The sequence below is a fragment of the Grus americana genome, unplaced genomic scaffold (genome assembly GCF_028858705.1).
Source record: "Grus americana isolate bGruAme1 unplaced genomic scaffold, bGruAme1.mat scaffold_398, whole genome shotgun sequence".
Lineage (NCBI taxonomy): Eukaryota > Metazoa > Chordata > Aves > Gruiformes > Gruidae > Grus > Grus americana.
Window position 1 is genome coordinate 2602 of NW_026561664.1, and position 70573 is coordinate 73174.

The following is a 70573-nucleotide window of genomic DNA, read 5'->3' on the forward strand; positions in this document are numbered from 1 at the left end:
ACCCCTTCAGAAGGGGTGAGGGGTAGGGCAGAGGACGGGGGACGGGAAGGAAGCCTGCAGGCCGGCCAGGCGCGGAGGGTCAGCCTCCCGGCTAGCGCCGAGCGCGGAGGCAGGGCCGGCGGTAGGGCACTGGCCGGATGACCCTACGGCACCGCGTCGATGGTGGTGTGGAGGGGAGCCCTGGCACGATGTTGTGGTGCCAGGGGAGCCATCCTGGAGGTGGATCCACCTCCATCGGCTCCTCCTCGTCTTCAGGTGGATCCACCTCCATTGGCTCTGCACCATCAGCTACGTGGAAGAGGACCGCGTAGCTGATGGTGCCTCCCCTCTGACGCAGCCTCTTCCTCCGCGCCTCCTGCAGCTCCTCCTGTGGGCGCCCACACAGAGGTGAGCGCCCGCTCGCTTCCCATCGTTGAGCCTTCATTCTTCCAACTAGTGGAGAGTCTGAGGACTCGAAAGCTCAGCGAATGTGGGACAAGTGCTGGGGGGCCAGTATTTATAGGGTCCGGAACAGAATGTGGTGAGGTAGCTTGTGACATCAGGAGGCCACTGTGATGGCTATGCAAATCTGCTGCCATTTTTCACTTTCCTCTAAACTGTTTGTGGTTTTGGTCAATCTGCTTGCTCTGAGGAATCTATTTCATGGACAAACTCTAACCAGTTCTGCTCAGCATGAAACTCGGGAGTCAAGAGTGCAGCCTGGAAACTGGTGACAACCCACTGACTTCAGTGCTAGAAAACTATTTTCTTGGACTTCACGCTTTTCATATGCAGCAGTAAAGGAAGAAAGTATAAATTCCTGAGGTGGCCGTAGCATTGTTGTCGCTCAAGCATGTACTGCACATGGTAATGCACCTTTCTTGGATTTTGGTTGTTCAGATGAGGCGCCTCCAGTCTTTCTCTTTCTCCTTGGCACAGCTGAATTTCTCCTGTCAAAAGGAACAGGGCTGTATTGAGGGAGGAGGTTGAATTTCTTCTCAAATGCTTCTTCCAACTGTGCTAAGCTAAAGGGCAGGCAAAACCAATCCAATTAAATGTAACTCTATTTCTGTAGAAAAAAATATCTTGTTTAGGAGAATGTGTGCATATGTACATTCCTGTCTACATAATGTAGAGAGAGAGGGAAAGAGATAAGCGCGCACACACGGTAAACGTCATACTGTTAACCCAAGTTTGGGAGGAGAATGTACACTCCAGCTTCTGCATTTGTAACTCAGTACAAATTGATTAGTTGCGTATATTAAAATTAGAAAAAATACAGACATGGGTTTCACGCCGGGGACATTTAGCTCTGTTTGCTGCACAGATTGGTACAGGAGCTGTGTCTGCTGTGTGAGGGGAAGGAAAACAAGACCATAAAGAAACCAACCAATAACATGGTTTGTAAAACCTCACGTGAAAGTCCTAACATTGGAATGGAAACAATAACAATTCAAAGCAGAGGAATCCGAGTGTCCCAGAACAGTAGCTTGTTTCCCACTTCTCTTACCCAGCAGAGAGATGCATCAGCCCCAGTGCGTGAGGATTTACAAGCGGTGACTCAGACTGCAGCGTGGGGCTCTGCAGGGCTACAGCCCCCTCTCCCTCCGGTGCTGCTTTGCCAGCACCCGTTTCTCCTGACTTTTGTGGTACCCACCCCACGGATAGATTTTCACTGGGCTTTTTGTCCTGCCGGCTCCATCTGTTTCTCAGCCCCAGCTCTGTCTGCTTGGGAAGGGCGACGTGAGGCTGTGCCCCCTTTCCCACTGCTGGCACTCTTCCTCCAGGTGCCACCGCTCTGCCAGGACCGGTCATCTCCGGTGACACATGCCACCCTGTTTGTGCTGTAGCCAGGACTGCCTCTGGTCTGCTCCCGTTTACAGCAGTATCGCTTCGGAGTAAGACCGTCCATGCCAGTGCTGTGCTTTGGGGGAGCTGCATTCAAGCCCTGACAAGGAAGAAGAAAAATCAGAGGTGGCATTCCAGATTTTTCAGTTTCAATGGGAAAAGACTCCCAAGGCAGGTTCCCTCCAATCCGTGGGCCAGTCTCGATGCACCAGGTGTTTTGGAGAGGATAGCACTGTTCTGGTGTCAGATTATGTTCTTCTGTCCTGACACCCACCAAGGCTTTGTTTTAAGATATTTAGGAACTGGATCACATTTCTGTGAACCCTGCAACCACCTGCAGGCTTTGAAACCTGCCAGTTGCATGGTCTTGGGGTGCAAGTCTGAGGGGTTTTTCGGTTTGCGCGCTCCCATGCCCGCTCCAGCAGTGGCACGGCTGATGGTGTGCCCCAGCTGAGGATGCCTCTGCAGATACGCCTCATTTTGCAGAGCCAAGAATAGGAACCCTGACAAGCATCAGCATTTCCAAACCTGAATCTAGATAAAGTTAGTGCCAGGTGAGAGGTGGGTGACAGGGTCTCAGCTTGGGCTGAGCCCATGCAGAGGAGCTGCTGCAAGGCAAGAGTCCCTTTTCCTCAATGACAAGTGGCTTGAAGGGTTTGCGTTCTCCGCTCCACAATAACTTGTAGTAAGCAGGGTGCAATCTGCTAAACCTTATTGCGATTGGTTGTTTTTCCTGGTGGAAAAAGGGTTTACAATGGGTAGAGATCATTATGAAAGGAGGACCACAGCCTTTCACACATGCTGGTCCTCCAGGTACATGCAAAGAGAGGTCTGTGTGGATACCAGAGCTCCTGCGAAGGAGCTCAAACACCCAACCAGCATGTTTCCAGCCAGCTGAGACCTCTGGCCACCGGTGGCCTGGGGGAGCGAGGGAGGGAGGGAGGGAGGGAGAAGTGAGTTTTCTTACCAGCTGGGGAAAAAAGGCAGTGAAGCCTATGGATGGAGACGGACTGCAGGGTCAGATGCCAAAGCAGCCTTCCTAGGGCTGCTGGTCAGACCCCTGACAAGCCCCGGTACCCTGGGAGGCAGCAGCCAGCCCTGCAGCCTGCTAGCGAAACACTTCAGCTCCAACACGGCTCCTCCTTCTGTGCTTTTCAACAGCCCTGCAGCCCCCCAGCCCCAGCCCGCTGCGCTGGTGGGCCGGGGAGCTGGAGGCATTTTCCCAGCGCTCTGATCTAACAGCACCAGTGGGACTGTTTCCAGCACGCTGCCACTGGAGGGCTTATCGGCCTCCCTCCCTATCTCCCACCACCCCGGCCTGATAAACGAGGGGCTGGTGGCAGCCGGGGGAAGCGCCCAGAGCAGGGGCTGGAGCTGGGGACTGGCCAAACACAAAGGTGGCAGGGCTGGGGTGCTTCTCCCGTGAGCCCCTCCCTGTCAATGAGGATGTTGATACCTGTGACTATGGAAATCTTAAGATCAATTCAAGCAATTAGAGCCATTGCTCAATCCATGTAACCAAACAAAAGGGAAACCATTGTCACTTAGGAAACAATTAGTTGTAAGCTAAGGAGCTCTGGAACAATCTCATTGTAAAGAGCTGGGCCTTGGAAGAACAGATGTGCAAAAAAAGATAAGAGAGTTACAAGGTGATCCCAAAACCGGCCTTGAGGGATAAGGTATATGTGATACCAGGAGTGAGTCTGAAGACCCCCGAGGAGGTGTCAACAAACATGGGGGAAAGACCTTAGCATATGCTAACGAGTTCCCAAGGAAGATCCCTGCCTGTGATAAGCACTACTGGGAAAGATACTGAATATGTCTATGAACATAGTAGAAATACTTGCTAGTTTTGTCTTTTGGGTGTGCACCTTAGGTGGAGTTATCCCCCGTGCACCCAGCGCTGCAATAAAGAATGCCTGCTTTCTAAAACTTCCAAATAAGCCTTAGAGAGTGAACTATTTTGCCGCTTTCTGGTGACAGATTTTGGCACCGCAGATGGGACACTGCTCTGGAACATGGGCGGATCCGAGGGATCGCAGGACCTCCAGCCGGCACCGAGGGATTCTCGGGGAAAACCTGCGATCCCCGGACCAAAGAATTCTGAGCAAGGACCATCAACAAGGCAAAGGCATTCTTTCAGTATTATTTTCTGTTGCCTGTCCGCGGGTCGTAGCGAAAGCTGCGCAGGGTTGGGCCGTATCCCTGGGGCAAAGGGAAAGTACCCTTTGATTGAAACTGAAGGGTGAGTCTCCTTCCCGAAAGGGAAGCTCAGACGTTTGTCTGTTGAACCTTGAATACGGCCGTGATCGTAATGGTGTGGTTTTGTGTTTGTTGCTGTAGTGTTTGTAAGTGTGTAGTATTGTTGTAAAAAGCTGGGGTGAAATTGTTTTAGTGCCCTGTTTTTAAAATGGGAACTGGAACTTCTAAAAGGGAATTGATCTGAAAGAATTCTCCTCTTGGGTGCATTTTATTAAATTGGAAGCAAATAGCAGGACCCCCAGGAGGAGTGGCAAAGAGAGAGGATCTAATCAACTATTGTAATCAGTGGTGGCCATTGTATGGACTGAATGAGGGAGAAAAGTGGCTGGTTAATGGGACTTTTAGGATACTCTGTTCCAGTTGTTGTTATTCTTAAGAGGGGAAGGAAAATGGGATGAAGTTCCCCATGTTGATTTATTCTCTGCTTTACGAGATCATCCTGAATGGAGCAGGGAATGTAAATGAATAGGGAGAGATCCTTTGGTTCTGACCTGGGCAAAAGATAATCAGAAACTCTGTAAGCGTTGTTGTTCGGCGTGTAGTATGAGTCAATGGTGCGTCCAATACGGAGGAGCGGACGAGGAGGATGTTTCTGATGAAGGGGACTCTTTTGCTGGAAATGAGAAATTCAGTGCTATTGCAGGGAGAACGAGGGGAGGATGGGGAGGTCGAGTTGTGCAAGCTCTCAAGCCGTGCACCCAGCGCTGCAATAAAGAATGCCTGCTTTCCAAACCTTCAGAATAAGTCTTAGAGAGTGAATTCTCTTGCCGCTTTCCGGTAACAGGACGGTGACAATCAGTTGGGCTGTATTAGGCAGGGCCGCTGTCAGGGGACTAGTGCCTGCCTTGAAGCGCCACTAATCGATGGTTAGCCGCCACTTCCCGTTTGGTTTGCAAACTGGCCACACTGGGGAGTTATGAGGGGACTGAGTTTGAATACTTCCCCCCTGTTCCTGCAGCTCTTTTATCACCGGAGCGATTCCCTCCCTCCCTCTCTCTCCCCGCGGTAAGGGACAGCCTTTCACACTCACGAGTTTAATCGGGGGAAGCGTAAGGGCAGTCTGTAAAAAGCCTTATCAGGGTTGACGGAACCCCAAACTTCCACTGCCTCCCTGCCGAGTCCGTCCAGGACTTCCCCTTCACTGAATCCGATCCCAGACTATTGGTGGGGAGCACTGCCAACACCATAGTGGTCTCGGTGGGGGTGGTGTCTGCCAGCAACCAGCACTTTACTCGGGCTGTAGGTTGGGGTTTGCCATATCCAAATACATCGGTAACCCATATCTGTTATGAATCAGGGACGATCCCACTCCGGCCTGCGGTATCGGCATTTAAAGCAGAGATTTGGGCCCCTGTGCCTAGCAGAAAAGTGACCGGAGTCTTCAAAGAGCCAAGGAGAAAGGCACAGAGCGGTTCTGGAGAAGCAGCTTTTAATTGACAAAACACAAAAGGAAAGGTCCCATCAAAGCTACTCTAACACCCCTCCCTCCCTCCCTCCCCCCCCCCCCAAATACACCACCCCTCCTCCCCCATCCCCCACTCCCCCCACCTCCTCCTCATCCCTGCTCGGGCTCTACTTCCCCCCCTGCCACCCCCGTGCTGCCTGCCAGAGCCCTGCGCTTGCTGGCCGGCTTTGGCAAGGCGCTCTGCCCCCGCTTCTTGCCCCGCTTCTCGCAGACGGCAGCCTGGGACGGTGGCAGGGCCATCCCCGCAGCCCCCCATGGCTCCTGGGGCTGCATCCCGATGGTGTAGAACTCTCCAAGGATGAGCATGGCGTCGGTGGTCTCAGGGACGCTGTAGTCGGGGGTGAGCAGCTCCTTGGGCAGGGAGAGCGAGGCAAAGTCACAGTGGGGGGTGGCTGTGCCGGTGCCACCAAGCTCCCCAGGCACAGGGCTGCTGCCCAAACCATCCTGACTGACCCCCCCCCCTGCATCCAGGGAGACACCAAAGAGCCTTCGGGCCTCTTTGAGAAGCTCCTCCTCAGAGACTGCAAAGTCTCCATCCGGGTCCCCAGGGGCTTGGTTGTGGGGGCCAGCAGAGGGGCTGGGGGGGGGGGCACGGCCCAAGGGGGAATGTTGGTTCACCTGGCTTCTAGGAGGTGAAGCAGGAGAGATGGCCCCAAGCATTGGGGAAATTCTCTGGGACTTGGATTTCCTGGGCACGCATCAGCCAGGCGAGAGCAGGGACGCTTGCCTGGGCTTGCTGAAGCCCTGTGCCAAAAGTGCCCTGGGGACAGGGCTGATGGGGATGCTGGGCGTGCGCGGGGGCCGGGGATGGCGAAGGCGGCGGGGTGGCAGAGCAGCCAGGGGTGCCGTACCTGGTGGTGGTAGTGCCTGGGGGCCCTGGGGTGCCACGTGCAGTGAGGGTGGCCAGGCTGCGGGGAAGGGCTGCTGCTGGCGGGGCAGTGGGCACAGGTTGGCTGCGCCTGGAAGAGAGACAGGAGCGATGGCCGATGGTCACCTCCGCTCTTGCCCCCAAGAGTGTCCCTTGGGTGCAGGGGTCAGGGTGGGTCTGTACCTTGGAGGTAGAAGGTTTGGGGAAGGGCAAAAGTCTGCAGGAGTCGGGGTGCCGGGGGGTCCCGGGGGCCGCGTGGTGGGAGCCGCAGTGGTGGCGGCGCCATGTTGCATTCTGGCTGTTGGCTGCTAAGGACTCTCTGGCGTCTCCCAGGAGGGAATGTGGGGTCTCCGCGTGTTCCGCCCCGCCCCAACAGCGTACAGCCCAACAGCTACTCTGGACGAGCAGCCCTTGTCCTAATGGCAGATTTCGGCTTCCCAGACATCAGCTTGTTGTCCAAACAGCGGATTCGTTACGCGGTGTACACTAAGCCAATTCTCACACACGTAGGAGACATATTGCTTTTTATTCAGGCCTGGGTGCTGGGTGGATTTCCACAAATCAAGCGCACCTGATGCCCGTTCCCTGTCATATTTATACACAAACCTTCCAAATTAGGACACTCCCAGTTACAACGATTGGTTCATATTTCTTTTGGTAGTATGCAAACTAGAAGGAATGCTCGGTTCTTTTCTCGGCCTTTATCTTTGGGTAGGTGGCATAATTTGGGTAGGGGGCTCATGGGTCGGTGGTTGCGGAGACCCTGGCCCAAATTACCTTTCCCCTAGTTTCTCAATACTTCTGGCACTCCCCAATGGTTCTTCAGGGTCTGTTGATCAGACTAACGATGTATCGGGGTTATGCTTCTACCTCTTGACAAGCACGTCTTCCTTGACACCTTGTCTGGGTAAATAGGAACTGACATAATGGTAGCACTGGACAATGGCCATCCTCAGGAGTCCCTAGCCGCTATTTACAAAACTCTCTGTGACATCCTGAACGGTGAAAACCTATCTGGAACATTCTTAACCGTGGAACTATGAAAAACAATTTGTAACTTTTTAGCTGCAGATTCAGGATTAACTTTTAACCTCAATGAAGGATATCCTGGTCCGACTCAAAGCACGTGATGAAACTGTGAAAAAATCAAGGTGTGGAAGGATTATTCACTGTATTAAATTGTCTTATAAGCAGCGCACTCTGTTGCCCTGTGGATAGTATCATGTCATCACCGGCACGACTGGTAATTTTCCGTTTCTTTCCTAGTACAAGGATGCATTTATGGAGGCAAATCCAGGGGTGCAGGTGGTGCCCCACAACGAAGCAACCTGTGGAACCCCAGACATCGCCTGTTACAAAGAGGAAAAAGCAGGCTCTGCAAAAGAGTTACCAAGCCTGAGGAAAGGGGCCAAAAGTGAAGCAATGGCACAGCATAACTTTGGGATGGCAGGTGAGATTTCCATCCCTGTTCCTCAAAGGGAACAGCCTCGTTTTGTTTGAGGGTGCGGTGTTGGAATCAAAGCGCAAGGCCAGTTTTCTTTACTGCAGACTGCGCTGTAGTGCAAATAGCTTTCGTGTCCCACATGGAGTTGCCAGGTGCGGTGGGTTGACCCTGGCTGGGGGCCAGGTGCCCACCAGAGCCGCTTTATTACTCCCCTCGTTCACCAGACAGGGGAAAAAAAGTATAACAAAAAGCTTCTGGGTCGAGATAAGGACAGGGAGTTTCTTAAGTCTTCTCCCTCCTCTCTCCGGCTGCAAAAGCTCCCTTTCTAACTGTTTTTTTTCCTTCTTAACTATGGTATCACAGAGGCGCTGATTGGCTTGGCCTTGGCTGGCGGCGGGTCCGTCTTGGAGCTGGCTGGCATTGGCTCTATGAGACACAGGGGAAGCTTCTGGCAGCTTCTCACAGAAGCCACCCCTGTAGCCCCCCCCGCTCCCAAAACCTTGCCACGCAAATCCAACACACTGTGCAATAAAGTTTAAAGGGCTTAGAATAGTCTGGAAGCCCCAAAGCTGGAGCTCGCGTTAATGCTCCCTTTAATGCACAAAAGGCTTTTTCTCGTTCAGGACCCCAAGCTATGGGTTCCCCCTCCTCATTTTTCATTGCCTCATTAAGAGGTTTCGCTATGTCACTAAATCCAGGAATCCACGGCCTACAAAATCCCACTTGTCCTAAAAATCCCCTTAATTGTTTCTTTGTTACTGGTCTGGGAATTTCTTGTCTAGCTCTTACCCGTTCTGGATCTACTTCTCTCCCTCCCTGGTTTAAGAATAAACCCCAGATCCTTCTTTACCTGGTGTTGACAGAGTTGCAGTTTGGATAGAGATGCACGGTGACCCTTGTTTGCAAGTTGGCTGCACAGATATTCAATATCCCGCGTACAATCTTCAGCCCTATGGCTTGCTAGTAACAGATCATCGACATCCTGAATCAAGACAGAACCGCCAGGAAATTTTAAATCTCTTCGATGGTTTCTGAGAACTTGAGAAAAAAATAGTTGGTGAACTAGTGAACCCTTGTGGCAAGTGTGTCCAAGTCAACTGTTTCCCTTGCCAAGTAAAAGCAAAAATGGATTGACTTTCTTCAGCAATGGCTATGCTAAAACCTGCTCCTGTTAAATCCAAACCAGTAACATATTGTGCCCATACGATACAGGTGTTTGGGTAAGAATGAAACTGGGGTCAGGGACAAGAGGGTGTGGGGAAATTACATGCTCATTTACTGCGCGGAGATCTCGAACAAATCTGTCTTGCGGATCCCCATCCTTATCTAATCGAAGTTTACTTACTGGCAAGATTGGAGTCTTAGATGGACTTTGGCATTCCTTGAGTATTCCTTTTTCTAAGAAAACTGCAATCCGTTTTTGAGTACTCGGAATAGCCTCATCTGCAATCGGGTACTGTTTCATTGATGGAGGTGACCCTCCTTTTGTGTTCATTATTACCGGTTCTGCGGCTCACGATAATCCTATCTCATCACCAGAGCTGCTCCACAGTTCCCGGGGAAGTGCTTCAAGTCCTTTTGGGATTTTAAAAGCCGACCAAATTCCTGCAAAAGATCACGTCCTAGCAAAGACACAGGTGAATCTGGAGGTACCACAAATCTTCCCCATACCATTTTTTCTGCAATGATCATTGGAAGTGGCGTCGAAATAGATTTTATTTCTTGTCCAACAACCCCTCTTATAAGTACCTTTTCTTTAGAAATCCATGTTTGTGGGAGTGCATCATTCAAAAGGGACAAGGTTGCTCCTGTGTCTACTAAAAATTCAACAAAAAGTCCGTTTAGCTTTGCAGTAATTTGTCCGTACTCGTTTACCTTCACTCCTGCATTCGACATCTTCGCAGTCCTTCGGCAAGCATGGAGTTCAGCTTATTATTTTTCTGTTGTGAGAGAGGGCACGGTGGATACGGTGGATTTGATCCTCGTCCAGCACTTCCTGGGCGGAGTGGGCACTCCCGCTGGGCATGTCCTATCTTCCCGCAAGAAAAACACTCTAAAAGGTTGGGATTAGATTGGTTAGGGAATGGAGGAAAGGGAGCCCTTTCCATCAGTCTTTTTCCCGTCAGTTGTGGCTAAATTCCAGTTGGGGTCCTCAGTGGGCCAGGGATTTAATCCTTGACCTCTCTGAGCAATTTCTCAGTCCTTTTGAAGAATTTTCTCTCCCTCATCCATCTGGAATAGTTCTCTCAGCAAAGTTTTCATGTCACTCCAGTTAGGTGTGTAATCAGTGACTATTCCAGCTAGCATTTGTGCACATCCATCTGCATCGTCTCTTAATCTTGGCATTTTACTTTGCCACATGATCAAGTCACCTTGTTTCCAAGGTTTGTGGCGCATCACAGCAGTCACTGCAGGGCCATCAGGAGGAGCTCCTGGTCGTGCTCTGGGATTTGGGATGTAATGCATTTTCGTGGCAAACATCCTGACCTGCTTGGGGAAGGTCAGTTTCCTCGGCCTCAGGGGCAGAGGGAAGCGAGCTTACCCGTAGTTTAGATGGCTTACGTCTTTGATAAGACCAATCCTACCAAATATACCAATAATCAATACTTGGACTTGCAGTATCTTCGAAAATGATCCTTCGAAATGTTAACTTATGGGGCTTAAAAGTTCCTTTGCGGGGGGGGGGTGCAAATATCCATAGGTCCTCCCCCTCGAGTTCGAGTTAGGAATGGCCATTCCTCCTGACACAACCCAATCAGTCTTGTCTTTTGTAAAGTCTGTGCCCCATAAATCTTACTCCAATTTTCTAAAACCTCAGCAAGGGGCGTCCCCCTTTCAATGCTGGGTGTAGTTCCCGTTTCTTAAATTTCTTTTCCTCTTACCAAATCTTTAGCAAGTTTAAACACAAGAGTACTCCCAGTATTGTCTGGAATCACCCGTGTCCAAGTCTCTTAGGTGAACGCACCTATTTTTGTTATGCCAGCAATGAGCGTTGGTCACGGGTTTGTCCAGAGAATTAGCTGGTGCTCCTTCCTCTTGCGTCCTAGGGTCCCCATCTGGGTCGCCATCTGTTAGAGGGTATGAGAAATGGACCAGACGTGAGTTGCCCTAGGTTTGCTTTCTTGCAGCGCTGGATGCACGGGGGAATCAGCTCCGCCCAACGTGCACGCAGGTGATTACCAACGCACAGGTTATATAGACTCAAAACATACATATTCACCATTTTTCTCAAAAAAAGGCAGCCCTATGAGAATCATTTCTTGGAATTCATTTACGTAGTCTCCTCCCCGTCACGCATGCTCAGTGATTTGAGTCGGTGGCCCTCAAGGGGTCTCTGGTGGTCGTCAGTGGTCGCGCAGCCGTGTTTGCTGGATGACCCTCTTCTTGCAGGCACGCGCAGTATCCTCGCCGTGGATGCACCTGTCCGTAACAACTTACTTCATAAGATTAATATTCCCGGGCCTAGTGTCCGGTTGGGTAGGGACTGTACGTGGAACGTAGGAGCATTGTACATTGCCATGGTCAGTTAGCTTCATTACCTGTTACCTTGATTACAAACTAATTATTCCAAGCTAATCATTCTGTAGTTTCTGTCTCACGGCCTCTATGCCACCATTACATTTTCCCCTTTTTGGAAGTTTCCTTCCAGGCCTTGAGTAGCTTTCTGGTTAGCATAAGTTTTCTTAGAGCTAAGCTTCTATATTTTCTACAGTTCCCTCCTTTTGGTTTTTTTTGCATCCCTGCAATTATTTATGTCTCCAAGCTCCTTGCAATTTTGCTATTATACTAGAAAGACAGGTTATAGAACATGGAAAAATCACTGTTATACATGCGATCCCTTGATACCAACAAGCATGATTTTGCAATTGCATTAAAAAAAAAAATAAATTTGCAGGCACAACAAATACTGAGTTACCTGTTCATCTCCATCCAGAAGGCTCGTTTTCACTGGAATATAAGTTCCAGGTACCGCTAAAACTCTCCCAAATAAAACTTCTGCTGGAGATGCAACCACTGGTTGCCTCGGTGTGTTTCTAATGTCCCAAAGTAGTAAATTTAGTGCTTCTGTCCACTTCAAGCCAGTTTGTTTACAGGTTTGAACTAATTTGGCTTTGATGGTCCTAGTCATCCTTTCTACTTGCCCTGATGATTGTGGGTGATAAGGTGTGTGCAATTGCATCTTGATGTTTCATGAATGCTAAATTTGCACTAAAATTGCGGCAGAGAAATGTGCTCCTCTGTCCGAGTCAATTATTTCAGGAACTCCGTACGTAGGTATTCTCTTTTTCAACAGAGCTTTAAGCACCGCTATTGAGTGGTTCTTTCGAGTTGGGAAAGCCTCCACCCAGCCGTGGAGATATTAGCCTGTGCAGGCTGCCCATGGACGTGCTGGTAGCCGGGGATGGACGCCGGCAACAGCAGGGGGGCTGGGGCCACCGCTGTGCCCTCTGCGCTAGTGCCACCGGATTCCCCAGGCATGGAGCTACTGCCTTGGGTGCCGTTTTCCCTGGACCCCCTGTGCTCCCTCCCCCTCCCACACAGGCACGGAGCCGTTCTGGAGAAACAGCTTTTAATTGACAAAACACAAGAGAAAAGGTCCCATCAAATCTACCCTGACCCCCCTCCCCCCCTCCCTCCCCCCCCCCAAATACACCACCCCTCCTCCCCCATCCCCCACTCCCCCCACCTCCTCCTCATCCCTGCTCGGGCTCTACTTCCCCCCCTGCCACCCCCGTGCTGCCTGCCAGAGCCCTGCGCTTGCTGGCCGGCTTTGGCAAGGCGCTCTGCCCCCGCTTCTTGCCCCGCTTCTCGCAGACGGCAGCCTGGGACGGTGGCAGGGCCATCCCCGCAGCCCCCCACGACTCCTGGGGCTCCATCCCCATGGTGTAGAACTCTTCCATGCTCAGGATGGCGTCGGTGATCTCGGGGACGCTGTAGTCGGGGGTGAGCAGCTCCTCGGGCAGGGAGAGCGAGGCAAAGTGGCAGTGGGGGGTGGCTGTGCCGGTGCCACCAAGCTCCCCAGGCCCAGGTCTGCTGCTGAAAGCATCCTGGCTGACCCCCACCGTGTCCAGGGAGCAACCAAAGAGCCTTAGGGCCTCTTTGAGTGGCACCTCCTCGGACACGGTGAGGTCATCTGCCAGGTCCCCAAGGGCTTGGTTGTTGGGTGCAGCAGAAGGGCAGGAGGGGTCGTAGCTGCCCAGGGGGATGTTGCTGCCCAGCTGTGCCTCCGCAGGGGTTGCTGCGCTGCAGATAGTGAGCTGGGCAGGCTGCTCCTCGGTGTGCCGGTTGCTGGGGATGGACGTTGACAACACCGGGGAGGCAAGGGCCACCGTGCTCTCCTCTCTGCCCATGCCACCATGGTCCCCATGCATAGGGCTGCTGCCGGCATCCTCCTGGGTGGCCTCCACCCCGTCCAGGGAGCAACCCAAGAGGCTTAGGGCCTCTTTGAGAAGCTCCTCATCGGACACCTCAAGGTCTCCTGCCAGGTCCCCCAGGGCTTGGCTGGGGGAGTCATGGCTGCCCGGGGGGATGTTGGTGTCCGGGTGTGCCCCCGCAGGGGTGGCCGTGCCGCAGGTGTTGGTCTGGGCAGGCTGCCCCTCGATGTGCTGGCAGCCAGGGTTGGACGTCGGCAACACCAGGGGGGCTGGGGCCACCGCTGTGCCCTCTGCGCCGGTGCCACTGGATTCCCCAGACATGGAGCTACTGCCTTGATTGTCCTGGCTGGCCGCCACCGTGTCCAGGGAGACACCAAAGAGCCTGAGGGCCTCTTGGAGAAGCTCCTCCTCAGAGACTTCCAAGTCTCCATCCGGGTCCCCAGGGGCTTGGTGGTGGGGGCCAGCAGTGGGGCTGCGGGGGGTGTCACGGCCCGGGGGGATGTTGGTGCCCGGGTGTGCCCGCGCAGGGGTGGCCGTGCCAGAGCTGTTGATGTGGGCAGGCTGCCCCTGGATGTGCCGGTAGCCAGGGATGGACGTCGGCAGGGCTGGGGGGGCTGGGGCCTCCGCTCTCCCCTGATAGTTTTGGGGTGTGAGGTGTGTCGGCTGTCCCTGCGGGGTCAGAGGGGCTGCCCAGGCCGGGAGGGTCCTGCAGCCCCTGGGGCCCCCCCACAGGGCAGCAGCCGGCAGAGAAGCGGTGCCATGGCTGAGCGTGGAGCTGGCCGGGGCAGGCAGGTTGGTGACCGTCCACTCGATGTGGAAGACCCGGGGGTCGAAGAAGCAGCCGCATGGAGCCCTCTGCAGACCTGTGTGGGTGAGAGGGAGCCGTGCTGGGCCAGGGGCTTGGGGCCCTCCAAGGACAGCCACCGAGCTGGCCCCGATGGCCGCCATCCCCCAGCTCTGTGCTGGGCACGTGGGGAGCTTGTGGCCGGGGTGCTCCGCGCGGGGTGAGCTGCTGTGCCGGTGGGACAGGCTTGCAAAGCAGGGAGGAGACTGGCTTCTAGGAGGTGAAGTGGGAGAGATGGCCCCAAGCATTGGGGAAATTCTCTGGGACTTGGATTTCCTGGGCCCGCATCAGCCAGGCGAGAGCAGGGACGCTTGCCTGGGCTTGCTGAAGCCCTGTGCCAAAAGTGCCCTGGGGACAGGGCTGATGGGGATGCTGGGCGTGCGCGGGGGCCGGGGATGGCGAAGGCGGCGGGGTGGCAGCCAGGGGTGCAGTACCTGGTGGTGGTAGTGCCTGGGGGCCCTGGGGTGCCACGTGCAGTGAGGGTGGCCAGGCTGCGGGGAAGGGCTGCTGCTGGCGGGGCAGTGGGCACAGGTTGGCTGCGCCTGGAAGAGAGACAGGAGCGATGGCCGATGGTCACCTGCGCTCTTGCCCCCAAGAGCGTCCCCGGGCTGCAGGGGTAGGGGTGGGTCTGTACCTTGGAGGTAGAAGGTTTGGGGAAGGGCAAAAGTCTGCAGGAGTCGGGGTGCCGGGGGGTCCCGGGGGCCGCGTGGTGGGAGCTGCAGTGGTGGCGGCGCCATGTTGCGTTCTGGCTGTTGGCTGCTAAGGACTCTCTGGCGTCTCCCAGGAGGGAATGTGGGGTCTCCGCGTGTTCCGCCCCGCCCCAACAGCCTCCCCAGCCCCTCCTGCCTGGGGAGGGAAAGGGTTCAGGGGGGGCCTTGCTGCGTTCCCAGAGCTGGCATGTCCTTGGGATTGGTGGGACTTGGTGGGATGAGTGCCACGCCTGGAGTGCTGGCATGGAGGCTGCAGGCTGTTCAGGAGGGGTAGGCAGGGCAGGCGAGGTGGAGGGGTCGCACTCTGTGGAAGGGAGAGGTTGGATGGTAGAGCCCTTCCAGTCAGCAAGGATGTGGTGGAGAGCCTCTGGGTGAGGCTGAGGGGCATGGAAAACAAAGCAGCTGTTGCAGCGGGTGTCTGCTACTGATGGCCCAGCCGGGATGCCCGCATTGCGGAGTTATTTGATAGGCCCTGAGGAGAAATCTCTGGACGAGCAGCCCTTGTCTTGATGGCAGATTTCCCAGCCACCACCTGGGAATACCATACTGCTGTGACGAGCAGGTCTTGGCAATTCCTGAAGTTAGTGGGCTGGAACTTCTTTTGTCCCAAGTACTCAGGGAGCCTACTCGGAAAGATGGAGCCTTCCTAGACTTGCTAGTTGTGAATGGGGAAGGGCTCGTTGGTGACGGGATGGCCTTGGCCAGAGTGATCCTGAAATGGTTGAGTTTAAAAGGGTCAGTGTCATGAGAAAATAGGCCGGCAGAGTTGCTACCCTGGAGTTCAAGAGCGCAAAGGTTAAGCCCTTCAGGGAGGTACATAGCAGAGTGCCCTGGGAATGTCGGTTGGGAGCCGAGGAAGGGCGTGATTGTCTTGAGGCTTTGAAGGGCCTTGCAGCGAGCCCTGTCCCCGCTGGAAGGGATGCTGGTGGTGTTCAAGACAAAGGCGTTGCAGCCCTTGTCATCTTGTGTGTCCGTCCGTGTGCCTGCCAGCCCGCAAGGTGTGTCCTGCAGGGACGCGTCCTGTCCTGGCTCCCCCGCCAAAGGGCTGCTTCCCCTGGGGAAGGAGATGGGGGAGCTTCCCCCCCACCATTGCCTGCCCCACCGGCGGTGACTCGACCCTGGGGGTGGCATGGTGCCCTTCGAGACTCGCCGGCCCTGATCTGGGGCTCAGCGGGGCTTTTGCACCTCTTGGGTGCCATTTTCCCGGTGCCCCCTGTGCTCCCTCCCCCTCCCACACAGGCACGGAGCAGTTCCGGAGAAACAGCTTTTAATTGATAAAATACAAGAGAAAAGGTCCCATCAAAGCTACTCTGACCCCCCTCCCCCCCGTGAGCTTTTTCACTCCTTCCCAGTTAGACTCCCTTCGGCCTCTAGTGCAGTTACCTGTGGGGATCCCCCTGTCACTCCAGAAATACGGACGGGTTCTGCCCTTTCATAGCCTGATGGCATTAGGGTACACTGTGCACCCGTGTCCACAGGAGCCTTCTACTCTTGTGGGTCTGATGTGTCCGGATCCACACAGTCCGGTAAACCCGGTGGTCCCTTTTCTCCCTGCGGCTGGAGGCAGGGCCCCTCTAATCCTGCCCATCATAGCTGTTCCTCACTTCTTGTTAAAATGACTTAGAAGTCCCTTCAAGAGGATCTTAAGTAAGATCAGCCCTCCACTCGCTCTGGGGAACTGCCCACTGGCAACTGAAGAGGCATTTTTCCTGGAAGAATCCATCTTTGTGATGCTTTTGCCTTGCAGCTCACGTATTCATGCCTGTAGGGTTTTCCATCCGGCGTCCTCATGTCCTGTCCGTGGTCACGCAGGTAAAACCACAGGGTATCTTGTGGTGTGTACCCTCTATATCCTCTCTCTTGAGCAGAGGCACGCTTACTCCTAATAGCTGAGCTACTGTTCCGTACAGGTGGGGAGTAGGACATATCCTCTCTAAATGGCTGGAACTCCCGGGACAGTTTCTCCACGGCCGAGACAAGGCAGGAAGAGAGGCTTTCTTTGTACTGCCGGACTTGGCTAGCCATTTTATCCACTCTTGTCCCCTCTTTCTCTTCCCAGTCCATAACTGCTAATGAGTTTCCATATGACGATGGTGCACTCTCTACAAGCTTCCGCCACGTGGATCACGTGCACTGGACTTCGTCCAGCAGTTCAGCACCTGGTTTGGAGTGGCCCAAATAAACGGTGTTCATAGGAACTCCGCTATGATCGTCTCAGCAGAATCTCCTTCTGGGAACAGTGAAAACCAATGGCCTCTTATTGAAATGGGTTATTTCTTGGTTTTCTAGGCTTTTTTTTTAATTTTAGCTTTTGCAAAACTGAGAATTGCAAGTTTCCATGGAGCTCACAAAATGGAAGCCACTTTTTTAGAGCCATAACCTCAGCCCTCTGTACTCTTGGTTACTGCAGAAAAAGCAAAGGTATACAGAGAAACGATCCATTGGCGAGCTGTGTGTTTAATTGACGAATATTATTACTGTCCAAGGAGTTGTATTACAGATTGATCTTTCCTTTTTGAAAAATCAGAGGCTGTGTTTACATTGCCGGGGAGTAAAAAAGTCACCCAAGTGCCTTGGTACCAAGAAGCCACCTCAGCATAGTTGTGGGGTTCTCCTCTGCATAACTTCACCTGCTTCCTAGTAGACACGGTGCTGCCCAAGCTCGGGGGTTTCCAGTGCTCAACCCAGCTTGGCCTGAGCCACATCAGGAGTTTCTACCCTGTGCAGCAAGAATTTCAGAAACTTAGGACAAAGCGTTCTGTCCCTGCTGTTCTGCTCACACATACCTTGGTGTAAGAGAGATTGGTAATTGGCAAGGAAAGAATTCCTTGTTGATTTGAGAAATCTCCAGGTGACCCACAGAGAACCCAGTCATCTGGAGGGTACGTCCCTACTGAGCACGTGGCCCGTGGACTGAGCTGCGAGATAGGGAAGCTCCTGATGTCGGCTTCAAAGCAAGCCTCTTCCATCTGGTTTTGCTCCAGGTGGCTGCTTGGTTGCCATTTGTTTTCAAAAGACAAAAGGCACTGGGAATTCAGCTTGGGGGCTTGGAGAGGGAGAGAAGAAGCAAGCATGTCTTTCCCAAGGGCAACTGCTTGGTGCTGGGAAGGACGCCCCTCTGTAGCAGCGTCAGCGTAGCTTCCGGGTGATGCAGAGCTGAGAGGATCTCCCAAGTCAGTGCTGCAGGAACGTGGCAGTTTGAGGACCGTGTTACAGCTCTTCTTTTGCATATCACTGTTGCTCAGGCAGGGTGAGAGCTTTGGTTTCCATTCCTGTTATCTCCAGGAGGAGATGGCCATGGGAACCACCGCTGCTTATGCAGTTCCGTGCAAAACAAGTCTGTGGCATGAGAAGAAAGATTTGGAAGACTTTTTTACTGCCTTCCAAATGATTTTGCACGCTCAAGTAAAAGAAAATCATCTCAGTTACTGAGACTGAATTAACTTTTTATTTTCCCTCTCCTTCAGGCCCATCCGAGGAAAATGGAGGAACAAATTGTATAGGGGACATTTGGGAGTTGAGGGCGTGTAGGTGTGAGATTTCAAGTAGTTTGTGCGTGGCAATAGTGAGAGAGCCTGTATTGTTCCATTGCATTTAGGGCTAACTGCCTGCTGCTGATCCTCCCTCAGCTCTCCCAGACGCACATCAGTCTGTACAGCCTTAGCACATATGTTGGAGAAAGAACAGAAAGTGCAGAAAATTACCTGACTGAAATTTTTTTAACACCTTAATTGTATAATATTACACTGCAGCCTTAAAATCAGGGTTAGCGAGAACATTTCATTCTACAGCCGCAAGCTTTAAGCAAATACTGATAAGTGATATACATGAGCAATATCAAGGTAGCAAGTAAGGTCTTTTAAATCTTTTAAATTGTTGTGGGGTTTTTTTTCCTTTAATCAATTTAAGACTTGAGTTACAGTAAGGCAGTTTCTCATCTGCTCTGCCAGTCAGCACAGTAAGCTTATCTGAACATCCCACTATTAGCCCAACTGAGCTACATGAATGTCACATTTGCAGTCGGTGCTTCCATTTCATTGGACTGTTTTACTGTTTTACAGCATAGCTCTGCTCTGAAAATGTTAGAGACTATAGCTAAAGACTGAGACAAGCTAATGGATGCTGTGTGCTTTTTTCCAACTTAAAGAGCATGGACAAGTTCAGAAATTTTTGATAGAGGTGATATGAAGATGAATTAAGAACATAAATGAATTCAGGTGGAATTTCTCTGTATCTGCTAAAATGCTGCCTTTCTTCTTCCCCTTGAGGTAGAGTCCATTTAGTGGAAGACTGTTCTCTAAGTACTGGAGACCTTGAGCGTGAACGGTATCTTCTGGATGGGGCTGCCCTTGCCCTTGAACGGTGATAACCATCTGACCTTGACCTGCAACGATTGTTACGACTCTTCCCTTCGTCTCTTCTTGGATACGGTGGCGATCGCGAGTGGGAACGACTAAATGAGTGAGAGCAGGAGGCAGTGTGGGAGAAGCACTGCAGGGAGACTTGGACCTTAAAGAAACCCAAACAAACCGAGGAAAACAATAGAGGAAGTTAATTCAAACCAGTCCCTGGGCTGGGAAAGAAGGCCTAAATCTTGGGGGACGTCAAGTCTGGTGGCCTCCTGGAGAAGAAACAATTACCGTGAGAGATTTGGTGCTTCTAGAGAGCAGCGCCTGCCTGGAGTCTGGTCGTCAAAAACCTTTGCAGAAAGGTATGTTGTGAAGGAGCAGCAAAAGACCTTGCTAGTGACTCACACCAAAGGAACTCACTCGGGGGAAGACTGCTGCCCCTGCCCGGTTTTGGTTGGGAGGTGTCTGCAGGAATGGTGGGCTGGCTGGTGTCAGGTGTTTCAAAGGTGCTATGCGGCCACAGCTCCGCTTGTCTCACCTCTGCCTCAGCATCCAGGGCCACCTTGGCCCCAAGTGTCACTGAATGGACAGGCAGCCTTGTGCCGGGTACCGCTGCAAGGCTGGGAAGTGGCAGTAACTCCTGCCCCTAGTCCTGCCCCAAATTCAGCCTCATGGCTATTCCCTGTCTCTCGCAGGTCCTTTGCAATCTACAGCACATGGGCAAGCAGCCTGAAGCACAACGCCCGACGCACAGAGCCTGGCTGTCTTCCTGCCGCCACTGGAGTCCCTTCCTGCGAGTGAGCTGCTCGCCCTCTTCTTTCTCTGCTCTGGATCTGCCACCACGAACTGAAGGGCCACTGGAGCTGGGGGGTCTACAGCCCTGATTTACCATTCCAGAGGTAAGGAGAGAAAGTGACCGTCCGAGGGTTTCATGGGGATGGGAGAGCAGAGCTAAAGGTAAAAATAGATTTCCTCTGATTTCCAATATAACCTACAAGTAATCCACAGAACAGAAGATCATCCTTTCACCTTTGGCTAATAAGAAAGCCTTGTCAACTTCTGATCATCTGCTGCCATTTTTTCCCCCTTTTCTCCTGGCAAAACTTGTCAAATTCGCTTTCCTCTAAACTGTTCATGTTTTTGGTAAGTCTGCTTGCTCTGAGGAATCTATTTCATGGACAAACTCTAACCAGTCCTGCTCAGCATGAAACTCGGGAGTCAAGAGTGCAGCCTGGAAACTGGTGACAACCCACTGACTTCAGTGCTAGAAAACTATTTTCTTGGACTTCACGCTTTTCATATGCAGCAGTAAAGGAAGAAAGTAGAAATTCCTGAGCTGGCCGTAGCATTGTTGTTGCTCAAGCATGTACTGCACATGGTAATGCACCTTTCTTGGCTTTTGGTTGTTCACATGAGGCGCCTCCAGCCTTTCCCTTTCTCCTTGGCACAGCTGAATTTTTCCTGTCAAAAGGAACAGGACTGTATTGAGGGAGGAGGTTGAATTTCTTCTCAAATTCTTCTTCCAACTGTGCTAAGCTAAAGGGCAGGCAAAGCCAATCCAATTAAATGTAACTCTATTTCTGTAGAAAAAAAAATAATATCTTGTTTAGGAGAGTGTGTGCCTATATACATTCCTGTCTCCCTAATGTAGAGAGAGAGGGAAAGAGAGAAGCACGCACACACGGTAAACATCATACTGTGAACCCAAGTTTGGGAGGAGGATGTACGCTCCAGCTTCTGCATTTGTAACTTAGTACAAATTGATCAGTTGCGTATATGAAAATTAGAAAAAATACAGAAATTAGGAAAACAAGACCGTAAAACCCATAAATAAAGCAACCAATAACATGGTTTGTAAAGCCTCACGTGAAAGTCCTACCACTGGAATGGAACCAATAACAATTCAAAGCAGAGGAATCACAGAGTCACAGAACGGTAGGGGTTAAAAGGGATCTCTGGAGATCATCTGGTCCAGCCTGCCCTGGGAGAGCAGGATCCCCTAGAGCAGGTTGCACAGGATAAGAAACATCACTATTGCTCCTGTTTGATATTTTTTGGCATGGCATTACTTGGTAGTAGTGTTTGACCTGGAAGCCTTGAGAAGCCCTAAGATGAGGGAAAAGACCACCAGTGGTTCGGTGGCATCTGCCACATCACAAAAGTCATGCTTATGAGCATGACCTTTCCGATGCCAAAATTATCAGCTTAGCCTTTCCATTTTCCTGCAGGCTATTTGAATTATGGTGAATGATACTTGAAGATGCATTAACAGTGGTTTTTAATATTGAACCAAATTAATTCAGAATCCTCGTTTTGCTTTGAGACAGATGAGTGAACCTACTCAGGACCCCACTGGAGTTAAGGGATCTCGTGCACTGCACTTTGCAGGAAGAGGGCCGCAACTTGCTCTCTTCCTGCCGTCACACATTCTCATGATTTCTTCATGCAAGGATTTGGGGGAATACACACGGCTCCTCCTTTCCACCATCTGCCTGAGAACTTCACCTCAGCGGAGGGGAGTTGTACCTTTTCTGCCGGAACCTGAAGTTCTCAACTTTCCAGGTGAGTAATTCTTTTCTTTTGGGTTTGTCCCACTGCAGGGCCATCGGACACGCCCCCGCCCCAAGATATCATCAATGTCTTGGTATGTTTTAACTCTCCCCTCGGGGATGATTTCTGATAGTGCTGGGGCCAGGGCGTGATGTGCCAAGGTAGGCGAATGCCCATATCCTTGTGGCAAAGGAGTAAAGGTCTATTGTATACCTTCCCGTGTGAATGCAAATCTATCTCGGTCGCCTTCCTGTGGAGGAACCATGAAAAACATCTCTGTTACATCAGTGGGGGCTAAAATGTTGTGGGACTGTTCCTGTATGGTGACAATCAGTTGGGCTGTATTAGGCACGGCCGCTGTCAGGGGACCAGTGCCTGCGTTTAAGGGCCAATAATCGATGGTTAGCCGCCACTTCCCGTTTGGTTTGCAAACTGGCTGCACTGGAGAGTTATCAGGGGAGTGAGTTTGAATAATTACCCCCTGTTCCTGCAGCTCTTTGATCATGGGAGCGATTCCATCTGTAAAAGAAATGTACCAGACGTGAGTTGCCCTAGGTTTGCTTTCTTGCAGCGCTGGATGCACGGGGAAATCAGCTCCGCCCAACGTGCACGCAGGTGATTACCAACGCACAGGTTATATAGAATCAAAACATACATATTCACCATTTTTCTCAAAAAAAGGCAGCCCTGTGAGAATCATTTCTTGGAATTCATTTACGTAGTCTCCTCCCCGTCACGCATGCTCAGTGATTTGAGTCGGTGGCCCTCAAGGGGTCTCTGGTGGTCGTCAGTGGTCGCGCAGCCGTGTTTGCTGGATGACCCTCTTCTTGCAGGCACGCGCAGTATCCTCGCCATGGATGCACCTGTCCGTAACAACTTACTTCATGAGATTAATATTCCCGGGCCTAGTGTCCGGTTGGGTAGGGACTGTACGTGGAACGTAGGAGCATTGTACATTGCCATGGTCAGTTAGCTTCATTACCTGTTACCTTGATTACAAACTAATTATTCCAAGCTAATCATTCTGTAGTTTCTGTCTCACGGCCTCTATGCCACCATTACATTTTCCCCTTTTTGGAAGTTTCCTTCCAGGCCTTGAGTAGCTTTCTGGTTAGCATAAGTTTTCTTAGAGCTAAGCTTCTATATTTTCTACAGTTCCCTCCTTTTGGTTTTTTTTTGCATCCCTGCAATTATTTATGTCTCCAAGCTCCTTGCAATTTTGCTATTATACTAGAAAGACAGGGTATACAACATGGAAAAATCACTGTTATACATACGATCCCTTGATACCAAGAAGCATGATTTTGCAATTGCATTAAAAAAAAAAAAAAAATTTCTGCAGGCACAACGAATACTGAGTTCCCTGTTCATCTCCATCCAGAAGGCTCGTTTTTACTGGAATATAAGTTCCAGGTACTACTAAAACTCTCCCAAATAAAACTTCTGCTGGAGATGCACCCACTGGTTGCCTCGGTGTGTTTCTAATGTCCCAAAGTAGTAAATTTAGCGCTTCTGGCCACTTCAAGCCAGTTTGTTTACAGGTTTTTAGCTAATTTGGCTTTGATGGTCCTAGTCATCCTTTCTACTTGCCCTGATGATTGTGGGTGATAAGGTGTGTGCAATTGCATCTTGATGTTTCATGAATGCTAAATTTGCACTAAAATTGTGGCAGAGAAATGTGCTCCTCTGTCCGAGTCAATTATGTCAGGAACTCCGTACGTAGGTATTCTCTCTTTCAACAGAGCTTTAACCACCGCTTTTGAGTGGTTCTTTCGAGTTGGGAAAGCCTCCACCCAGCCCGAAAGCTGATCGACAATCACAAGTAAATAAGCATATCCCATAGCCCTAAGGCATCTCCGCGTAGTCAATTTGTAGTTTTTGGCAAGGACGTGTTGCTGGAGGTCGCTTCCCTGCTGGTGCCTTAATTTTCAAAGAGGCATACTCTTTGCACAGTCGGCAGCCTTCGCAAACTCTCCTAATAGCAGTGTAAATCCCCGGTGCTGCCCACAGTCTCTGTACTCTCGAGGCTACAGTTTCAGGTCCACCATGGGTTTTCTCATGGTGCCATCGCGCCATCGGTATTAAGTACCTTTTTGGGAGTAATGGTTTCCCCCCTAGAGTCCCTTGTCCATTCTGCCGTTCGGCTCCCAGCTTCTCCCAGAGCTGGCTGTCTTCCTCGGGAAGTTCCTCGTACGGTTTCTGCATGTCTGGTAATTCCAGGTCGAGTTCTCCGTGATGGGTCAGTGTCATTGCAAAGGTGACTTGTCGGGCTGCTGCTTTTGCAGCCTGGTGCGCGAGCGCATTCCCTTTTGCCAATTGATTCTCTTGGTTGGTGTGTGCTTTAATATCTGTCGCTGCTAGTTGGGATGGTAACTGAAGCGCTTCCAGGAGTTCTTTAATCTGTTGTCCCTGGGCGATCGTTTTACCTGCTGATGTGAGAAATCCCCTTTCTTTCCACAGCATACCTGTAGCATGGCAAACTCCAAACGCATGCTTAGAGTCAGTATACGAATTAACCCGTATTCCGATCGCATATTGTGCAGCTTTCGTGAGGGCGACGGTCTCTGCGCCTCGAGCACCTAAAGTGGGAGGCAAAGGTGCTGCTAACGATACCTTAGTTTCCGCGGTAACAGCAAACCCAGTACATTTCCATCCTTCTTCACAATAGGAGGAGCCATCGGTAAATAAGTTCATATCTGGGTTATCTAAAGGTTCATCTCGCAAGTCGTCTCGCAGTTTGCTTGTCATTTGGATTACCTGTTCACAGGCGTGTTCATCTTCTTCTCCATCCGTGGGCAGTGGCATTAAGGTGGCAGGATTCAAGGTATTTCAAGATCTTTCCAATCTTAAATTGTCAGCAAGCAAAAGTAGTAGTTCATATTTATGTGCTCTTTGTGGAGAAAGTGCTTTCTCGGCATATTGTTACAATAATCTTTCCACTTCATGTGGCACACAGAGTGCTAGGAGATGTCCCAAGACTATGTTCCGGCTTTTTTCTACTACCTCAGCAGCGGTAGCCACAGCTCTTATGCAAAACGGAGTTCCTCTTGCTGCTGAATCTAATGTGCAAGAATAATAGGCTATAGGTCTTTCATGTGGCCCTAAAGTTTGAACTAAGTCTCCATTTGCTGTTCCTTTGTTTTCTGTGTGTGGTGGGTTGACCCTGGCTGGGGGCCAGGTGCCCACCAGAGCCCCTCTCTCACTCCCTTCGTTCACCAGGCAGGGGAGAAAAAGTATAACAAGAAGCTTCTGGGTCGAGATAAGGACAGGGAGAGATCACTCACTAGTTATCGTCACGAGCAAAACAGACTGAACTTAGAGAGGAAATTCACCTCATTTGTTACTAAGCAAAAGAGAGTAGAGGAATGAGAAATAAAATCAAATCTGAAAACACCTGCCCCCAGCCCTCCCATCTTCCCAGGCTCAACTTCACTCCTGGCTTCAACCTCTGCCCCCCCTCAGCAGCACAGGGGGACGGGGAATGGGGGTTACGGTCAGTTCATCACACGTTGTTTCTGCCGCTTCTTCCTCCTCAGGGGGAGGACTCCTCTCATTGTTCCCCTGCTCCAGCATGGAGGAGTCCCTCTCACGGGAGACAGTCCTTCACCAACTTCTCCAACATGAGTCTCTCCCACGGGGTGCAGACCTTGAGGAGCAGACTGCTCCAGCAGTCCCGACTGGGAGTTATATACAGATGGGAGCAGCTTTGTGAAACAAGGGATCCGGATGTCAGTGTATGCTGTGACCACAGTGGATACTGTTGTAGAAGCAAAAGCTCTGCAACCAAAACCATCAGCCCAGAAAGCAGCATTGATTGCACTAACAAGAGTCTTGGAACAAAGTGAAGGAATGTATGGACTGATTCCCGGTCTGCATTTGGAGTATTACATTACCTAACCCCTAACCCTAACCCTATCATAATGCTAATCCTACCCCTAATCCTCACCCTAAAGATAACAATAAGCCTAAACCTAACCCTGAGCTGAACCCTAACCCTAAGTCTAACCCCAAACCCCTAACCCTAACCCTAACGATAAGCCGAACCTGAACCCTAACCATAACCCTAACACTAACTCTATCCCTATCCCTATTCCGAAGCTAACCCTTCCCTGAACCCTAATATAATGCTAATCCTAAAACTAAACCTAACCCTGACCGTGAACCTAACATTAAACCTAATAACCATAAGCTTGATCCTAACCATAAACCCAACCCTAACCCTAAACCTAACCATAAGCCAAACCTGAACCCTAAATATAAACCTAACCCTATCCCTAACCCTAACCCCAACCCTAACCCAAACCGCATCACTAACTCTAACCCCGAATCTTAACGCTAACTCTAACCCTAACCTTAACTCTAACCTTAACACTAACCCCTAACCCAAACCACTAACCCTAACTCTAACCCAAACCCCAACTCTAACCCCTAAACCTAACCCCTAATCCTAACCGTAACCTCTAACCCTACCCATAACTCTAACTCTAACACAACCCTAACGCTAACCTTAACCCTAATGGCCCTAACCGTAACCCTAACCATAACCAAGCCGTACCCTAACCGTAACCCTAACCATTATCCTGACCTAACCCTAAACCTAACTCTAACCCGAACCCTAATCCTAACCCAACCCTAACCCTTACCCCTAACCCAACCCTAACCCTAACCCAGCTTCTATAACATTCTGCATAGGTGGCCTGATACACAAAAACCAAACTGCAAAGCACTTATTTCTACTCGTGAATGGTGATTATGGGCAATGAGAGTTTAGTCAATGCAGCTGAGGACGGTACGGCTGTGGCCATCTAGGCAGACTTCTGAGCTTTCTCATTTTCTTCCAAGGTAGTTACAGCCGTGGGACTTCTCTTTCTGCAGAGCACTGCACACAGAACTAGTGTGCAAGAGTTTGGTTTGTGACCGCTGCTGGCAGCAGATGGAGCGATCTAACGTCCGCTCAGTAGCAGCTGGGTTGCCACATATCCAAGTTGTGGTGATTTGTCAAGGCTTTGGAAGCAGTTGTGCTGAACGAAAGATCTCTCAGGGAATCCTCAGATCTTCATTCATAGCCAATTTCTCTGCAGAGAGTAAACGGCAGCTGGAATGTTCCCGTACACTACTTTTTCAGGCCTGAGATGAGTAAGGGGAAGTTTTCTAAGCTTGCTACTCCCCCCTAAGGGAACTATGGGAGAAACACAGGCGCAGAGTGTTTTATGGGATGCCACGCTGAGGGTCCCTGCAAGTTCGTTGCCTATGTACAGCCAGAAAGTGCTTTGGGCTGTCTACAGGAAATATTTAGGCTTACTTTTGTGTTTTGTTTCGCTTGGTGGTTTTTATTGTACTGGTTCCTTTGGCGGAGGCCAGTAAGGACTTGATGACGTGATTCCAGATCTTTGCAGCTATGGTGTGGCAGTTGGACGTTTGGAGCTCAAGGGAGGCGTTTTCGGCAACGCGGCAGTTTGATCAACTTGAGCTGCGTTTCTGTAGAGAGAAGAAATAACACCTTTGCCTGTCCCAACCCACTTGTGCTTTTCTCTCGTAGCTTGCATTGAGCCTGCAGAAATGCTTTTGAAGCCAGGTAGTTAATTGCACTGAGGAACCAGCGTGGGGTCAAATCAACCCCGAGTAAAAAGAAAAAAAGGTTACGTTTTCACCCAAAGCTTTTTCTCAGCCTGGTTCTCTCTGAAGCCTCACAAATTCTGGCCTTGAGCACAGAGAGGAAGTGGCAGTGAAGTGGCAGTGCCGGTCAGGAACATTTGCAGCTCTCCTGTGACAATGTTTCTCACGTAAAAATGCTGGCTCTAATTTGGAGGTTTGTATTAAAGCCAAATGTGTGAATAATTCTTTAAGTAATCATTTTATGATGATACAAAATTGGAATCGAGGCAGGAGAAGCCCAGGGAATTGTCTGCAATCCCTCCTGCAGTGACCGCATCAGCCGCCGTGCTTGGGCCAATGCTTCCAGCCTCTTTGTTTGGAGATTAAACCTGGGAAAGTCCCCGCTTCCTCGAGCATGGATCTTCCTGTCCTTGGCACCTGCTGGCTGAACTGGGAAAAACGGGGACAGCGACATCCTTTTAAGCACCAGTTGTTCTGTGGATTAGGTGGCGGCTGTGAGGAGAGGACATGCAGGAGCTGCGTGGGGCCTGGGAGAGCTGAGGAGGTTGTGGGTGCAGCCCTGGGGGCAGAAGAAACAGCCGACACTTTGGTGAAGCAACTCTTCTGTCAGCCAGTTTGCTCTGGGGAAGGTGGGGAACTGGGGCACCCATTGCTGGAGAGCAGAAGGCTTGTTACTGCTGCCGTGCTCCTCGTCTTTGCCACACTACTGAAGCAGGTGCTGGGAGGAGGTAGGGAATGATGTCCTGGCAAAAGAGGGGACCTACAAGTTGGCAGCCTCTCCCCTTCCTTTGACGTCTCCGTATTGTGCTTGAGAGTAGGAGATGTGTCCTTGCGCCCATCACTTGGAGCCTGGTTCTAAGCCCCCATGTCAGCTTCTCTTCTATTTCTGTCATGTTGGAGACTCTTTTCCATAAAAAGCCAATTCCTGGAGTTTGATCATTCTGAAGGAATCACAGCTTCTCTTGCAAAGTCTTTCTTGCCTGTACGGTTAGGGAAATGTGCTAACTGAAGTGCTTTGAGGGGTAGGAAAGCAGAGAGTTGAAAAGCAGAGTTTACATACAATTTAAGAGCCTGATTTTGGAGCTGGCCTGTGACTTTTTGGCTGTTTGGGGATGGAAAGCCAATGCCAGTGAATATGAATCCAAATAGTTGCTCCAGCGTGGGTCCTTTCCACAGGGTGCAGTCCTTCAGGAGCGCACTGCTCTAGTGTGGATCCTGCCAGAAGACCTGCTCCCGTGTGGGCAACTCTCCACGGGGCCACAGGTCGTGCTAGGAGCCTGCTCCAGCCTGGGCTCTCCATGGGGTCACAGCCTCCTTTGGGGCACATCCGGTTGCTCTGGCGTGGGGTCCTGCACAGGCTGCAGGGTGACTCTGTGCTGCACTGGGGACCTCCATGGGGACAAACCTGTGTCACCACGTTCTGCACCATGGGCTGCAGGGGAATCTCTCCCTCCTCCCCCTCCTTCTTCACTCAGCTTGGTGTCTGCAGAGTTGTTTCTCTCGCGTACTCTCACCCATCTCTCCCAGCTGCTCTTACCCAGCAGATTTTAGCCCTTCTTAAAGATGTTGTCCCAGAGGCGCTAATAACGTTGCATCATGGTGGTTGCATCACGGTGGAGCCTGGAGAGTGCCTGCAGGGCCTTTGAGGACATCAGCCCCCAAAGCTGCCTGGGCAGCGAGAGCATCGTGGTGGTCCGGCTCTACAGGAAAGGGCTCCTTATGGGAGATTTCCACTTCCTCCTCCAGGGAGGCCTCCTGTCCTGGCTCCCCCGCCAAAGGGCTGCTTCCCCTGGGGAAGGAGATGGGGGAGCTTCCCCCCCACCATTGCCTGCCGCACCAGCGGTGACTCGACCCTGGGGGTGGCATAGTGCCCTTCGAGACTCGCCGGCCCTGATCTGGGGCTCAGCGGGGCTTTTGCACCTCTTGGGTGCCATTTTCCCGGTGCCCCCTGTGCTCCCTCCCCCTCCCACACAGGCACAGAGCCGTTCTGGAGAAACAGCTTTTAATTGACAAAACACAAGAGAAAAGGTCCCATCAAAGCTACTCTAACCCCCCTCCCCCCCCCCAAATACACCACCCCTCCTCCCCCATCCCCCACTCCCCCCACCTCCTCCTCATCCCTGCTCGGGCTCTACTTCCCCCCCTGCCACCCCCGTGCTGCCTGCCAGAGCCCTGCGCTTGCTGGCCGGCTTTGGCAAGGCGCTCTGCCCCCGCTTCTTGCCCCGCTTCTCGCAGACGGCAGCCTGGGACGGTGGCAGGGCCATCCCCGCAGCCCCCCACGACTCCTGGGGCTCCATCCCCATGGTGTAGAACTCTTCCATGCTCAGGATGGCGTCGGTGATCTCGGGGACGCTGTAGTCGGGGGTGAGCAGCTCCTCGGGCAGGGAGAGCGAGGCAAAGTGGCAGTGGGGGGTGGCTGTGCCGGTGCCACCAAGCTCCCCAGGCCCAGGGCTGCTGCTGAAAGCATCCTGGCTGACCCCCACCGTGTCCAGGGAGCAACCAAAGAGCCTTAGGGCCTCTTCGAGTGGCACCTCCTCGGACACGGTGAGGTCATCTGCCAGGTCCCCAAGGGCTTGGTTGTTGGGTGCAGCAGAAGGGCAGGAGGGGTCGTAGCTGCCCAGGGGGATGTTGCTGCCCAGCTGTGCCTCCGCAGGGGTTGCTGCGCTGCAGATAGTGAGCTGGGCAGGCTGCTCCTCGGTGTGCCGGTTGCTGGGGATGGACGTTGACAACACCGGGGAGGCAAGGGCCACCGTGCTCCCCTCTCTGCCCATGCCACCATGGTCCCCATGCATCAGGTTACTGCCGGCATCCTCCTGGGTGGCCTCCACCCCGTCCAGGGAGCAACCCAAGAGGCTTAGGGCCTCTTTGAGAAGCTCCTCGTCGGACACCTCAAGGTCTCCTGCCAGGTCCTCCAGGGCATGGCTGGGGGAGTCATGGCTGCCCCGGGGGGATGTTGGTGTCCGGGTGTGCCCCCGCAGGGGTGGCCGTGCCGCAGGTGTTGGTCTGGGCAGGCTGCCCCTCGATGTGCCGGTAGCCAGGGATGGACGTCGGCAGGGCTGGGGGGGCTGGGGCCTCCGCTCTCCCCTGATAGTTTTGGGGTGTGAGGTGTGTCGGCTGTCCCTGCGGGGTCAGAGGGGCTGCCCAGGCCGGGAGGGTCCTGCAGCCCCTGGGGCCCCCCCACAGGGCAGCAGCCGGCAGAGAAGCGGTGCCATGGCTGAGCGTGGAGCTGGCCGGGGCAGGCAGGTTGGTGACCGTCCACTCGATGTGGAAGACCCGGGGGTCGAAGAAGCAGCCGCATGGAGCCCTCTGCAGACCTGTGTGGGTGAGAGGGAGCCGTGCTGGGCCAGGGGCTTGGGGCCCTCCAAGGACAGCCACCGAGCTGGCCCCGATGGCCGCCATCCCCCAGCTCTGTGCTGGGCACGTGGGCAGCTTGTGGCCGGGGTGCTCCGCGCGGGGTGAGCTGCTGTGCCGGTGGGACAGGCTTGCAAAGCAGGGAGGAGACTGGCTTCTAGGAGGTGAAGCGGGAGAGATGGCCCCAAGCATTGGGGAAATTCTCTGGGACTTGGATTTCCTGGGCCCGCATCAGCCAGGCGAGAGCAGGGACGCTTGCCTGGGCTTGCTGAAGCCCTGTGCCAAAAGTGCCCTGGGGACAGGGCTGATGGGGATGCTGGGCGTGCGCGGGGGCCGGGGATGGCGAAGGCGGCGGGGTGGCAGAGCAGCCAGGGGTGCCGTACCTGGTGGTGGTAGTGCCTGGGGGCCCTGGGGTGCCACGTGCAGTGAGGGTGGCCAGGCTGCGGGGAAGGGCTGCTGCTGGCGGGGCAGTGGGCACAGGTTGGCTGCGCCTGGAAGAGAGACAGGAGCGATGGCCGATGGTCACCTCCTCTCTTGTCCCCAAGAGCATCCCCGGGCTGCAGGGGTAGGGGTGGGTCTGTACCTTGGAGGTAGAAGGTTTGGGGAAGGGCAAAAGTCTGCAGGAGTCGGGGTGCCGGGGCGTCCCGGGGGCCGCGTGGTGGGAGCTGCAGTGGTGGCGGCGCCATGTTGCATTCTGGCTGTTGGCTGCTAAGGACTCTCTGGCGTCTCCCAGGAGGGAACGTGGGGTCTCCACGTGTTCCGCCCCGCCCCAACAGCCTCCCCAGCCCCTCCTGCCTGGGGAGGGAAAGGGTTCGGGGGGGCCTTGCTGCGTTCCCAGAGCTGGCATGTCCTTGGGATTGGTGGGACTTGGTGGGACGAGTGCCACGCCTGGAGTGCTGTCATGGAGGCTGCCGGCTGTTCAGGAGGGGTAGGCAGGGCAGGCGAGGTAGAGGGGTCGCACTCTGTGGAAGGGAGAGGTTGGATGGTAGAGCCCTTCCAGTCAGCAAGGATGTGGTGGAGAGCCTCTGGGTGAGGCTGAGGGGCATGGAAAACAAAGCAGCTGTTGCAGCGGGTGTCTGCTACCGATGGCCCAGCCGGGATGCCCGCACTGCGGAGTTATTTGATAGGCCCTGAGGAGAAATCTCTGGACGAGCAGCCCTTGTCCTGATGGCAGATTTCGACTTCCCAGACATCCGCTTGTTGTCCAAACAGCGGATTCGTTACGCGGTGTACACTAAGCCAATTCTCACACACGTAGGAGACATATTGCTTTTTATTCAGGCCTGGGTGCTGGGTGGATTTCCACAAATCAAGCGCACCTAATGCCCGTTCCCTGTCATATTTATACACAAACCTTCCAAATCAGGAGACTCCCAGTTACAACGATTGGTTCATATTTCTTCTTCTAGGATGCAAACTAGAAGGCATGCTCGGTTCTTTTCTCGGCCTTTATCTTTGGGTAGGTGGCATAATTTGGGTAGGGGGCTCATGGGTTGGTGGTTGCGGAGACCCTGGCCCAAATTACCTTTCCCCTAGTCTCTCAATACTTCTGGCACTCCCCAATGGTTCTTCAGGGTCTGTTGATCAGACTAACGATCTATCGGGGTTATGCTTCTACCTCTTGACAAGCACGTCTTCCTTGACACCTTGTCTGGGTAAATAGGAACTGACATAATGGTAGCACTGGACAATGGCCATCCTCAGGAGTCCCTAGCCGCTATTTACAAAACTCTCTGTGACATCCTGAACTGTGAAGAACTATCATCTGTAGCATTCTTAACTATGGAACTATGCAAAACTATTGGTAACATTTTAGCTGCAGATTCAGGATTAACTTTTAACCTCGATGAAGGATATCCTGGTCCGACTCAAAGCACGTGATGAAACTGTGAAAAAATCAAGGTGTGGAAGGATTATTCACTGTATAAAATCGTCTTATAGGCAGCGCGCTCTGTTGCCCTGTGGATAGTATCATGTCATCACCGGCACGACTGGTAATTTTCCGTTTCTTTCCTAGTACAAGGATGCATTTATGGAGGCAAATCCAGGGGTGCAGGTGGTGCCCCACAACGAAGCAACCTGTGGAACCCCAGACATCGCCTGTTACAAAGAGGAAAAAGCAGGCTCTGCAAAAGAGTTACCAAGCCTGAGGAAAGGGGCCAAAAGTGAAGCAATGGCACAGCATAACTTTGGGATGGCAGGTGAGATTTCCATCCCTGTTCCTCAAAGGGAACAGCCTCGTTTTGTTTGAGGGTGCGGTGTTGGAATCAAAGCGCAAGGCCAGTTTTCTTTACTGCAGACTGCGCTGTAGTGCAAATAGCTTTCGTGTCCCACATGGAGTTGCCAGGTGCGGTGGGTTGACCCTGGCTGGGGGCCAGGTGCCCACCAGAGCCGCTTTATTACTCCCCTCGTTCACCAGACAGGGGAAAAAAAGTATAACAAAAAGCTTCTGGGTCGAGATAAGGACAGGGAGTTTCTTAAGTCTTCTCCCTCCTCTCTCCGGCTGCAAAAGCTCCCTTTCTAACTGGTTTTTTTCCTTCTTAACTATGGTATCACAGAGGCGCTGATTGGCTTGGCCTTGGCCAGCGGCGGGTCCGTCTTGGAGCTGGCTGGCATTGGCTCTATCAGACACAGGGGAAGCTTCTGGCAGCTTCTCACAGAAGCCACCCCTGTAGCCCCCCCCGCTCCCAAAACCTTGCCACGCAAATCCAACACACTGTGCAATAAAGTTTAAAGGGCTTAGAATAGTCTGGAAGCCCCAAAGCTGGAGCTCGCGTTAATGCTCCCTTTAATGCACAAAAGGCTTTTTCTCGTTCAGGACCCCAAGCTATGGGTTCCCCCTCCTCATTTTTCATTGCCTCATTAAGAGGTTTCGCTATTTCACTAAATCCAGGAATCCACGGCCTACAAAATCCCACTTGTCCTAAAAATCCCCTTAATTGTTTCTTTGTTACTGGTCTGGGAATTTCTTGTCTAGCTCTTACCCGTTCTGGATCTACTTCTCTCCCTCCCTGGTTTAAGAATAAACCCCAGATCCTTCTTTACCTGTTGTTGACAGAGTTGCAGTTTGGATAGAGATGCACGGTGACCCTTGTTTGCAAGTTGGCTGCACAGATATTCAATATCCCGCGTACAAGCTTCAGCCCTATGGCTTGCTAGTAACAGATCATCGACATCCTGAATCAAGACAGAACCGCCAGGAAATTTTAAATCTCTTCGATGGTTTCTGAGAACTTGAGAAAAAAATAGTTGGTGAACTAGTGAACCCTTGTGGCAAGTGTGTCCAAGTCAACTGTTTCCCTTGCCAAGTAAAAGCAAAAATGGATTGACTTTCTTCAGCAATGGCTATGCTAAAACCTGCTCCTGTTAAATCCAAACCAGTAACATATTGTGCCCATACGATACAGGTGTTTGGGTAAGAATGAAACTGGGGTCAGGGACAAGAGGGTGTGGGGAAATTACATGCTCATTTACTGCGCGGAGATCTCGAACAAATCTGTCTTCCGGATCCCCATCCTTATCTAATCGAAGTTTACTTACTGGCAAGATTGGAGTCTTAGATGGACTTTGGCGTTCCTTGAGTATTCCTTTTTCTAAGAAAACTGCAATCCGTTTTTGAGTACTCGGAATAGCCTCATCTGCAATCGGGTACTGTTTCATTGATGGAGGTGACCCTCCTTTTGTGTTCATTATTACCGGTTCTGCGGCTAACGATAATCCTATCTCATCACCAGAGCTGCTCCACAGTTCCCGGGGAAGTGCTTCAAGTCCTTTTGGGATTTTAAAAGCCGACCAAATTCCTGCAAAAGATCACGTCCTAGCAAAGACACAGGTGAATCTGGAGGTACCACAAATCTTCCCCATACCCTTTTTTCTGCAATGATCATTGGAAGTGGCGTCGAAATAGATTTTATTTCTTGTCCAACAACCCCTCTTATAAGTACCTTTTCTTTAGAAATCCATGTTTGTGGGAGTGCATCATTCAAAAGGGACAAGGTTGCTCCTGTGTCTACTAAAAATTCAACAAAAAGTCCGTTTAGCTTTGCAGTAATTTGTCCGTACTCGTTTACCTTCACTCCTGCATTCGACATCTTCGCAGTCCTTCGGCAAGCGTGGAGTTCAGCTTATTATTTTTCTGTTGTGAGAGAGGGCACGGTGGATACGGTGGATTTGATCCTCGTCCAGCACTTCCTGGGTGGAGTGGGCACTCCCGCTGGGCATGTCCTATCTTCCCGCAAGAAAAACACTCTAAAAGGTTGGGATTAGATTGGTTAGGGAAAGGAGGAAAGGGAGCCCTTTCCATCAGTCTTTTTTCCCGTCAGTTGTGGCTAAATTCCAGTTGGGGTCCTCAGTGGGCCAGGGATTTAATCCTTGACCTCTCTGAGCAATTTCTCAGTCCTTTTGAAGAATTTTCTCTCACTCATCCATCTGGAATAGTTCTCTCAGCAAAGTTTTCATGTCACTCCAGTTAGGTGTGTAATCAGTGACTATTCCAGCTAGCATTTGTGCACATCCATCTGCATCGTCTCTTAATCTTGGCATTTTACTTTGCCACATGATCAAGTCACCTTGTTTCCAAGGTTTGTGGCGCATCACAGCAGTCACTGCAGGGCCATCAGGAGGAGCTCCTGGTCGTGCTCTGGGATTTGGGATGTAATGCAGTTTCATGGGAAACATCCTGACCTGCTTGGGGAAGGTCAGTTTCCTCGGCCTCAGGGGCAGAGGGAAGCGAGCTTACCCGTAGTTTAGATGGCTTACGTCTTTGATAAGACCAATCCTACCAAATATACCAATAATCAATACTTGGACTTGCAGTATCTTCGAAAATGATCCTTCGAAATGTTAACTTATGGGGCTTAAAAGTTCCTTTGCGGGGGGGCAAATATCCATAGGTCCTCCCCCTCGAGTTCGAGTTAGGAATGGCCATTCCTCCTGACACAACCCAATCAGTCTTGTCTTTTGTAAAGTCTGTGCCCCATAAATCTTACTCCAATTTTCTAAAACCTCAGCAAGGGGCTTCCCCCTTTCAATGCTGGGTGTAGTTCCCGTTTCTTAAATTTCTTTTCCTCTTACCAAATCTTTAGCAAGTTTAAACACAAGAGTACTCCCAGTATTGTCTGGAATCACCCGTGTCCAAGTCTCTTAGGTGAACGCACCTATTTTTGTTATGCCAGCAATGAGCGTTGGTCACGGGTTTGTCCAGAGAATTAGCTGGTGCTCCTTCCTCTTGCGTCCTAGGGTCCCATCTGGGTCGCCATCTGTTAGAGGGTATGAGAAATGGACCAGACGTGAGTTGCCCTAGGTTTGCTTTCTTGCAGCGCTGGATGCACGGGGGAATCAGCTCCGCCCAACGTGCACGCAGGTGATTACCAACGCACAGCTTATATAGACTCAAAACATACATATTCACCATTTTTCTCAAAAAAAGGCAGCCCTATGAGAATCATTTCTTGGAATTCATTTACGTAGTCTCCTCCCCGTCACGCATGCTCAGTGATTTGAGTCGGTGGCCCTCAAGGGGTCTCTGGTGGTCGTCAGTGGTCGCGCAGCCGTGTTTGCTGGATGACCCTCTTCTTGCAGGCACGTGCAGTATCCTCGCCGTGGATGCACCTGTCCGTAACAGCTTACTTCATAAGATTAATATTCCCGGGCCTAGTGTCCGGTTGGGTAGGGACTGTACGTGGAACGTAGGAGCATTGTACATTGCCATGGTCAGTTAGCTTCATTACCTGTTACCTTGATTACAAACTAATTATTCCAAGCTAATCATTCTGTAGTTTCTGTCTCACGGCCTCTATGCCACCATTACATTTTCCCCTTTTTGGAAGTTTCCTTCCAGGCCTTGAGTAGCTTTCTGGTTAGCATAAGTTTTCTTAGAGCTAAGCTTCTATATTTTCTACAGTTCCCTCCTTTTGGTTTTTTTGCATCCCTGCAATTATTTATGTCTCCAAGCTCCTTGCAATTTTGCTATTATACTAGAAAGACAGGTTATAGAACATTGAAAAATCACTGTTATACATGCGATCCCTTGATACCAATAAGCATGATTTTGCAATTGCATTAAAAAAAAAAATAAATTTGCAGGCACAACGAATACTGAGTTACCTGTTCATCTCCATCCAGAAGGCTCGTTTTCACTGGAATATAAGTTCCAGGTACCGCTAAAACTCTCCCAAATAAAACTTCTGCTGGAGATGCACCCACTGGTTGCCTCGGTGTGTTTCTAATGTCCCAAAGTAGTAAATTTAGCGCTTCTGGCCACTTCAAGCCAGTTTGTTTACAGGTTTTTAGCTAATTTGGCTTTGATGGTCCTAGTCATCCTTTCTACTTGCCCTGATGATTGTGGGTGATAAGGTGTGTGCAATTGCATCTTGATGTTTCATGAATGCTAAATTTGCACTAAAATTGCGGCAGAGAAATGTGCTCCTCTGTCCGAGTCAATTATTTCAGGAACTCCGTACATAGGTATTCTCTTTTTCAACAGAGCTTTAAGCACCGCTTTTGAGTGGTTCTTTCGAGTTGGGAAAGCCTCCACCCAGCCGTGGAGATATTAGCCTGTGCAGGCTGCCCATGGACGTGCTGGTAGCCGGGGATGGACGCCGGCAACAGCAGGGGGGCTGGGGCCACCGCTGTGCCCTCTGCGCTAGTGCCACCGGATTCCCCAGGCATGGAGCTACTGCCTTGGGTGCCGTTTTTCCTGGACCCCCTGTGCTCCCTCCCCCTCCCACACAGGCACGGAGCCGTTCTGGAGAAACAGCTTTTAATTGACAAAACACAAGAGAAAAGGTCCCATCAAAGCTACTCTAACCCCCCTCCCCCCCTCCCTCCCCCCCCCCAAATACACCACCCCTCCTCCCCCATCCCCCACTCCCCCCACCTCCACCTCATCCCTACTCAGGCTCTACTTCCCCCCCTGCCACCCCCGTGCTGCCTGCCAGAGCCCTGCGCTTGCTGGCCGGCTTTGGCAAGGCGCTCTGCCCCCGCTTCTTGCCCCGCTTCTCGCAGACGGCAGCCTGGGACGGTGGCAGGGCCATCCCCGCAGCCCCCCACGGCTCCTGGGGCTCCATCCCCATGGTGTAGAACTCTTCCATGCTCAGGATGGTGTCGGTGATCTCAGGGACGCTGTAGTCGGGGGTGAGCAGCTCCTCGGGCAGGGAGAGCGAGGCAAAGTGGCAGTGGGGGGTGGCTGTGCCGGTGCCACCAAGCTCCCCAGGCCCAGGGCTGCTGCTGAAAGCATCCTGGCTGACCCCCACCGTGTCCAGGGAGCAACCAAAGAGCCTTAGGGCCTCTTCGAGTGGCACCTCCTCGGACACAGTGAGGTCGCCTGCCAGGTCCCCAAGGGCTTGGTTGTTGGGTGCAGCAGAAGGGCAGGAGGGGTCGTAGCTGCCCAGTGGGATGTTTCTTCCCCCATGTGCCTCCGCAGTGGTGGCCATGCCGTCGATAGTGAGCTGGGCAGGCTGCTCCTCGACGTGCTGGTAGGCGGCGCTGGATGTTGGTAACACAGGGGAGGCAAGGGCCACCGTGCTCCCCTCTCTGCCCAAGCCACCAGGGTCCCCATGCATCAGGTGACTGCCGGCATCCTCCTGGGTGGCCTCCACCCCATCCAGGGTGCAACCCAAGAGGCTTAGGGCCTCTTTGAGAAGCTCCTCATCGGACACCTCAAGGTCTCCTGCCAGGTCCTCCAGGGCCTGGCTGGGGGAGTCATGGCTGCCCGGGGGGATGTTGGTGTCCGGGTGTGCCCCCACAGGAGGTGCCGTGCCGCAGGTGTTGGTCTGGGCAGGCTGCCCCTCGATGTGCTGGCAGCCAGGGTTGGACGTCGGCAACACCAGGGGGGCTGGGGCCACCACTCTTCCCTCTGCACGGGTGCCACAGGAGTCCCCAGGCATGGGGCTGCTGCCAGGAACATCCTGACTGGTCCCCACCGCATCCAAGGAGACACCAAAGAGCCTGAGGGCCTCTTGGAGAAGCTCCTCCTCAGAGACTTCCAAGTCTCCATCCGGGTCCCCAGGGGCTTGGTGGTGGGGGCCAGCAGTGGGGCTGCGGGGGGTGTCACGGCCCGGGGGGATGTTGGTGCCCGGGTGTGCCCGCGCAGGGGTGGCCGTGCCAGAGCTGTTGATGTGGGCAGGCTGCCCCTGGATGTGCCGGTAGCCAGGGATGGACGTCGGCAGGGCTGGGGGGGCTGGGGCCTCCGCTCTCCCCTGATAGTTTTGGGGTGTGAGGTGTGTCGGCTGTCCCTGCGGGGTCAGAGGGGCTGCCCAGGCCGGGAGGGTCCTGCAGCCCCTGGGGCCCCCCCACAGGGCAGCAGCCGGCAGAGAAGCGGTGCCATGGCTGAGCGTGGAGCTGGCCGGGGCAGGCAGGTTGGTGACCGTCCACTCGATGTGGAAGACCTGGGGGTCGAAGAAGCAGCCGCATGGAGCCCTCTGCAGACCTGTGTGGGTGAGAGGGAGCCGTGCTGGGCCAGGGGGTTGGGGCCCTCCAAGGACAGCCACCGAGCTGGTCCCGATGGCTGCCATCCCCCAGCTCTGTGCTGGGCACGTGGGGAGCTTGTGGCCGGGGTGCTCCGCGCGGGGTGAGCTGCTGTGCTGGTGGGACAGGCTTGCAAAGCAGGGAGGAGACTGGCTTCTAGGAGGTGAAGCGGGAGAGATGGCCCCAAGCATTGGGGAAATTCTCTGGGACTTGGATTTCCTGGGCACGCATCAGCCAGGCGAGAGCAGGGACGCTTGCCTGGGCTTGCTGAAGCCCTGTGCCAAAAGTGCCCTGGGGACAGGGCTGATGGGGATGCTGGGCGTGCGCGGGGGCCGGGGATGGCGAAGGCGGCGGGGTGGCAGAGCAGCCAGGGGTGCCGTACCTGGTGGTGGTAGTGCCTGGGGGCCCTGGGGTGCCACGTGCAGTGAGGGTGGCCAGGCTGCGGGGAAGGGCTGCTGCTGGCGGGGCAGTGGGCACAGGTTGGCTGCGCCTGGAAGAGAGACAGGAGCGATGGCCGATGGTCACCTCCGCTCTTGCCCCCAAGAGCGTCCCTGGGGTGTAGGGGTCAGGGTGGGTCTGTACCTTGGAGGTAGAAGGTTTGGGGAAGGGCAAAAGTCTGCAGGAGTCGGGGTGCCGGGGGGTCCCGGGGGCCGCGTGGTGGGAGCCGCAGTGGTGGCGGCGCCATGTTGCGTTCTGGCTGTTGGCTGCTAAGGACTCTCTGGCGTCTCCCAGGAAGGAATGTGGGGTGTCCGCGTGTTCCGCACCGCCCCAACAGCGTACAGCCCAACAGCTACTCTGGACGAGTAGCCCTTGTCCTAATGGCAGATTTCGGCTTCCCAGACATCCGCTTGTTGTCTAAACAGCGGATTCGTTACGCGGTGTACACTAAGCCAATTCTCACACACATAGGAGACATATTGCTTTTTATTCAGGCCTGGGTGCTGGGTGGATTTCCACAAATCAAGCACACCTAATGCCCGTTCCCTGTCATATTTATACACAAACCTTCCAAATTAGGAGACTCCCAGTTACAATGATTGGTTCATATTTCTTTTGGTAGTATGCAAACTAGAAGGCATGCTCGGTTCTTTTCTCGGCCTTTATCTTTGGATAGGTGGCATAATTTGGGTAGGGGGCTCGTGGGTCGGTGGTTGCGGAGACCCTGGCCCAAATTACCTTTCCCCTAGTTTCTCAATACTTCTGGCACTCCCCAATGGTTCTTCAGGGTCTGTTGATCAGACTAACGATGTATGGGTTATGCTTCTACCTCTTGACAAGCACGTCTTCCTTGACACCTTGTCTGGGTAAATAGGAACTGACATAATGGTAGCACTGGACAATGGCCATCCTCAGGAGTCCCTAGCCGCTATTTACAAAACTCTCTGTGACATCCTGAACTGTGAAAAACTATCTGGAACATTCTTAACCGTGGAACTATGAAAAACAATTTGTAACTTTTTAGCTGCAGATTCAGGATTAACTTTCAACCTCGATGAAGGATATCCTGGTCCGACTCAAAGCACGTGATGAAACTGTGAAAAAATCAAGGTGTGGAAGGATTATTCACTGTATAAAATCGTCTTATAAGCAGCGCGCTCTGTTGCCCTGTGGATAGTATCATGTCATCACCGGCACGACTGGTAATTTTCCGTTTCTTTCCTAGTACAAGGATGCATTTATGGAGGCAAATCCAGGGGTGCAGGTGGTGCCCCACAACGAAGCAACCTGTGGAACCCCAGACATCGCCTGTTACAAAGAGGAAAAAGCAGGCTCTGCAAAAGAGTTACCAAGCCTGAGGAAAGGGGCCAAAAGTGAAGCAATGGCACAGCATAACTTTGGGATGGCAGGTGAGATTTCCATCCCTGTTCCTCAAAGGGAACAGCCTCGTTTTGTTTGAGGGTGCGGTGTTGGAATCAAAGCGCAAGGCCAGTTTTCTTTACTGCAGACTGCGCTGTAGTGCAAATAGCTTTCGTGTCCCACATGGAGTTGCCAGGTGTGGTGGGTTGACCCTGGCTGGGGGCCAGGTGCCCACCAGAGCCGCTTTATTACTCCCCTCGTTCACCAGACAGGGGAAAAAAAGTATAACAAAAAGCTTCTGGGTCGAGATAAGGACAGGGAGTTTCTTAAGTCTTCTCCCTCCTCTCTCCGGCTGCAAAAGCTCCCTTTCTAACTGGTTTTTTTCCTTCTTAACTATGGTATCACAGAGGCGCTGATTGGCTTGGCCTTGGCCAGCGGCGGGTCCGTCTTGGAGCTGGCTGGCATTGGCTCTATCAGACACAGGGGAAGCTTCTGGCAGCTTCTCACAGAAGCCACCCCTGTAGCCCCCCCCGCTCCCAAAACCTTGCCACGCAAATCCAACACACTGTGCAATAAAGTTTAAAGGGCTTAGAATAGTCTGGAAGCCCCAAAGCTGGAGCTCGCGTTAATGCTCCCTTTAATGCACAAAAGGCTTTTTCTCGTTCAGGACCCCAAGCTATGGGTTCCCCCTCCTCATTTTTCATTGCCTCATTAAGAGGTTTCGCTATGTCACTAAATCCAGGAATCCACGGCCTACAAAATCCCACTTGTCCTAAAAATCCCCTTAATTGTTTCTTTGTTACTGGTCTGGGAATTTCTTGTCTAGCTCTTACCCGTTCTGGATCTACTTCTCTCCCTCCCTGGTTTAAGAATAAACCCCAGATCCTTCTTTACCTGGTGTTGACAGAGTTGCAGTTTGGATAGAGATGCACGGTGACCCTTGTTTGCAAGTTGGCTGCACAGATATTCAATATCCCGCGTACAATCTTCAGCCCTATGGCTTGCTAGTAACAGATCATCGACATCCTGAATCAAGACAGAACCGCCAGGAAATTTTAAATCTCTTCGATGGTTTCTGAGAACTTGAGAAAAAAATAGTTGGTGAACTAGTGAACCCTTGTGGCAAGTGTGTCCAAGTCAACTGTTTCCCTTGCCAAGTAAAAGCAAAAATGGATTGACTTTCTTCAGCAATGGCTATGCTAAAACCTGCTCCTGTTAAATCCAAACCAGTAACATATTGTGCCCATACGATACAGGTGTTTGGGTAAGAATGAAACTGGGGTCAGGGACAAGAGGGTGTGGGGAAATTACATGCTCATTTACTGCGCGGAGATCTCGAACAAATCTGTCTTCCGGATCCCCATCCTTATCTAATCGAAGTTTACTTACTGGCAAGATTGGAGTCTTAGATGGACTTTGGCGTTCCTTGAGTATTCCTTTTTCTAAGAAAACTGCAATCCGTTTTTGAGTACTCGGAATAGCCTCATCTGCAATCGGGTACTGTTTCATTGATGGAGGTGACCCTCCTTTTGTGTTCATTATTACCGGTTCTGCGGCTAACGATAATCCTATCTCATCACCAGAGCTGCTCCACAGTTCCCGGGGAAGTGCTTCAAGTCCTTTTGGGATTTTAAAAGCCGACCAAATTCCTGCAAAAGATCACGTCCTAGCAAAGACACAGGTGAATCTGGAGGTACCACAAATCTTCCCCATACCCTTTTTTCTGCAATGATCATTGGAAGTGGCGTCGAAATAGATTTTATTTCTTGTCCAACAACCCCTCTTATAAGTACCTTTTCTTTAGAAATCCATGTTTGTGGGAGTGCATCATTCAAAAGGGACAAGGTTGCTCCTGTGTCTACTAAAAATTCAACAAAAAGTCCGTTTAGCTTTGCAGTAATTTGTCCGTACTCGTTTACCTTCACTCCTGCATTCGACATCTTCGCAGTCCTTCGGCAAGCGTGGAGTTCAGCTTATTATTTTTCTGTTGTGAGAGAGGGCACGGTGGATACGGTGGATTTGATCCTCGTCCAGCACTTCCTGGGTGGAGTGGGCACTCCCGCTGGGCATGTCCTATCTTCCCGCAAGAAAAACACTCTAAAAGGTTGGGATTAGATTGGTTAGGGAAAGGAGGAAAGGGAGCCCTTTCCATCAGTCTTTTTTCCCGTCAGTTGTGGCTAAATTCCAGTTGGGGTCCTCAGTGGGCCAGGGATTTAATCCTTGACCTCTCTGAGCAATTTCTCAGTCCTTTTGAAGAATTTTCTCTCACTCATCCATCTGGAATAGTTCTCTCAGCAAAGTTTTCATGTCACTCCAGTTAGGTGTGTAATCAGTGACTATTCCAGCTAGCATTTGTGCACATCCATCTGCATCGTCTCTTAATCTTGGCATTTTACTTTGCCACATGATCAAGTCACCTTGTTTCCAAGGTTTGTGGCGCATCACAGCAGTCACTGCAGGGCCATCAGGAGGAGCTCCTGGTCGTGCTCTGGGATTTGGGATGTAATGCAGTTTCATGGGAAACATCCTGACCTGCTTGGGGAAGGTCAGTTTCCTCGGCCTCAGGGGCAGAGGGAAGCGAGCTTACCCGTAGTTTAGATGGCTTACGTCTTTGATAAGACCAATCCTACCAAATATACCAATAATCAATACTTGGACTTGCAGTATCTTCGAAAATGATCCTTCGAAATGTTAACTTATGGGGCTTAAAAGTTCCTTTGCGGGGGGGCAAATATCCATAGGTCCTCCCCCTCGAGTTCGAGTTAGGAATGGCCATTCCTCCTGACACAACCCAATCAGTCTTGTCTTTTGTAAAGTCTGTGCCCCATAAATCTTACTCCAATTTTCTAAAACCTCAGCAAGGGGCTTCCCCCTTTCAATGCTGGGTGTAGTTCCCGTTTCTTAAATTTCTTTTCCTCTTACCAAATCTTTAGCAAGTTTAAACACAAGAGTACTCCCAGTATTGTCTGGAATCACCCGTGTCCAAGTCTCTTAGGTGAACGCACCTATTTTTGTTATGCCAGCAATGAGCGTTGGTCACGGGTTTATCCAGAGAATTAGCTGGTGCTCCTTCCTCTTGCGTCCTAGGGTCCCCATCTGGGTCGCCATCTGTTAGAGGGTATGAGAAATGGACCAGACGTGAGTTGCCCTAGGTTTGCTTTCTTGCAGCGCTGGATGCACGGGGGAATCAGCTCCGCCCAACGTGCACGCAGGTGATTACCAACGCACAGCTTATATAGACTCAAAACATACATATTCACCATTTTTCTCAAAAAAAGGCAGCCCTATGAGAATCATTTCTTGGAATTCATTTACGTAGTCTCCTCCCCGTCACGCATGCTCAGTGATTTGAGTCGGTGGCCCTCAAGGGGTCTCTGGTGGTCGTCAGTGGTCGTGCAGCCGTGTTTGCTGGATGACCCTCTTCTTGCAGGCACGCGCAGTATCCTCGCCGTGGATGCACCTGTCCGTAACAGCTTACTTCATAAGATTAATATTCCCGGGCCTAGTGTCCGGTTGGGTAGGGACTGTACGTGGAACGTAGGAGCATTGTACATTGCCATGGTCAGTTAGCTTCATTACCTGTTACCTTGATTACAAACTAATTATTCCAAGCTAATCATTCTGTAGTTTCTGTCTCACGGCCTCTATGCCACCATTACATTTTCCCCTTTTTGGAAGTTTCCTTCCAGGCCTTGAGTAGCTTTCTGGTTAGCATAAGTTTTCTTAGAGCTAAGCTTCTATATTTTCTACAGTTCCCTCCTTTTGGTTTTTTTGCATCCCTGCAATTATTTATGTCTCCAAGCTCCTTGCAATTTTGCTATTATACTAGAAAGACAGGTTATAGAACATTGAAAAATCACTGTTATACATGCGATCCCTTGATACCAATAAGCATGATTTTGCAATTGCATTAAAAAAAAAAATAAATTTGCAGGCACAACGAATACTGAGTTACCTGTTCATCTCCATCCAGAAGGCTCGTTTTCACTGGAATATAAGTTCCAGGTACCGCTAAAACTCTCCCAAATAAAACTTCTGCTGGAGATGCACCCACTGGTTGCCTCGGTGTGTTTCTAATGTCCCAAAGTAGTAAATTTAGCGCTTCTGGCCACTTCAAGCCAGTTTGTTTACAGGTTTGAACTAATTTGGCTTTGATGGTCCTAGTCATCCTTTCTACTTGCCCTGATGATTGTGGGTGATAAGGTGTGTGCAATTGCATCTTGATGTTTCATGAATGCTAAATTTGCACTAAAATTGCGGCAGAGAAATGTGCTCCTCTGTCCGAGTCAATTATTTCAGGAACTCCGTACATAGGTATTCTCTTTTTCAACAGAGCTTTAAGCACCGCTTTTGAGTGGTTCTTTCGAGTTGGGAAAGCCTCCACCCAGCCGTGGAGATATTAGCCTGTGCGGGCTGCCCATGGACGTGCTGGTAGCCGGGGATGGACGCCGGCAACAGCAGGGGGGCTGGGGCCACCGCTGTGCCCTCTGCGCTAGTGCCACCGGATTCCCCAGGCATGGAGCTACTGCCTTGGGTGCCGTTTTCCCTGGACCCCCTGTGCTCCCTCCCCCTCCCACACAGGCACGGAGCCGTTCTGGAGAAACAGCTTTTAATTGACAAAACACAAGAGAAAAGGTCCCATCAAAGCTACTCTAACCCCCCTCCCCCCCCTCCCTCCCCCCCCCCAAATACACCACCCCTCCTCCCCCCTCCCCCACTCCCCCCACCTCCTCCTCATCCCTGCTCGGGCTCTACTTCCCCCCCTGCCACCCCCGTGCTGCCTGCCAGAGCCCTGCGCTTGCTGGCCGGCTTTGGCAAGGCGCTCTGCCCCCGCTTCTTGCCCCGCTTCTCGCAGACGGCAGCCTGGGACGGTGGCAGGGCCATCCCCGCAGCCCCCCACGGCTCCTGGGGCTCCATCCCCATGGTGTAGAACTCTTCCATGCTCAGGATGGCGTCGGTGATCTCGGGGACGCTGTAGTCGGGGGTGAGCAGCTCCTCGGGCAGGGAGAGCGAGGCAAAGTGGCAGTGGGGGGTGGCTGTGCCGGTGCCACCAAGCTCCCCAGGCCCAGGGCTGCTGCTGAAAGCATCCTGGCTGACCCCCACCGTGTCCAGGGAGCAACCAAAGAGCCTTAGGGCCTCTTCGAGTGGCACCTCCTCGGACACGGTGAGGTCATCTGCCAGGTCCCCAAGGGCTTGGTTGTTGGGTGCAGCAGAAGGGCAGGAGGGGTCGTAGCTGCCCAGGGGGATGTTGCTGCCCAGCTGTGCCTCCGCAGGGGTTGCTGCGCTGCAGATAGTGAGCTGGGCAGGCTGCTCCTCGGTGTGCCGGTTGCTGGGGATGGACGTTGACAACACCGGGGAGGCAAGGGCCACCGTGCTCTCCTCTCTGCCCATGCCACCATGGTCCCCATGCATAGGGCTGCTGCCGGCATCCTCCTGGGTGGCCTCCACCCCGTCCAGGGAGCAACCCAAGAGGCTTAGGGCCTCTTTGAGAAGCTCCTCATCGGACACCTCAAGGTCTCCTGCCAGGTCCCCCAGGGCTTGGCTGGGGGAGTCATGGCTGCCCGGGGGGATGTTGGTGTCCGGGTGTGCCCCCGCAGTGGTGGCCGTGCCGCAGGTGTTGGTCTGGGCAGGCTGCCCCTCGATGTGCTGGCAGCCAGGGTTGGACGTCGGCAACACCAGGGGGGCTGGGGCCACCGCTGTGCCCTCTGCGCCGGTGCCACTGGATTCCCCAGACATGGAGCTACTGCCTTGATTGTCCTGGCTGGCCGCCACCGTGTCCAGGGAGACACCAAAGAGCCTGAGGGCCTCTTGGAGAAGCTCCTCCTCAGAGACTTCCAAGTCTCCATCCGGGTCCCCAGGGGCTTGGTGGTGGGGGCCAGCAGTGGGGCTGCGGGGGGTGTCACGGCCCGGGGGGATGTTGGTGCCCGGGTGTGCCCGCGCAGGGGTGGCCGTGCCAGAGCTGTTGATGTGGGCAGGCTGCCCCTGGATGTGCCGGTAGCCAGGGATGGACGTCGGCAGTGCTGGGGGGGCTGGGGCCTCCGCTCTCCCCTGATAGTTTTGGGGTGTGAGGTGTGTCGGCTGTCCCTGCGGGGTCAGAGGGGCTGCCCAGGCCGGGAGGGTCCTGCAGCCCCTGGGGCCCCCCCACAGGGCAGCAGCCGGCAGAGAAGCAGTGCCATGGCTGAGCGTGGAGCTGGCCGGGGCAGGCAGGTTGGTGACCGTCCACTCGATGTGGAAGACCCGGGGGTCGAAGAAGCAGCCGCATGGAGCCCTCTGCAGACCTGTGTGGGTGAGAGGGAGCCGTGCTGGGCCAGGGGCTTGGGGCCCTCCAAGGACAGCCACCGAGCTGGCCCCGATGGCTGCCATCCCCCAGCTCTGTGCTGGGCACGTGGGGAGCTTGTGGCCGGGGTGCTCCGCGCGGGGTGAGCTGCTGTGCTGGTGGGACAGGCTTGCAAAGCAGGGAGGAGACTGGCTTCTAGGAGGTGAAGTGGGAGAGATGGCCCCAAGCATTGGGGAAATTCTCTGGGACTTGGATTTCCTGGGCCCGCATCAGCCAGGCGAGAGCAGGGACGCTTGCCTGGGCTTGCTGAAGCCCTGTGCCAAAAGTGCCCTGGGGACAGGGCTGATGGGGATGCTGGGCGTGCGCGGGGGCCGGGGATGGCGAAGGCGGCGGGGTGGCAGAGCAGCCAGGGGTGCCGTACCTGGTGGTGGTAGTGCCTGGGGGCCCTGGGGTGCCACGTGCAGTGAGGGTGGCCAGGCTGCGGGGAAGGGCTGCTGCTGGCGGGGCAGTGGGCACAGGTTGGCTGCGCCTGGAAGAGAGACAGGAGCGATGGCCGATGGTCACCTCCGCTCTTGCCCCCAAGAGTGTCCCTGGGGTGCAGGAGTCAGGGTGGGTCTGTACCTTGGAGGTAGAAGGTTTGGGGAAGGGCAAAATCTGCAGGAGTCGGGGTGCCGGGGGGTCCCGGGGGCCGCGTGGTGGGAGCCGCAGTGGTGGCGGCGCCATGTTGCGTTCTGGCTGTTGGCTGCTAAGGACTCTCTGGCGTCTCCCAGGAGGGAATGTGGGGTGTCCGCGTGTTCCGCCCCGCCCCAACAGCCTCCCCAGCCCCTCCTGCCTGGGGAGGGAAAGGGTTCAGGGGGGGCCTTGCTGCGTTCCCAGAGCTGGCATGTCCTTGGGATTGGTGGGACTTGGTGGGACGAGTGCCACGCCTGGAGTGCTGGCATGGAGGCTGCCGGCTGTTCAGGAGGGGTAGGCAGGGCAGGCGAGGTGGAGGGGTCGCACTCTGTGGAAGGGAGAGGTTGGATGGTAGAGCCCTTCCAGTCAGCAAGGATGTGGTGGAGAGCCTCTGGGTGAGGCTGAGGGGCATGGAAAACAAAGCAGCTGTTGCAGCGGGTGTCTGCTACCGATGGCCCAGCCGGGATGCCCGCACTGCGGAGTTATTTGATAGGCCCTGAGGAGAAATCTCTGGACGAGCAGCCCTTGTCTTGATGGCAGATTTCCCAGACACCACCTGGGAATACCATACTGCTGTGACGAGCAGGTCTTGGAAATTCCTGAAGTTAGTGGGCTGGAACTTCTTTTGTCCCAAGTACTCAGGGAGCCTACTCGGAAAGATGGAGCCTTCCTAGACTTGCTAGTTGTGAATGGGGAAGGGCTCGTTGGTGACGGGATGGCCTTGGCCAGAGTGATCCTGAAATGGTTGAGTTTAAAAGGGTCAGTGTCATGAGAAAATAGGCCGGCAGAGTTGCTACCCTGGAGTTCAAGAGCGCAAAGGTTATGCCCTTCAGGGAGGTACATAGCAGAGTGCCCTGGGAATGTCGGTTGGGAGCCGAGGAAGGGCGTGATTGTCTTGAGGCTTTGAAGGGCCTTGCAGCGAGCCCTGTCCCCGCTGGAAGGGATGCTGGTGGTGTTCAAGACAAAGGCGTTGCAGCCCTTGTCATCTTGTGTGTCCGTCCGTGTGCCCGCCAGCCCGCAAGGTGTGTCCTGCAGGGACGCGTCCTGTCCTGGCTCCCCCGCCAAAGGGCTGCTTCCCCTGGGGAAGGGGATGGGGGAGCTTCCCCCCCACCATTGCCTGCCCCACCAGCGGTGACTCGACCCTGGGGGTGGCTCGGTGCCCTTCGAGACTCGCCGGCCCTGATCTGGGGCTCAGCGGGGCTTTTGCACCTCTTGGGTGCCATTTTCCCAGTGCCCCCTGTGCTCCCTCCCCCTCCCACACAGGCACGGAGCCGTTCTGGAGAAACAGCTTTTAATTGACAAAACACAAGAGAAAAGGTCCCATCAAAGCTACTCTAACCCCCCTCCCCCCCCCCAAATACACCACCCCTCCTCCCCCATCCCCCACTCCCCCCACCTCCTCCTCATCCCTGCTCGGGCTCTACTTCCCCCCCTGCCACCCCCGTGCTGCCTGCCAGAGCCCTGCGCTTGCTGGCCGGCTTTGGCAAGGCGCTCTGCCCCCGCTTCTTGCCCCGCTTCTCGCAGACGGCAGCCTGGGACGGTGGCAGGGCCATCCCCGCAGCCCCCCACGACTCCTGGGGCTCCATCCCCATGGTGTAGAACTCTTCCATGCTCAGGATGGCGTCGGTGATCTCGGGGACGCTGTAGTCGGGGGTGAGCAGCTCCTCGGGCAGGGAGAGCGAGGCAAAGTGGCAGTGGGGGGTGGCTGTGCCGGTGCCACCAAGCTCCCCAGGCCCAGGGCTGCTGCTGAAAGCATCCTGGCTGACCCCCACCGTGTCCAGGGAGCAACCAAAGAGCCTTAGGGCCTCTTCGAGTGGCACCTCCTCGGACACGGTGAGGTCATCTGCCAGGTCCCCAAGGGCTTGGTTGTTGGGTGCAGCAGAAGGGCAGGAGGGGTCGTAGCTGCCCAGGGGGATGTTGCTGCCCAGCTGTGCCTCCGCAGTGGTGGCCGTGCCGTCGATAGTGAGCTGGGCAGGCTGCTCCTCGACGTGCTGGTAGGCGGCGCTGGATGTTGGTAACACAGGGGAGGCAAGGGCCACCATGTTCTCTTCTGCGCCTGTGCCACCATGGTCCCCATGCATAGGGCTGCTGCCGGCATCCTCCTGGGTGGCCTCCACCCCGTCCAGGGAGCAACCCAAGAGGCTTAGGGCCTCTTTGAGAAGCTCCTCATCGGACACGTCAAGGTCTCCTGCCAGGTCCTCCAGGGCCTGGCTGGGGGAGTCATGGCTGCCCGGGGGGATGTTGGTGTCCGGGTGTGCCCCTACAGGAGGTGCCGTGCCGGAGGTGTTGGTCTGGGCAGGCTGCCCCTCGATGTGCTGGCAGCCAGGGTTGGACGTCGGCAACGCCAGGGGGGCTGGGGCCACCACTCTTCCCTCTGCACGGGTGCCACAGGAGTCCCCAGGCATGGGGCTGCTGCCAGGAACATCCTGACTGGTCCCCACCGCATCCAAGGAGACACCAAAGAGCCTGAGGGCCTCTTGGAGAAGCTCCTCCTCAGAGACTTCCAAGTCTCCATCCGGGTCCCCAGGGGCTTGGTGGTGGGGGCCAGCAGTGGGGCTGCGGGGGGTGTCACGGCCCGGGGGGATGTTGGTGCCCGGGTGTGCCCGCGCAGGGGTGGCCGTGCCAGAGCTGTTGATGTGGGCAGGCTGCCCCTGGATGTGCCGGTAGCCAGGGATGGACGTCGGCAGTGCTGGGGGGGCTGGGGCCTCCGCTCTCCCCTGATAGTTTTGGGGTGTGAGGTGTGTCGGCTGTCCCTGCGGGGTCAGAGGGGCTGCCCAGGCTGGGAGGGTCCTGCAGCCCCTGGGGCCCCCCCACAGGGCAGCAGCCGGCAGAGAAGCGGTGCCATGGCTGAGCGTGGAGCTGGCCGGGGCAGGCAGGTTGGTGACCGTCCACTCGATGTGGAAGACCCGGGGGTCGAAGAAGCAGCCGCATGGAGCCCTCTGCAGACCTGTGTGGGTGAGAGGGAGCCGTGCTGGGCCAGGGGGTTGGGGCCCTCAAGGACAGCCACCGAGCTGGCCCCGATGGCCGCCATCCCCCAGCTCTGTGCTGGGCACGTGGGGAGCTTGTGTCCGGGGTGCTCCGCGCGGGGTGAGCTGCTGTGCTGGTGGGACAGGGTTGCAAAGCAGGGAGGAGACTGGCTTCTAGGAGGTGAAGCGGGAGAGATGGCCCCAAGCATTGGGGAAATTCTCTGGGACTTGGATTTCCTGGGCCCGCATCAGCCAGGCGAGAGCAGGGACGCTTGCCTGGGCTTGCTGAAGCCCTGTGCCAAAAGTGCCCTGGGGACAGGGCTGATGGGGATGCTGGGCGTGCGCGGGGGCCGGGGATGGCGAAGGCGGCGGGGTGGCAGAGCAGCCAGGGGTGCCGTACCTGGTGGTGGTAGTGCCTGGGGGCCCTGGGGTGCCACGTGCAGTGAGGGTGGCCAGGCTGCGGGGAAGGGCTGCTGCTGGCGGGGCAGTGGGCACAGGTTGGCTGCGCCTGGAAGAGAGACAGGAGCGATGGCCGATGGTCACCTCCGCTCTTGCCCCCAAGAGCGTCCCTGGCCTGCAGGGGTCAGGGTGGGTCTGTACCTTGGAGGTAGAAGGTTTGGGGAAGGGCAAAAGTCTGCAGGAGTCGGGGTGCCGGGGGGTCCCGGGGGCCGCGTGGTGGGAGCCGCAGTGGTGGCGGCGCCATGTTGCGTTCTGTCTGTTGGCTGCTAAGGACTCTCTGGCGTCTCCCAGGAGGGAATGTGGGGTGTCCGCGTGTTCCGCCCCGCCCCAACAGCCTCCCCAGCCCCTCCTGCCTGGGGAGGGAAAGGGTTCAGGGGGGGCCTTGCTGCGTTCCCAGAGCTGGCATGTCCTTGGGATTGGTGGGACTTGGTGGGATGAGTGCCACGCCTGGAGTGCTGGCATGGAGGCTGCCGGCTGTTCAGGAGGGGTAGGCAGGGCAGGCGAGGTGGAGGGGTCGCACTCTGTGGAAGGGAGAGGTTGGATGGTAGAGCCCTTCCAGTCAGCAAGGATGTGGTGGAGAGCCTCTGGGTGAGGCTGAGGGGCATGGAAAACAAAGCAGCTGTTGCAGCGGGTGTCTGCTACCGATGGCCCAGCCGGGATGCCCGCACTGCGGAGTTATTTGATAGGCCCTGAGGAGAAATCTCTGGACGAGCAGCCCTTGTCTTGATGGCAGATTTCCCAGCCACCACCTGGGAATACCATACTGCTGTGACAAGCAGGTCTTGGAAATTCCTGAAGTTAGTGGGCTGGAACTTCTTTTGTCCCAAGTACTCAGGGAGCCTACTCGGAAAGATGGAGCCTTCCTAGACTTGCTAGTTGTGAATGGGGAAGGGCTCGTTGGTGACGGGATGGCCTTGGCCAGAGTGATCCTGAAATGGTTGAGTTTAAAAGGGTCAGTGTCATGAGAAAATAGGCCGGCAGAGTTGCTACCCTGGAGTTCAAGAGCGCAAAGGTTATGCCCTTCAGGGAGGTACATAGCAGAGTGCCCTGGGAATGAGAATCATTTCTTGGAATTCATTTACGTAGTCTCCTCCCCGTCACGCATGCTCAGTGATTTGAGTCGGTGGCCCTCAAGGGGTCTCTGGTGGTCGTCAGTGGTCACCCAGCCGTGTTTGCTGGATGACCCTCTTCTTGCAGGCACGCGCAGTATCCTTGCTGTGGATGCACCCGGCCATAACGACTTACTTCATAAGATTAATATCTCCGAACCTATTGTTCAGTTTGGTAGGCACTGTACAAGGAACATAGCAGCATTGTACCTTGCCATGGTCAGTGAGCTTCATTACTTATTACCTTGGTTACAAACTAATTTTCCCAATCCGATTCTATAGCTACATTAAGTTAAAATCTTACAAATAGAATCAAATCATCCTAACTTTTATAGAATCAACTTTTGATTGCTTTATCAAAATAGATGTAACATTTCCCCCCTTTGAAAGTTTTGAAAATTATTTCAATACTTTCACTATACTAATCATTTTCTATGTTGGACGAAACTCTGGGATTGCTTGTCTCTTTTGCTGTTCTGCAACAGCTTGGACGATCGTATGAGTGAAAGAAGCTTCACGAGTAATTTGCTTTTTCAGATATGTTAACCGATTCATCATTTTCCAGGCTATGACATACAATATTGCTGACAAGGTCAAACTGATCAAAACCAATATTAAGAGAATCACGATGGGGTGACACAACTTGTTTAGGATGCCTGTAGCAGTAGGTGACCATCCAAAAAGTGTGTCCCACCATCTAAGTTCTGCATCACTCTGCGCTCTTTCAAAAACTCGGTGTATTTCTTTCACATTGTGATGAACAATTATTAGGGGTTTTTTGTCCATTTTCCTTAATTTGTTTTCCAGAATTGCAATCAAATCCTTGCGTTATAATAACTGTTTCACTAAAGCGAGATTCATTCCAATGGGTATAGGTAACAATTCGTGAATCAACATGTAGTTAGACTGCAAAAGTTGGTGAGATGTGACTGGGGTCGAATAAGAAAAGTCACATCCATCAATCGTAGTAAAATTACAAACACAAAAATTTGAATGATTTTTAATCTCTACGACTACCTTATCTACATATAAAAAATCACAAACAGTCCTCAAACATACACAGCCCTTACCAATATATATAATAACTGTTTTAGGGTTCTCGTTAGGATGAACCTCAAAATGGCAAATATTTTGTTCAGTATCCAGACAAATATCTTGTGCCTCAATTGCATTACCTTCACAGACAAATCCTTGTTGTTCTCGCACGATGCAAGATTCCAAATTAACAGTTTGCCATTTTTCATTCATCTTTCGGGCCCATACTCTATGCTCGGAAGGCTAGAGTATAGTTCCGTTGTGGTTCAACCCTAATGCCCCAATGGGATAAATTGAGTATATAGTAGCATTAGATATAGTGAGCACAAAAGTTGTAGCTGTGTTTGTAACGGGATCCTAAGTAAAGTTTACCAGGCTCCACCAGGACTGGAGTTCTTTCTCAAAATCAGTAGCACTGTCCCAAACTATTTTCCTAATTTCAGTGGGGAGAGTGCCGCCTTCACCTTCTCTTATAATTGAGGCGGCTACCGACTGCATCCATAATTGAGCCTGGATACAACTAAGAGCCAAAGAGAGGTTATTTTGGATCACCCCAAGTGCGTCTGTAATTAATTCGTGGTCCCTTACATTTACTCTTTCCCATGTTGGTAATATATTTGACAACAGCCACTGGTTAGTTCCTAAAGCCAATAAAGAGGATCGTAAAGGTTGTTGTAATTTAGCCAAATCACTAATTGAGGCAGCCAGTTTGTTCATTATTACTTCTGAATCAATGCTATTTAAAACTCCCAATCCTGTTCCCAAAACACCGGTCAAGTCTCTCCGTGTCCTTTTCATAGTAAGAGTTCGTTTCTGCAGCCAGGTGGTCCATCCCTCATATGAAATTTTTAAGAAAGGTGAACAAGCTGGTTGAATATCTGAAACATTGTTTTGCATTGACAATTCAACTCGTTTGAGAGACCATGCCGGGTTAAACAACATTTGTTGCAAGCCTGTATTTCTAATCACATACGGTCCAATTTCAAAGATTTTCGAATTAAGCGCAACAATTGGTTGGGTAGTAGGTATTATGACGTCTATTTTAAGTTCTCCCCAGTATTTGGTGTTATTTTTACCACATATCACTCTATGGGAGTATTGTACAGCAGTCAAATTTAACCAAGAGTCTAAATTTTGATTTTTACACAAAATCGGGCCATGTGGTCCAATTTCATAACTGTTTATAGGTTCGATGCGAGATTCAGTGATTAATCTGCCTCTTATTGTGATGTCATTTCCTTGTGGTACCATAAAAGAGGGGGTGACTTCACCTTTACTAGTTAACGTAAAGAGAGTATCTGTATCAGCGTGCGTGACTACTGCAACAAGCATCACTAGGGGTTTAGTTACAGCATTTATTTGGAATTTAAATGTAAGGCCTAATAGTCCTCCTGTCAATGGATTAGGTCGCCAATCGCACACCACATCAACTGGTTTAGTTAAAGGAACATTATGCCAACAATCTCCTTGTTCCTTAATACAGGATTTGGTGATTTCAACATTATTGGTACTAGGGTCTAAGGAGTAGTTACCAACATTCTGTTGACGGCAACACGCAATGAGAGAATCTTGTTTGTTACATTTCCATTCAGTGGTGGGACAGAGTCTCATTGTAATATTAGAAGTAGGGTCTAATAGATTTCCGGAGATGGTAATTGAAGAAGCTTTCTCATGAAGAGATCCTTCCATCTTTCTGCATCCTACTTGAATTCTTTCTCCAATTGTTCCAGTTAAGACACGGACCCAGTCCTTTCTGTCCCATTCCCACTCAGGTGGGTGGTAAACTTCAGATTCGTGCATTACTGCAGTGGCTAAATTTGGGGAACGGTCTTTGGGATATGGTCCCACACTCCAGGTATATTGGACAATAGCTTGGGACCATGGCCATTCTGTATTTCTTTGGCTACAAATTAGTGATGAAACACAAAAAGTGTTATCAGTCTAATCAAACAATTCATAATATTCATAATTCAATAGATAACAGGCTAAAGAAACTGGTCCTTAGAATTTTTACACAGTCTAAGTTTCAAAGGTCCCTCTTGCGTAGATGTCCACTGATCTGGCGGTGCCTTCTTTACTCGAGTGTAGTGAATCCAAGGCTCCACTCCTTCTACCTTGATCGCGGTATAAGTTGTTAACAGTACCTGGAAAGGTCCCTTCCACTTTTCCTGGAGTGGTTCAGAACCCCATGTCCTTATATACACAAAGTCAGCCGGCTGCTATGGATGTACAGGCGTATCAAGAGCAAGCGGCCTGGTCAGCACAATATATCTTCTAAGCGCTTCGAGGGTCTTTCCTAAAGAAATCAGATATGGTTTTAAATCTATTTCCCCTGTTACCCTCATGTCCCCTGGGATTAAGGGAGTTGGGTAGGGTTTGCCATATAATATTTCATATGGACTTACACCGTCTTTAGACCTTGGTTGGATTCTTATTCTTAACAGAGCTAATGGCAAAGCCTGTGGCCTTTTCAAAGATGTTTCTTGGCAAATTTTACTCATTTGTCTTTTCAAGGTCTGGTTCATCCTTTCAATTTTCCCGCTTGATTGCGGTCTCCAGGGAGTATGCAAATCCCAATTTATCCCTAGGATTTTACTTACCTGTTGGACTATTTCCGCTACAAAATGTGGTCCTCTGTCAGAAGATACGCCCAATGGTACCCCAAATCTCGGTATTATTTCTTTTAGTAATATTTTGACCACTTCTCTTGCTTTGTTGGTGCGGCAAGGAAAAGCCTCCGGCCATCCAGAAAACGTATCAATTAATACCAACAAATATCTATACCCATTCTGTCTAGGTAACTCAGAGAAATCGACTTGCCAATAATCTCCTGGGGAATGACCCTGCTTTGTTACTCCTAAAGGTGCTTTCCTCTGGTTTAAGGGATTATTTTTAAGACAAATTGGACACTTAGCTATTATTGATTTAATTATTCCTGTCATTCCTACACATACTACAGATGTTCTCAAATTTGTAACCGTAGCGTCCACACCCCAATGTGTCTGCTCATGTTCTTCCTTTGCAAGTTCTGTCATAACTTGTGGGGTCACTATTACCTGATTCTCTGGTGTTACCCACCATCCTTCCGCATTTTGGGATGCCTTTAAGTTCTCTGCCAGTTGTTCGTCTAGCTTACTGTATCTTGCTTTTAAATTTGGAATTTTTATCTGTTTTACTGGTACTCATGCAAGGATACCTCGTTCTGCAGCCTCCTTTGCAGCTTTATCCGCCAATCGATTGCCTATATTTATAGCAGTTTGACCAAACTGATGAGCCTTGCAATGCATTGCAGCCACTTCCTTTGGTTTCTGTACATCTTGCAAAAGTTGAAGAACTTCCTCCTTATATTTTATAGGTGAGCCCTGGGCTGACAACAGTCCTCTTTCTTTCCAGATGGCTCCATGAGCGTGGATCACACCAAATGCCTATTTAGAATCCGTCCAAATGTTTACCCTTTTCCCTTCTGCCATCCGTAAAGCCTGCTTCAGCGCCACCAATTCTGCTTTCTGCGCTGATGGATTTGCAGGTAGTGTCCCTGACTCCAATACCTTGTCGGTGGTAACAACAGCATATCCGGCTATTCGCCTTCCCTCTTGCACAAAGCTGCTTCCATCCGTAAACAGTTCCAGATCAGGATCCTTCAAAGGTTCGTCCTTCAGGTCCGGTCTGCTGGAATAAACTTGTTCAATAGTTACCAAGCAATCGTGTTCCAATTTCTCAGTAGGATTTTCTGTTGTCAGGAACATTGCTGGATTTACAATTGCTGTGGCTTTTAATTCCACATCATCTTGTTCCAATAGGACAACCTGGTATTTCAACATTCTGCTAGGGGATAGCCAGTGACCCCCCTTTTGTTCCAAGACAGTTATAACCATGTGTGGTACATATACCACTATCTTTTGGCCCATGGTTAATTTTCGGGCTTCCTGAATCAGCAGCACTGTCGCTGCCACGGCATGCAAACATCCCGGCCATCCTTTACTCACGTTGTCAAGTTGTTTAGAGAAGTATCCCACTGGTCGCTTCCAGGATCCCAGCCGTTGCGCCAGCACTCCAAGGGCCAGATGTTGCCTCTCGTGAGCAAACAGTGTTTTTGTCTTACCGGCTTGGCTCCAGGTTTTAAAGGCACCTTTACCGGTTCTGCCAGTTTGGATCATCCTGGAACTTCACTTGCCCATACCAAGGGAGTGACTGCATTGTCCACCGCTTCTGGCATTTGTTCTTCTTTGGAGGAATTCTGTAACATAAATACTCTCGCCTCTATGGCTTTTGATTCTGGTATTAGTAATCTGATTTCTCCATCTTTAAAAATTATTTGTGCATCTAATCTGCTTAATAAATCTTGTCCCAATAAGGGCAACGGACATTTGGGCATGTACAAAAATTGATGTGTTTTACCTACTATTTTCCCAGCTTAAATTTTAACGGTTTCAAGAAAGGCCAGTTCTCTTTTCGCCCCGTCGCACCAACACCCTCTGCTGATTTATGGCTGAGTTTCACTTTACACATTTATTATTCTCAGTCAAGATTGCCAGAATTTTTCCCTCCCTTTGCATTTGTCTGACTTCTTTTTCTTTTTCTCTGTTGTTATACACAGTCCAGGCTACTTCAAGCATTTTACCTAAGTCTCTGGACTCAGCCCCTTCCAGTTTCTGGAGTTTTTCTTCTAGGGCTGATTGTCCCATAAATATAGAGGCCAATTGTTTAGCTTCTTCCGTGGTGGTTTTTGTTTTGTGGGCCTTTTTTTTTTTTGTTTGGTGTTGTTTTTGTGGGGGTTTTTTTGGGGGGGGGGGGTCCAAATTAGTGTATTTTCTAGCAGTCACCTTCAGTCTTTCCATAAAGGCTGAAGGGGACTCATTTAATTCTTGTCTCACTTCATAAAGTTTAGACCGATTAATTGCTTTTGGCATTGCATATCTATCACCAAACAAAATCCACTTCTGAGATCTAGTCAGCATCCCTCTGGGTCCCGGTTGATTAGGGTCCCACTCAGGATTTGTGGATGGAAAATTCTGGTCCGCTGTCCCTTGTATAATCCCATTAGCATGAGCTCCTTCTACTTGTTTTCTGGCCGTATTTAATACCATTTTCTTTGCAGTATCTTCCAACAAAATATCCAATATTCAACCAATAATTCAACATCGTCATCTTCAAATTCACGTTTAAGACACCGTTTACCATTATCACAAGCTGAGCAATCTTTTTCCAAATGTTATCAGGTTCCTGCCCCTTTAATGCCATTATCGCGGAACCAGGTGAAAACAATTCACATTGCCTTTGCCATTCCGGATGATTTCGCAATGTGAAAACCAGATCTACATATGCCATTTCGTTCCATTTACCTTCCCTTTTACAAAATAACATTAATTGCAAAATGGTGTTATATTGCAATGTCCCATTTTCCGGCCACTTTTCCCCATTTTCTAAAGTGTCTAGTGGCCACCAATGATGACAATATTCAATCAACTGTTTCCGAGTCAAAGGATCAACATTTCCCAGATCTTTCCAGTGCTCCAAAATGCATCCCAGTGGTGTTTTTCGTGGGCTTGGTTTCTTACTCGGAAAAGTGCCCATCTCCCAGGGACTTAGTGGTTGTGATTGTGCACTATCACAAGCACTCAGTCAGAGGGACCCCAACCCGTGTTAGAGCTCCCTCAGGGATTTCCCCTGCCACCGGAAATCCCAGGGATTTCTCCTGCCACCAGAAATCCCAACCTTGGAGGCTTCCCCTCCCCTCTGGGCCCTGCTCCACAGGCTTTCGCCTAGCAGAGACTTTTCCCTGAGACGTCTCTCCAGCCCAACTCTGCGCAGCTTTCACCGCGCCTTACGAGCAGGCCTCCCGTGCTCTTCGCGTGGGCCTGTCCCAATGTGGGCCTGTCCCGATACGGGCCTGTCCCGGAGCCACGGGGTCCTTACATAAGGTACCTTCACATACTTCAATTAAATGAGAATGCCTTTACCTCTCCCAGGGGTCTTGCTCAAAGCTCTTCGGTCCGGAGATCGGAGGTTCTCCCCGAGAATTCCCCGGTGCCGGCTGGAGGTCCTGTGACCCACGGATCCGTCGAGGTTCAAAAGCAGTGTCCCACCTGGGTCGCCAAAACTGTCACCGAAATCCGGGAATAAACCTCGTAACACCAATGTAGTGTTAAAAGGCAGGCATTCTTTATTGCAGCGCTGGATGCACGGGGGATAGCTCCACCCAACGTGCATGCCAGGTAATCACCAATACACCGGTTATATAGCATCAAAACATACATATTCATCGTTTTTCTCAGAAAGGGCAGTCCTATGATAATCATTTCTTGGAATCCATTTCCATATTCTCCTCCCCGTCACGCATGCTCAGTGATTTGAGTCGGTGGTCCTCAAGGGTCTCTGGTGGTCGTCAGTGGTCTTGCACCTGTGTCCGCTGGATGACCCTCTTCTTGCAGGCATGCGCAGTGTCCTTGTTGTGGGTGCACCTGTCCATAACGACTTACTTCATAAGATTAATATCTCTGAACCTATTGTTCAGTTTGGTAGGGACTGTATGTGGAACGTAGGAGCATTGTACCTTGCCATGGTCAGTTAGCTTCATTACTTATTACCTTGGTTACAAACTAATTATCTCAACCTGATCCTATAGTTTCTGTTTCACGGCCCCTATCCCACGGTTACAGTCCTGTTGGCAAGAGTCAGCTGGAAGCAAGGGACATGGTCTCAGCAGCCCCACAAGAACTGGATGCTGTTGTCCTTCTCTCGCACCAAGCAGCATCCCTCTCTCCTGCGCACATCTCTGCGTGTCCCTCCTGACCTGCTGAGGATCAGCACCACCCTGCACCTTCATCTCCAAGGTGGGAACAAGGAGCAGATCTTCTCTGTCCACCTAACCTTTTTCTCTTTAGCCTGGGAAGGACCTGAAACGATCCTATGTTTAGGCATGTCCACCAGCAGTGGAAGATCAGTGCTGAGCAGAGCCGCCGCAGCTGCCTTGCCGTGCCGCTCAGAGGCAACCTTCCTTCCTGCTCCCATTCCCCAGCATCTCCTTGGCCTTCGGGCAGCTTTCAAAGGTCACAGGCAGGCAACGCCGAGCCATGGGAACGCCCCGCTCCTACTTTCTCCCTAATATTTCCACAGTGAGTAAATCTCCATCCTTTTAGGGCTCTCAAATCTATTATTTTTACATTTGCAGTGGATTCCCTGGCCCTGTTATTAATGAAAACCTCCAGGAAAGCTCCTCAAATACAGCTTTGACTTTCTGCCCAGGAGCTGTGGACAAGGGGAAAAAAAAAAAAAATAATAAGGCAACATTAATAAAGCAGGAGGTTTCTATTAAGTCTGAGGGACTGGACGCTCTGGCTTTCTTGGATGCTGAAATCCTCTAGTGCGAGCTAAATCTCATACACTTCATTTTCCCAATCTCTCCTTCAATATATTTTAAGAGAACATTGCTAGTAGCAGAGTAAATAATGCCCTAACTGCAAACGTGGGGTCTGCAGGGTGGTGTGGGGTCAGCCTATGGGCTGTGGCATTCTCCACTGTGCTCTGCTTGTGGTCTCCGCCCTCACTCCGTAATCAGGGGGTTGAGCTTGAAGAGGTTTTAATTAGCCGCAAATACAAATAACAAGCAATTCCTTGGAGGCTGGGGAAGGAAGTGGGTGAGCTAACATTATGGAGATGTGCACTGAGTCACAAAATAGGCAAATCAACGAGCTCTGTAACCAACACCACTATATTCCTCACCCCCTGGCTTTTTAACGAGTAAGATTGGGGTGTTAAATTCTGATTCGCATTATACGAGCAACCCATATTCTCTAAAGTTGAGTATTAACCTTTTTAATCCTTTTTGGCCTCTGTTTTCAATGGGTATTGTGTTTGTCTTACCGGATTTGTTCCAGGTCTAAGGATAATTCTTACGGGTTCCGCTCTTCTGGATCTACCCGGGACCTCATTAGCCCATACCAAAGGTGTCGCTGCATTCTTCACCTCCTCGGGAATTCCTTTGTTAGTCTTCGGTTGTTCCTGCCACATCAAAACTCTTGCCTCGATGGCTTGAGATTCAGGGATTAATAATTGAACTTCCCCATCTTTAAAGGTGATCTGCATTTCGAATTTACTCCATAGGTGCCATCCCAAGAGTGGTATAGGACATTCAGGCATATATAAAAATTGGGGAGTTACCCATTGTTTTCCGAGCTTAACATTTAAAGGATGGGAAAAGGCACGCTGTTCCGCTTTCCCTGTGACACTCACAACGTTTACTGTATCATCGCTCAATTGTCTTTGATAAGTATTTAACAGAATAAGTCACCCCAGTATCTACAAGAAAATCTATTTTCCATTTCCCCAGCTCTACTGTAGCCAGGGGTTCTGCTGGGGAGGTTTCCCCCGGTCCCCTTCAGGACTTAGTTCAGGGGAACTGACGTGGAAAGGGAGCTGCTTCTTGATCGTATGGTGCCTCCTCCAGAACCTCTGCACTGACAGGAATAGGACCCCTAAAACGGTCCTTACTCTTTCCAATGTCCCAGTTCTTTCCAATAGGCACACTGATGATCTCCTAAGGTATCCCTGGTTTTTTGTGCTGGAGGGGCCTCGCCTCTCCCCCCATAGTATTGCCGTCCTCCCCTGAAGTTGCTGTTTGCTGACGCTCCCTGCAGTGCAGCTCTCAGGTTACCCTCTCTTTCCCTGTCTCTCCGTGCCTGTCTCCGCTCTCCTTCGTTTTCTCCTTGCTCTTCTCTAACTTTCTGCTCTTGCTCCCTGTTATCAAAACCCAGCCATGCAACCTCCGACATCTCTCAGTAATTCCAAATCCTCCTCCTCATCACGCCCGCACTTCAAACCCCGTTGCCCCGTACTACAAGCAGAGCAACACCTTCACAGCCTCCCGCTGCCTTTTCCTGCTTTTCTAATGCTGATGCCAGGGGGTCTTGCAGGGTAAACCCACAGTCCTTCAGCCACTCAGGATGATTTCACAGGGTGAAATACACATCAACATAAGGTACCTCATGCCATTTCTTCTCCCTTCTACAAAACAACATCAATTGTAACATTGTCCTTTTATTCCAAATTTTTATTCTTGGGCCATTTTTCCTGATCATCCAAATTATCCATCGGTCGCCAGTGATTATAATATTTTATCAGAGTTCTCTTATCTGTTACACCTCCCGGTGAACCTTCTGTTTCTTGCCAGTGTCTCAGTATGCATCCTAATGGACTCTTCTTCAAGATTCATCCGCTCTGATCGCTTCTCATTTTACTCGTTTAAATGTCTATCTTGCCAACCACAAACAATCTTTACTATTTCGGTAGCACGCTCCTTCTTTTCCCAAGGGGTCCACACTTTACACTTACTTAGCACACTCTACGGCTGTCCCAGATTGCATTCACAATCTCTGTTTAAACCATAAACATTCAAAAAGAATTATTGGTTTACACTATTTTTCAGGTTGTAAAAGGCAATATTCTGGTTCCCACATTTACCAACAATTCTACTTCAGGGGCTGCACCATTCAGATTTTCAGTTAGTCTTTTAACACGGCAATAAAGGACATCCAAACTTACACGGCAATGCTACTATTAATCTAAGCTAATTACCCACAATATTGGGCCCCCTTTATCAGGTTGCCTCAAACTTTGTGTCTTTTTTCTAGTTCACACCCAAGGACTGTTCCCCTATTTATGGCTTCTCTTATCCCGTTTCTACATTCCAACTCTTTTACTAATTGTTTTCTTTCGTACTGGAGCATGAGAGAGGCGAAGCCTGAGTTTGTGGGGCCTGACTCAAGTGTTGCCAAGTTATACGTTGTGTTTTAAAATTGGTCTAGGCTAATTAGTTTCCCTTATTCATTCCTTTTTGAAAATCAGAGGCTGTGTTTCCATTGCCGTGGAGTAAAAAAGTCACACGAGTGCCTTGGTACCAAGAAGCCACCTCAGCATAGTTGTGGGGTTCTCCTGTGCATAACTTCACCTGCTTCCTAGTAGACACGGTGCTGCCCAAGCTCGGGGGTTTCCAGTGCTCAACCCAGCTTGGCCTGAGCCACATCAGGAGTTTCTACCCTGTGCAGCAAGAATTTCAGAAACTTAGGACAAAGCGTTCTGTCCCTGCTGTTCTGCTCACACATACCTTGGTGTAAGAGAGATTGGTAATTGGCAAGGAAAGAATTCCTTGTTGATTTGAGAAATCTCCAAGTGACCCACAGAGAACCCAGTCATCTGGAGGGTACGTCCCTACTGACCGCGTGGCCCGTGGACTGAGCTGCGAGATAGGGAAGCTCCTGATGTCGGCTTCAAAGCAAGCCTCCTCCATCTGGTTTTGCTCCAGGTGGCTGCTTGGTTGCCATTTGTTTTCAAAAGACAAAAGGCACTGGGAATTCAGCTTGGGGGCTTGGAGAGGGAGAGAAGAAGCAAGCATGTCTTTCCCAAGGGCAACTGCTTGGTGCTGGGAAGGACGCCCCTCTGTAGCAGCGTCAGCGTAGCTTCCGGGTGATGCAAAGCTGAGAGGATCTCCCAAGTCAGTGCTGCAGGAACGTGGCAGTTTGAGGACCGACCGTGTTACAGCTCTTCTTTTGCATATCACTGTTGCTCAGGCAGGGTGAGAGCTTTGGTTTCCATTCCTGTTATCTCCAGGAGGAGACGGCCGTGGGAACCACCGCTGCTTATGCAGTTCTGTGCAAAACAAGTCTGTGGCATGAGAAGAAAGATTTGGAAGACTTTTTTACTGCCTTCCAAATGATTTTGCACACTCAAGTAAAAGAAAATCATCTCAGTTACTGAGACTGAATTAACTTTTTATTTTCCCTCTCCTTCAGGCCCATCCGAGGAAAATGGAAGAACAAATTGTATGGGGGACATTTGGGAGTTGAGGGGGTGTAGATGTGAGATGGGGTTTTTTTTCTTTTAATCGCTTTAAGACTTGAGTTACAGTAAGGCAGTTTCTCATCTGCTCTGCCAGTCAGCACAGTAAGCTTATCTGAACATCCCACTATTAGCCCAACTGAGTTACATGAATGTCACATTTGCAGTCGGTGCTTCCATTTCATTGGACTGTTTTACTGTTTTACAGCATAGCTCTGCTCTGAAAATGTTAGAGACTATAGCTAAAGACTGAGAGAAGCTAATGGATGCTGTGTGCTTTTTTCCAACTTAAAGAGCATGGACAAGTTCAGAAATTTTTGATAGAGATGATATGAAGATGAATTAAGAACATAAATGAATTCAGGTGGAATTTCTCTGTATCTGCTAAAATGCTGCCTTTCTTCTTCTCCTTGAGGTAGAGTCCCTTTAGTGGAAGACTGTTCTCTAAGTACTGGAGACCTTGAGCGTGAACGGTATCTTCTGGATGGGGCTGCCCTTGCCCTTGAACGGTGATAACCATCTGACCTTCACCTGCAACGATTGTTACGACTCTTCCCTTCGTCTCTTCTTGGATACGGTGGCGATCACGAGTGGGAACGAGAGTGGGAACGACTAAATGAGTGAGAGCAGGAGGCAGTGCGGGAGAAGCACTGCAGGGAGACTTGGACCTTAAAGAAACCCAAACAAACCGACGAAAACAATAGAGGAAGTTAATTCAAACCAGTCACTGGGCTGGGAAAGAAGGCCTAAATCTTGGGGGACCTCAAGTCTGGTGGCCTCCTGGAGAAGAAACAATTACCGTGAGAGATTTGGTGCTTCTAGACAACAGCGCCTGCCTGGAGTTTGGTCGTCAAAAACCTTTGCAGAAAGGTATGTTGTGAAGGAGCAGCAAAATAGCTTGCTAGTGACTCACACTAAAGGAACTCACTCGGGGGGAAGACTGCTGCCCCTGCCCGGTTTTGGTTGGGAGGTGTCTGCAGGAATGGTGGGCTGGCTGGTGTCAGGTGTTTCAAAGGTGCTATGCGGCCACAGCACCACTTTGCATGGCAGAAGGTGACGTGGTAACTTTTGGTAGACTGATGACAGGGGTGAGACAGACCAGCTGTTGGATGCATATTTGGCCTTTCCCAGGTCTAGAGCAGCAGCAGCAGCAGCAAGCTGTAAGGCCTGACAGCTTGGGAACGACTGCTCTGAGTTCTGCGTCAGGTTTTGCCACCAGGAGCATCTCATGACACTTGTCTCACCCCTGCCTCAGCATCCAGGGCCACCTTGGCCCCAAGTGTCACTGAATGGACAGGCAGCCTTGTGCCGGGTACCGCTGCAAGGCTGGGAAGTGGCAGTAACTCCTGCCCCTAGTCCTGCCCCAAATTCAGCCTCATGGCTATTCCCTGTCTCTCGCAGGTCCTTTGCAATCTACAGCACATGGGCAAGCAGCCTGAAGCACAACGTCCGACACACAAAGCCTGGCTGTCTTCCTGCCGCCACTGGAGTCCCTTCCTGCGAGTGAGCTGCTCGCCCTCTTCTTTCTCTGCTCTGGATCTGCCACCACGAACTGAAGGGCCACTGGAGCTGGGGGGTCTACAGCCCTGATTTACCATTCCAGAGGTAAGGAGAGAAAGTGACCGTCCGAGGGTTTCATGGGGATGGGAGAGCAGAGCTAAAGGTAAAAATAGATTTCCTCTGATTTCCAATATAACCTACAAGTAATCCACAGAACATCAGATCATCCTTTCACCTCTGGCTAATAAGAAAGCCTTGTCACCTTCTGATCATCTGCTGCCATTTTTTCCCCCTTTTCTCCTGGCAAAACTTGTCAAATTCACTTTCCTCTAAACTGTTCGTGGTTTTGGTCAATCTGCTTGCTCTGAGGAATCTATTTCATGGACAAACTCTAACCAGTTCTGCTCAGCATGAACTTCCAGAGTGCAGCCTGGAAACTGGTGACAACCCACTGACTTCAGTGCTAGAAAACTATTTTCTTGGACTTCATGCTTTTCCTATGCAACAGTGTGGTGGGTGGACCCCGGCTGGGGGCCAGGCGCCCACCAGAGCCGCTCTATCACTCCCCTGGTTTACCAAACAGGGGAGAGAGAAAAAGTATAACAAAAAGCTTCTGGGTCGAGATAACGACAGGGAGAGATCACTCGCTAGTTTTCGTCACGAGCAAAACAGACTGAACTTAGAGAGGAAATTCATCTAACTTATTACTAAGCAAAAGAGAGTAGAGGAATGAGAAATAAAATCAAACCTTAAAACACCTGCCCCCAGCCCTCCCATCTTCCCAGGCTCAACTTCACTCCCAGCTTCAACCTCCGCCCCCCCTCAGCGGCACAGGGGGACGGGGAATGGGGGTTAGGGTCAGTTCATCACACGTTGTTTCTGCCGCTTCTTCCTCCTCAGGGGGAGGACTCCTCTCATCGTTGCCCTGCTCCAGCATGGAGGAGTCCCTCTCACGGGAGACAGTCCTTCACCAACTTCTCCAACGTGAGTCTCTCCCACGGGGTGCAGACCTTCAGGAGCAGACTGCTCCAGCGTGGGTCCCCCACGGGGTCACAAGTCCTGCCAGCAAACCTGCTCTGGCGTGGGCTCCTCTCTCCACGGGTCCACAGCTCCTGCCAGGACCTTGCTCCAGTGTGGGCTTCCCACGGGGCCACAGCCTCCTTCAGGTGCCTCCACCTGCTCTGGTGTGGGGTCCTCCATGGGCTGCAGGTGGAATCTCTACACCCCCTCATCCTTCCTCCATGGGCTGCAGGGGGACAGCCTGCTTCACCATGGTGTCTGCAGAGTTTCTACATCTTGTCACTCCTCTTTCCGGCTGCAAAAGCTCCCTCTCTAACTGTTTTTTTCCTTTTTAAATATGTTATCACGGAGGTGCTGATGGGCTTGGCCTTGGCCAGTGGTGGGTCCATCTTGGAGCCGGTTGGCATTGGCTCTGTCAGACACAGGGGAAGCTTCTAGCAGCTTCTCACAGAAGCCACCCATGTAGACCGCCCCCCCCGCCCCCCCCCCCCCAGCTACCAAAACCTTCCCATGCAAACCCAACACAAGGGTGCTGGAAGAACTGTGCCCGGCACACTTTGCCCACCTTCCTCTTCACTCTCCCCCTGGATCTTAATGCAGAAGGAGCTTTTGGAAACCAAAATTATCCTGCTCTTCCCACAGAAAAAACCACAAGTGCAGAAAAGGGGGAGGGGGAGAGAAAATGAGATACTGGGAAAAGAAAGTGCTACAGAAAAGTCAGGAGACCAGAAGGAAAAAACCAGGAACCAGTACAATAACAGGGAAAAAAACCCCAAAGCAACAAAAAACCCAACAGACTAAGAGAAAGCAAGAGGAAGAGAAGCCATTGCAAAGGATTATTGTTCTCGCCTGTTTTTTTCTTTCTCCATTACCTGAACCTGTCCCCAGGTGACTACAGGATTTCAGTAAGTCACTGTGTGACCCCTAGAAGAGTTTTATGGCCCAGGACAGACCCCAGTGGCCATGATGACCCAAAGTCACTGGCCCACTAGCCAACAGATCTGCTGAAGCCCTGCCAGCACAGGGGACCCTGTGTCCACTGCGCTGAGCCCTCCAGGCTGCAGAGCAAGAGCCATCAGAGCTTCAGATGTTGCAGGGTCCTGGATGGGGTTTCCATTCCTCCCCTGGAAGGTGCTGCCCCTTCAGAGCAGAACAGGGTACAGGAGCATCCCTTAAAGCCGAGTTAAACGGCTGTCAGGAGCCCCTGGCTGATTTTGCAATGCAGGGGGCACTCGCGCGTCCCCTTCCATGGGCCGAGTGGAGCCCGGACACAGTTACCAAAGTACCAAAGAAGAGAGAGGGAAAGCATTTTCACTGTTACTTTCATTTATGTATTTATTTTTTACTTGTCCAACCTTGAAAAGAACGAACGAGACAGCTAGAAGGGGCCTTAATGCTGAAGGCCAGCACTCCTTCCTGGCAGGCCTGTGGTGGTCTGCCTCTCCAGAGGAGCGGCTGTCTCTTACGTCTTTGCTTGACACACTGCTGTTCTTCGTGTGCCGCCGTGGAGCGTCTGGCTTCCTCTGCAGCCTCCCGTCGGGCAGCCTTCTCGTCTCCAGGCCGAAGAGACCCCGTCTCCAGGCCCCAGGGACCTCGGTGGCCCGCTGAGGGACTTCTCCTGGCGCAGCGGCTGAAGCTGTGACGCCATGTTGTCTTGTCCCCTTTTCTCGGGGCTCAGTGCAGAAGAGATGACACCCCTTCAGAAGGGGTGAGGGGTAGGGCAGAGGACGGGGGACGGGAAGGAAGCCTGCAGGCCGGCCAGGCGCGGAGGGTCAGCCTCCCGGCTAGCGCCGAGCGCGGAGGCAGGGCCGGCGGTAGGGCACTGGCCGGATGACCCTACGGCACCGCGTCGATGGTGGTGTGGAGGGGAGCCCTGGCACGATGTTGTGGTGCCAGGGGAGCCATCCTGGAGGTGGATCCACCTCCATCGGCTCCTCCTCGTCTTCAGGTGGATCCACCTCCATTGGCTCTGCACCATCAGCTACGTGGAAGAGGACCGCGTAGCTGATGGTGCCTCCCCTCTGACGCAGCCTCTTCCTCCGCGCCTCCTGCAGCTCCTCCTGTGGGCGCCCACACAGAGGTGAGCGCCCGCTCGCTTCGCATCGTTGAGCCTTCATTCTTCCAACCAGCGTGGAATCTGAGGACTCGAAAGCTCAGCGAATGTGGGACAAGTGCTGGGGGGCCAGTATTTATAGGGTCCGGAACAGAATGTGGTGAGGTAGCTTGTGACATCAGGAGGCCACTGTGATGGCTATGCAAATCTGCTGCCATTTTTCACTTTCCTCTAAACTGTTCATGGTTTTGGTCAATCTGCTTGCTCTGAGGAATCTATTTCATGGACAAACTCTAACCAGTTCTGCTCAGCATGAAACTCGGGAGTCAAGAGTGCAGCCTGGAAACTGGTGACAGCCCACTGACTTCAGTGCTAGAAAACTATTTTCTTGGACTTCACGCTTTTCATATGCAGCAGTAAAGGAAGAAAGTAGAAATTCCTGAGGTGGCCGTAGCATTGTTGTTGCTCAAGCATGTACTGCACATGGTAATGCACCTTTCTTGGATTTTGGTTGTTCAGATGAGGCGCCTCCAGCCTTTCTCTTTCTCCTTGGCACAGCTGAATTTCTCCTGTCAAAAGGAACAGGGCTGTATTGAGGGAGGAGGTTGAATTTCTTCTCAAATGCTTCTTCCAACTGTGCTAAGCTAAAGGGCAGGCAAAGCCAATCCAATTAAATGTAACTCCATTTCTGTAGAAAAAAAAATAATATCTTGTTTAGGAGAGTGTGTGCCTATATACATTCCTATCTCCTTAATGTAGAGAGAGAGGGAAAGAGATAAGCGCGCACACACGGTAAACGTCATACTGTGAACCCAAGTTTGGGAGGAGAATGTACACTCCAGCTTCTGCATTTGTAACTCAGTACAAATTGATTAGTTGCGTATATGAAAATTAGAAAAAATACAGGCATGGGTTTCACGCTGGGGACATTTAGCTCTGTTTGCTGCACAGATTGGTACAGGAGCTGTGTCTGCTCTGTGAGGGGAAGGAAAACAAGACCGTAAAGAAACCAACCAATAACATGGTTTGTAAAACCTCACATGAAAGTCCTAACATTGGAATGGAAACAATAACAATTCAAAGCAGAGGAATCCGAGTGTCCCAGAACAGTAGCTTGTTTCCCACTTCTCTTACCCAGCAGAGAGATGCATCAGCCCCAGTGCGTGAGGATTTACAAGCGGTGACTCAGGCTGCAGCGTGGGGCTCTGCAGGGCTACAGCCCCCTCTCCCTCCGGTGCTGCTTTGCCAGCACCCGTTTCTCCTGACTTTTGTGGTACCCACCCCACGGATAGATTTTCACTGGGCTTTATGTCCTGCCGGCTCCATCTGTTTCTCAGCCCCAGCTCTGTCTGCTTGGGAAGGGCGACGTGAGGCTGTGCCCCCTTTCCCACTGCTGGCACTCTTCCTCCAGGTGCCACCGCTCTGCAGGACCGGTCATCTCCGGTGACACATGCCACCCTGTTTGTGCTGTAGCCAGGACTGCCTCTGGTCTGCTCCCGTTTACAGCAGTATCGCTTCGGAGTAAGACCGTCCATGCAGTGCTGTGCTTTGGGGGAGCTGCATTCAAGCCCTGACAAGGAAGAAGAAAAATCAGAGGTGGCATTCCAGATTTTTTCAGTTTCAATGGGAAAGACTCCCAAGGCAGGTTCCCTCCAATCCGTGGGCCAGTCTCGATGCACCAGGTGTTTTGGAGAGGATAGCACTGTTCTGGTGTCAGATTATGTT

General features: G+C 51.9%; 1 long non-coding RNA gene across 2 annotated transcripts; it reads left to right on the top strand.

The window, feature by feature from the left end:
* Window positions 1–7728: 7728 nt before the first annotated feature.
* On the top strand, window positions 7729–32993 carry LOC129200677 (uncharacterized). Of its 2 annotated transcripts, none has more exons than XR_008575063.1 (5): window positions 7729–7872; window positions 19068–19506; window positions 19840–20043; window positions 21468–21706; window positions 32679–32993. It is a non-coding gene; the product is annotated as an uncharacterized LOC129200677 (long non-coding RNA). The 2 variants fall into 2 exon arrangements; XR_008575062.1 differs by having other exon boundaries at window positions 21472–21706.
* The last annotated feature ends 37580 nt before the right edge of the window (window positions 32994–70573 follow it).